Source organism: Natator depressus, chromosome 1 (genome assembly GCF_965152275.1).
Source record: "Natator depressus isolate rNatDep1 chromosome 1, rNatDep2.hap1, whole genome shotgun sequence".
NCBI classification, from domain to species: Eukaryota; Metazoa; Chordata; order Testudines; family Cheloniidae; genus Natator; species Natator depressus.
The window spans coordinates 215,259,771-215,330,957 of record NC_134234.1 but is presented as its reverse complement, the minus strand read 5'-3'; the positions used below and the strand labels follow the sequence as shown (position 1 = coordinate 215,330,957).

Genomic DNA, 71,187 nt, shown 5'->3' with positions numbered 1-71,187 from the left:
GCCAACCACCCTACTGACCATCAGTATTACCAGGATTGTTTTTGGCTTCCTCCTTCCCTTTAGCATAATTGCAGCTTGCTACATTCTTATTGCCGTCAAGATGCATGGAGCCCGATTTACCAAACCCCGTGGTAAGACCCTGCGAGTGATCCTGGTTGTGGTAGTAGCATTCTTTGTCTGCTGGGCTCCATTTCATGCAGTTGAGGCACTGTCTCTCCTAGCTATGCCAGGCACCAGATTTAGGGAGACAGTGGCACTGTGGGACCACCTCTCTACAGCACTAGCCTATGCCAACAGCTGCATCAACCCTTTGCTCTACGTATTTGTGGGGCGGGACTTCAGGCGGAAGGCACGCCGATCAATCCAGGGCATCTTGGAGGTCGCCTTCAGAGAGGAAGTTACACGCTCCACTTCCTACTCACGGGACAGGACCAAGACTTCAGCAGACAGGAATATCAGCAGCAATACCTTCTAAAATGGGGATTCTAGACCGCACTGCCAGGGCAGGAGGAAGACATTTGCCCCTTCCATGGCTGTGACTTTTTGCTTGAGGACAGCAGAGCCAGAACAATGAGTTTGACAATAATCTGTACGGGATGCCCATGGGGACTGGGGCAGTTCAGAACAGGCCAACCTCCCCTTTAATAGCCTCCTAAAGAGTGGGGAGATTGGCCTATTCTGAACTGAATCTTCTGATGGGACACACAAGGGAGGCAGAGAGCCCCCTATCTGAGAGAGAGAAGTGCACTTGTGAGAAGATGTGTGGGGGAATTATGTAGTTATTCCTTGACATTACTAAATAAGAATGTGGTTGCAGAATATCTATGTACCACATTTATTAAGCATGTATCACATCATCTGTGCCTGCTAAATTACAGGGAGAAGATACTTTGACATTTCTCCTTGGAATTTGTCATCATACCTTTCCCCAGCCTTAACTCTTCTTCAGCTGGGACCCTGAACTTTTTCACAGCAGTGCCCAGCAGGAGTGCACTCTGGGAGTGCTAGTTTTCCTCACAACAGTGCATTGTAGCAGACATCCCCTACCTGCTCATCAGCAATGGAAGCTGCCTTTCATGCCAATATTCTTAGGGTCTTTCAGTTTCAGTTAGTCATGGCCTTCCTCCTCTCCTCCTCCTATTCCTCCTACTATTCCTGTCTCCAAAGGGCCACTTCTCTTATTTTCCATGCCAGCTCAAGGAGAGTTTCTACATCTCAGCTAATACATCACTGCACAAAATCAGTAACTGGGGCATAAGGAGCAATTTTCAGAAAAACGAACCTCATGCTGTGGACATGGGTTCATTAGAAATAGGACCCTCCTTTATGGCTTTAGAAGGTCCCCTTGATATTACAGCCTGAGATACAGTGATGAGGTAGGTCCCACTAATCATGGAGATGTCCCTACTACATCTAAAGCTGCTGGATACCCAAGCAATCAGAGCAGAGGTTGCCATCCAGCATGTAACCCTGAGCAGGCTGGAGCTGGGTCACCCCTTCTGTAAAATTTCAGAAGGGAGATGGCTGTGAAAGTGGTGTGCCTGAATTCAAACTGTATGCTTCCATTAGGCACAAGAAAGGACTGAGAGATATGGAAGGAAGTGGCCACACAAATACACACAGTGCTAGAAATAGTCATGCACACAAAGAGCCAGTTGTTTCCTTCAGTGCAAAATCTTAGAGATAGACCAAAGCCACCGTTCTGATCAGATATAAACTTCTCCAATGCTCAGACGTGCAAAGTAAAAGATGCATATGGAAAAGTTTTAAAGCAAGGGAGCACTGTCTATACACGTGGACACTACCATGACTCCCAAGTCTCTGAGTGAAGATAAACGCTGCACCAAACAGTGGTGACATCATGATAGGGGTCTACTATACACCACAAAGCAGGAAGTGGGATGGATGAGGCATTTTTAGAACCATTAACAGAAATATCCAAAACATGAGACTTGGTAGCAATGGGTGATTTTAACTACCCAGATATTTGTTGGGAAAGTGACCCAGCAAACCACAAAATTCCCGTAAGTCTTGGAATGTATTGGGACATCTTTTTGTTTCAGAAGGTGGAACAAGTAACAAGTGGGGCAGCTATTTTAGCCTTGATTCTGACTAATGGAGGAAATTGTTGCAATCTGAAGGTAGAAGGCAAACTGGGTGAAAGTGATCATGATATTCGAGATTTCCTGATTCGAAGGAAAGGAAGGAGTGAAGCAATGGACTTCCAAAAAGCAGCCTTTAACTAACTCAGAGAACTGGTAGGTAGGGTCCCCTGGGAAGAAAATCTAAGGGAAAAAGGAATGCAGCAGAGTTGGCAATTTCTTAGAGAGACAATATTAAAGGTACAACTGCAAATTATCCTGATGGAAGGAAATATAGGAAGAATAGTAAGAGGCCAATATAGCTCCATCAGGAGCTCTTTAATGACCTGAAAACCAAAAAAGTGGAAACATGGATAAATTGCTACGGATGAATGCAAAAGAATAGCACAAGCATGTAGGAGCCAAATCAAAAAAGCTAAGGCACAAAATTAATTATACCCAGCAAGGGACATAAAAGGCAATAAGAACAGGTACTACAAATGTATTGGGAGCAAGGGAAAGGTGAAGGAAAGTGTAGGTCCATTACTTAGTGGAGAAGGAGAGCTAATAACTGAGACATCAAAAAGGCAGAGGTTTTCACTGCCTATTTTACTTCAGTCTTTACTAATGAGGTTAATTGTAAGCCAATATTTAAGAAGGGGCAAGGAACACAAGCTAGAATAGGGAAAGAACACATTAAAGATTATTTAGGTAAGTTAGCTGTCTTCAAGTCAGAAGGGCCTCACAAAATTCAAGTTAGGATATTTAAGGAACTAGTTGAAGCAATCTTTGAACTGCTAGCAATTATCTTTGAGAACTCATGGAGGGCAGGTGAGGTCCCAGAGAGCTGGAGAAGGGCAAACATAGTACTTATATTTAAAAAGGGGAACAAAAAGGACTCAGGAGATTATACACCAGTTAACCTAACTCCAATATCTGGAAAGACACTGGAACAGATTATTAAACAATAAATTTGTGAGCACCTAATGGATAATAGGGTGGTAAGTAACAGCCAACATGGATTTGCCAAGAACAAATCATGCCAAACTAACCTAATTTTCTTCGTTGACATTGTTACTAGCCTAGCGAATGGGGGGCAAGGGAGGGATAGAAGTAGACGTGATGTATCTTGATTTTAGTAAGGTTTTGACACAGCCCCACATGACATTCTCAAAAGCAAACGAGGGAAATATGGTCTAGATTAAGTTACAGTACAATGGATGCACAAGTGGTTGAAAGACTGTACTCACTCAAGGAGTTATCAATGGTTTGCTGTCAAAATGGGGGGAGGGAATATGTAGTGGATACCCACTGGGGTCAGTCCTGGGACCAGGGCTGTTCAATATTTTCATTAATGACTTGGATAATAGAGTGGAGAGTGTGCTTATGAATTTTGAAGATGGCATTGTATGGGGAGATGTCAGCAAACCAGTAAAGTGCCTGAAACCACTATGGCTTATTGCTAAAAGCAGCCAAGTCAGCAGGCGTAGCTTAACCAAGGAAGGAGGGGAGGGGGTTTTGGGTGCCACAGAAAGGGCAGCTTGACCTGCGTCCTTCCTGATAAAAATTGTGTTTTAGTTGCTGATCCATGCATTTTAGAAGAGCAGGATGTGCCCCAGGAATGTCTATTGGGGCCTCAAGGCTGCAAGCTCTGGAAAACCCCATACCTGGTTAATCAATAATCAGAAGGAACCTCTTGCTTGACCATTGTAACTGCTTACTTAACAAATTTTCTTTAAGGGACATGTCATTCTATTACTAATGTATAAATAAGGGGAAAAAGTTTGAGGTAGATGGACTCTTCTGGACTCTCCCTCTGGATGCATCTTGCTGTCCCCAGCGGCAGATGGGCTGCCGCTGTGCCACTTGAGAGCCACACTCAGCTTCGGAAAGTATTGAGGGTTGGGAGTGTTTTACTAACCTGTTGCGGACGTGTGTAAGTGCTTGAGACTAAGTAAAGTGTAGGTTTAAGTGAAAGCACTCTTGTGTTGTCCTGTTTGTGCCAGCCATCTATCGGTCGGATGGCCGTGTCTCCCCTGATTTATTTCCTGACACCACCTCGCATAGTGTAAAAGTTACGAAGAGCTTTGCGTTGAAAGAACCCCGGGTAACAGAATTTGGAGGCCCCAGCGAGGATTGGTAGAGAGGAAGAGACGGATGGTACGAACAGTTTGTAGTTTGTCCATTGCAATAGGAGGTAAAAGATGGCGGGGTGGGGTCGCTCCCTACAAAGTTCCCATGTTGCAGTTCGTGAGTTAATTTATGGATACATTCCATTACTGGGACTCAGAAGTCGGGCTGATTGCCTGCTCGAGTGGAGAAATTATGTCCAGAGACAGGGAACCAACTCCAGGACATAGCCCCACAGATCAGAGCTGCCAGACCTTAACACTCTGCCAATGATACCGTGCAGAAACTGGAGTCCCCCAGATGGACCTGATTCTGACTGGCCATCAGGAAAAGTCCATCTGTCTTATTGGGAGTGGTGAGCACTGTATGTGTAGCATGTGCAGTCTGTTTTTGGTGATTGTAAAGAGAGGTTATGTAGTATATTACTGTGTAAGGCTTTTTCACTGGTAAAAGACACTGTAAACCCACAAAAGATTAAGCCCTGAGTCCACAGGGAATGGGTATTAGTCTGGAGCCCATGGAGGAGTAGAGCCTGGAGCCCACGGAGTGGTAAAGTTAGGTGCTTTTTGCCTGGAGCCCTAGGAACTGGGGAAAAGGTGGGTGCCCTTGAATGTGTGAGTAACAGAGAATTTTGTGCAGGTAACTAATGTGGTGGCGAGAATGCAGGCAGCCTAAGGTCTTTTGGACTGAACTGATAGAGTCTAAGACAGTAAATAATAGCTAAGTACCTGTGCCTTCTGTCAGAAAGGGTTGCTACCTGTCTGGCAAAATGACCACCCCAGAGCAACAAGAGAGAAAAGGAACAAAGAAAAGGGACCAGGAGGGGTGGGGGGTAGTTGAGGAGCCCACCCTCCTTGCCAAATGGTTAGTGGGACAAAGCCTGTGCCCATGGGAAGGGGTGGTTCAGCGAGGAAAGCAGGATCGGGCCCAGACAAGCAGGCAGGCAACAGATAAAGAGATTGGAAAACAGGATGGGAGCCCTGAGGGGCATAGTGGCAGGAGTAAGGAAAGGAGTAAGTACGTACAGGCACAGGGAATTCAGATCCCAGGGACATTACTTAGAATGGTGAAATCTGAGTTGATGAAGGTGTTATTTTGGGAGGTAGGCAAGTGAGTTAAGGAAAGAGAGTGAGAAGGTAACTCTGCAGAGGCCGGAGGGAATTAAGCAGCTGAACCTTGTAAAAAAGTTAACAAAATAAAAGTGTTATAGAAAAAGAATTCTTGGTTTCTTTGCAGCCATTCTGAAGGAAAAATGGGCCCTTTTCCAAAGGAATGTTTGTAAATAAGCTAGGCAAAAAGACAATCTGCTTTGAATCATTTGACTGAACAATTTAGTCAAATTCGCTAAAAGAACATAAGGGGTTTCTATTGGAACTTACCTGACTCCAAATGCATACAAATGTAATCTACGTACAGCTGTGTAAAAATTAAAGCGGTGTAAGGGATGTTAAGCAGAAGAGTATGCTTGTGTCTGTGTGTGCGTATAAACATATTGTGTAAGTGTGTGGAATGTTTGGGACCGAGGCCGGGGCTCCTGGCTTGTAAAACTCTGTTTTGTAGGTTTCAGATAAATTGGTTTTTGGTTTGGTTTTTAAATAATACCACAAAGAATGCATTTGAATCTTTCATTCAAAGTTGCAAAACGGAGAGACACTTTTTTGCCAGGCAAAGGTGACTAGTGTTCTTTGGCATTTAGCATTTAACCCTTAAGGTACCCCAATGCTTTATAAAGTTCAATATCTTTTTAAAGACCAAAGTCCTGGTTGCAGCAGGGCAGTCAAACCCAGAAGAATGGGGAGAAATTCTGGATCCTTTTTTTGTTTTGTTTTGTGGTAACGAAATAGCGGATAAGAGCTGTAGTAAAAGAAATTTTAAAAGACAATGCACCGCTGAAGCAACAGCAGGGGTGAGGTGCACAAAAAAGAAGCAACATTAGAAACACAGAGCCTCAGACTGTCGGACTGTCACTTTGATAACTCTGTGAGCACAAAAGAAACTGTTACACCTTATATAAAAATAGATATGGCTAATATAATGTTATAGAAGTTAAACTGTGAAAGGAATGTGCATTTTTCCCAGGACATGTGCAGTGTATATTGTAGAAGGGGTAAAAGAAATGCAAACAAAACACGCTACTTAACTAAAATCCTATTAGGGTTCTAAAGGGAGCCACAGTAGGTTGTGTTTTCTTTTTCAGATTACTGTGTGTTTTGGAAGCAGAAGTTGAAAGTGAAAATAAATCATAACTTGGGTGGAAGTTGATTGTGTCCCTCTTAAGAGAGGGTCTCTGAGCTGCTGATGGCTTTGGATCCAAAAGCAAGCCAGAAAGCGTCTGTGAAAATGCAAATTAGTTAACTGATAGAGGAAGGAGAGAACTGCCCATAAATGGCAGCACAAAGGAGCTGCAGATAATGAACATACCTGGTCAGCAAGCAAACTACCTGAAACCAAGAGGCTCAAATTATGACCCTCCAGAGGAAGGTGGAAAAAGAAGTCAAACCTAAAAATAAGAGAGGGGCAGATTAACCATAAGTAGGAAAAATATTCTTTTTGTGTGTGTATGCAGTGCTGAAATCTAAAGCTTTTAATAGATTTGATGTTAATATTAAACATTGGGATAAATTTAATGTTAATAAGTACCCCTGTAATAATGTATAGTGTGTATGATTTTTGAAAAAAACCTTTAAAGTCATATAGTAATGATGCTTCTCAGCTATTACCTGTGAATAAACTTAAAGCTTAGCACAGCAGAAAAAACATTTCAAACTTGGTCTGCTGTATAAGAAGAAAAACTGAGGTACACCACCTCATGAATTTAATAACTGAACAATGGGATAACTTCCCCTAAACCCTTAAAAGGTAGGAGCCATTGAAACCTGGCCTGCCTATAGAACAAAAACACAGGGAAGTATGGGGGTAATTCCTCTGTTTTGCCTACACTCAGCAAGGATATTTGTGAAAGGAAGTGATATTTTAAGCAATAAGCTGCCACCCCAAAAGGAGTAGAAACATATTCTTTTTGTGTTTCAGAAACTCAGGGAAAGCTGGTACCAGCTGAAGAGCAACCCAGAATACCATGGATCTACTGTCGCAACAAAGATTCTGTTTTATGTTTTATGTTTTGTGTTTTGTCTTGTGTTGTTTGTCTTGTTGCTAGCATTGTTGTGTATTGTGTTACAAAAAAGAAAATACTGCATTAGGCAGAAAAGAATGAACAAGCATTTTAACTGTATTTACAGAAACGCCAGTCTGTTAACAGGGAAACATCCTTAGGTGGTAAAGGCACATTTAAAGGCAAAATATGCATAAGATACAAGATTTATCTGTTGGTGGGAATAAAAGGATGGACATAAAAAGTTTTTAAAGCACAAAGTGAAATTACCAAGGGAAAAAAGGGTATGTAAAAACATTGGTTATTAAAAGAATAAGACTTGCCAACTAGTACTTCTTAGTCAACTTCCAGCATGCAAGCCCAGCTGAATGCACCTAGGTGTTGTATGACATTGGATGTAAGGAAAGAAAGGCTCAGTGAAGGTATAGCTGCCCTAATACTATCTCAGTGCGAACTACTGAAGGTTATTGGATTTTCCCTGGTAGCCAGAGGGGGTGGGTAGCCTAAAGAAAAGGCTCCCAACAAATGTATTGAACTGCTTTGGGTGGAACTGGATTAGAAGTTGGAGTGCTGGATGCTACTGACATAGAGGTACTGGCAAACAAATGAAGTTATGTTATAAATATCTCTGTCATATTATAGCAATTAGGATATGTGGCTTTGAATTTCATGTCCCCAATTTTAAATATAGTCAGTTAAAAGTGTCTTATACTTTGTATTCTATTGTAACACCTGTGCCTCTTGGAATGGATTTAACTGCTTTACAGACGTTGCTTGTAGACCCTGATTTACAGAACCAGCTATACACTGCAAAACAGGAAGGGCGCAGAGTCGTGGTTACCGTGCTTCATAATGCCAATGAAATTAAATGGGTATTTGCGAGACTTGGCCAAGACCTGTCACACCACTGGTGGGAAGTGTTATTGAGATGGTCCTCCACTGGCACAGACATCCTGAATTTGGCCCTCACCCCATCATAGTTGTGACGTTGCACTCTATATGATTTTATAAAAATATGCTAATGAGTGTGAATATAACTGGACTATGCTTCATGCAAAAGGTCTCTTGTAAGGTATCAATACAAAGCTTATGATCTACTGAGTGTGGTCATCCTATTTGTATAAATGTATCACTCTTGTAAATGAAACTAGAAATATGACATATAACTCTGAGGTCCTATTGTAGTTATGCAAAGTGTGGGCCATTAATGGTGGTTTGGAATCTTAATGGCTCCGATTACCCATGACAGTTACCTGTAGATGGCTCTGTATTACTTGTAAGTCTTCCCGTAAACCTGTGGGCTGGCAAGTGGGTAATGAAGTCTTACAGTGACATGTGATCATGTCACCTGAACTGGAATCCATCTTTAACTTGGTTCTTTTCCATTGAGAGGAGGGGTGGGAACCCAGAGGGACAAAGATTCCTGCCTTATGCAAAAGATATATAAGTGGGTGGAACAGAACAAACTGGGCAGCCATCATGAGAAATCCCCTCGCTACCACCTGAGCTGGAACAAGGCTGTACCGGGGAAAGGATTGTGCCCAGACTAGGAAGGCATCCAGTCTGTGAAAGAAAAAGACGGTTACTCATCTTTGTAACCGTTGTTCTTTGAGATGTGTTGCTCATATCCATTCCAATTAGGGTGTGCGCGTGCCGCGTGCACGATCGTTGGAAGATTTTTACCCCAGCAACACTCGGTGGGTTGGCTGAGGCGCCCCCTGGAGTGGCGCCTTCATGGCGCCAGATATATGCCCCAGCCGACGCAGCGCCCCCTCAGTTCCTTCTTGCTGGCTACTCCAACAGGGGGGAAGGAGGGCGGGTTTGGAATGGATATGACCAACACATCTCGAAGAACAACATTTACAAAGGTGAGTAACCGTCTTTTCTTCTTTGAGTGCTTGCTCATATTGATTCCAATTAGGTGATTCCCAAACCTTACCTAGGTGGTGGGGTCGGAGTGAGATGTCGTGGAGTGAAGGACGGCTGAACCAAATGCAGCATCACCCCTGCACTGCTGAATTATCGCATAGTGGGCGGCGAAGGTATGCACTGATGACCAAGTTGCTGCCCTACATATCTCCTGTATGGGTAAGTGTGCCAGGAAAGCAGAAGATGAAGCCTGAGCCCGCGTGGAGTGGGCGGTAAGGTGCGTAGTTGGGACACTAGCCAAGTCATAGCATGCACGGATGCATGATGTGATCCAGGACAAGATGCGCTGGGAGGAGACCGGAAGGCCCTTCATCCAGTCTGCAACAGCAACAAACAGCTGCGACGTTTTCCTGAAAGGTTTAGTTCGCTCGATGTAGAAGGTGAGGGCCCTGCGAACATCCAGGGAGTGTAGCTGTTGTTCCCGTTGAGAGGCGTGCGGCTTCGGGTAGAAGACGGGGAGGAAGATGGCCTGGTTGAGATGGAAGGCAGACACCACCTTAGGGAGGAAGGCCGGGTGGGGTCACACCTGTACCTTGTCCTTATGGAACACCATATATGGTGGTTCCGATGTGAGTGCCCTGAGGTCAGACACACGCCTCGCCGAAGTGATAGCTACAAGGAAGGCTGTCTTCCAGGAAAGGTACAGGAGCAAGCAGGTGGCCATCGGCTCGAACGGGGCAGCCATGAGTTTGGAGAGGACCAGGTTAAGATCCCACGTAGGGACCAGTTGTCAAATTCGTGGGAACAGGCGCTCCAACCCCTTGAGAAATATGCTGACCATGGGATTGGAGAAGACCGAATGCCTGCTTTCGCCTGGGTGGAAAGCCGAAATAGCTGCCAGGTGCACTCTGATGGACGATATTGCCAAGCCCTGCTGTTTTAAGGACAGGAGGTAGTCCAAGATGATAGATACTGATGCCTGTAGCGGGGCCATATGACTCTGAGCGCACCAGCAGAAAAAACGCTTCCACTTGGCTAAGTACGTGGACCTGGTAGAGGGCTTCCTGCTACCCAAAAGGACCTGCTGAACCAAGTGAGAGCAGCACAGCTCAGATTGAGTTAGCAATGCAGCATCCACGCTGTGAGGTGGAGAGATTGCAGGTCAGGATGACAGAGTTGTCCGTGGTCCTGAGTGATCAGGTCTGGCCACAGCGGGAGTGGAATTGGAGTGTCCATCGACAGCTCTAGGAGAGTGGTATACCAGTGCTGTCTGGGCCACGCCGGGGCGACCAAAATCAGATGGGCTCTGTCCCTGCGCAGCTTGAGCAGGACCCTGTGGACTAGCGGGAATGGAGGAAAGGCATAGCACAGATGATCCTTCCACTGTATTAGGAAGGCATCTGACAGGGAACCCAGAGAGCGTCCTTGGAGAGAGCAGAACACCTGGCATTTCCGATTCTCACGAGAGGCAAATAGGTCTATCAGGGGAAAGCCCCACTTCAGGAAGACAGAGTGGATGACGTCCGGGCGAACCGACCACTCGTGAGTCTGGAATGATCTGCTGAGGTGGTCCGCTAAGGTGTTCTGGACTCCTGGGAGAAACAACGCCACCAGATGGATCAAGTAGGCTATACAGAATTCCCACAGATGAGTGGCCTCCTGACAGAGGGTGGACGACTGGGCTCCCCCTTGCTTGTTGATGTAAAGCATGGCTGTTGTGTTGTCTGTGAGGACTGCAACACAACGACCTTGAATGCACTCTCGGAATGCTTGACAAGCCAGGCGCACAGCTCTGAGTTCCCGTATGTTGATGTGCAGGGATAACTCTCCTGCCGACCATAGCCCCTGTGTACGGAGGACTCCAAGGTGGGCTCCCCATCCCAGGGATGACGCATCTGTGACTAGGGACATGGAGGGCTGTGGGGTGTGAAATGGCACCCCTTCGCACACTGATTTGGGGTCCAGCCACCAGCCTAGAGAGGCTAATATCCCTGGCGGGATGGTAACCACCGTGCTCAAGCTGTCCCAACCTGGGCGGTATACTGTTGATAGCCAGGCTTGGAGTGGATGTAGTCGCAACCTGGTGTGCATGGTCACATACGTGCAAAAGGCCATGTGTCCCAGGAGGCATAGGCATGTTTTCACGGTCGAGGTCGGGAAGCTTTGCAGGCTGTGGATGATGTTCGCCAGGGACTGGAAGTGTGCTTCCAGCAGAAGTGCTCGGGCCAGGCCTGAGTCTAAGACTGCTCCTATGAATTCTATCCTCTGGATTAGTACCAGAGTAGATTTCACAACACTGAGCAGGAGGCCCAGTCGATTGAACATGTTCATGGTGAGCTGGACATGAGAATGCACCTGATCCCTGGAGCGACCCCGAATAAGCCAGTCATCGAGGAATGGGAACACTTGGATCCGTTGTCGACAAAGGGAGGCAGCCACAACAGCCATTCACTTGATAAACACTGTGGGGGCCGTGGATAGGCCAAAACGAAGGACGGTGAATTGAAAGTGCTGTTGATTGACCACAAAGCGAAGGAAGCGTCTGTCAACTGGGTAGATTGCAATGTGGAAGTACGCGTCCTTCATGTTGAGGGCGGCGTAGCAGTCTCCAGGATCTAAGGAAGGAATAATGGTCCCTAGAGAGACCATGCCGAACTGCAAATTTACCATGAATTTTTTGAGTCTGCATAGGTCCAGGATGGGCCAAAGCCCGCCCTTGGCCTTGCGGATTAGGAAGTAGCGGGAGTAAACCCCCCTGCCCCTTGACTCTCTTGGAACCTCCTCTATCGCTCCCACAGCTAGGAGTGATTGGACCTCCTGTAGAAGAAGGTGCTTGTGAGAAGGGTCCCTGAAGAGGGACGGGGGGCGGGGGAAGCAAATTGAAGGGAGTAACCCTTTTCCAGCATGCGTAGGACCCAACGGTCTGATGTTATGTGAGACCATGCATGGAGGAAATGGGAGAGACGATCTTGGAAAGGCGGGGAAGGATCCTGAATGGAGACTGGTGCTCCATCCTCGGGCGCACCTTCAAAAGTTCTGCTTAGGCCCAGCTGATGGCTTGGGAGGGCCCTGGCCTTGGCTGGCTTCATGGCCAGTTTGTTTTCTTCTACCACCTCGGCCGCATCCTCTAAAGGAGTCCTGTCTTGGCCGAGGGGGAGGATAGGACCTCTGAAGCTGCAGTCTGAAGGGCCTTCTCTGCGTTACTGGGGTATGCATTCCCAGAGAGCGCATGATAGTTCTCGAGTCCTTCAGACTCTGCAGCCTTGAGTCTGTTTTCTCTGAGAATAGGCCCTGTCCATCAAAGGGCAGGTCCTGGAGGGTCTGCTGCAACTTTGGTGGTAAGCCAGAGACCTGCAGCCACGCGATGCAGTGCATGGCTATGCCTGAGGCCAGGGTCCTAGCCGCCAAGTCCGCCGCGTCCAGAGAGGCTTGCAGGGAGGTTCTGGCCACCTTCTTGCCCTCTTCCACTAGAGCCCCAAATTCCTCTCTGGACTTCTGTGGAACCAACTCTTTGAATTTCTCCATAGAGTGCCATGAATTATAATCGTATCGGCTCAGGCCACCCTGAGCTGCAAGCCTCCAGCCGAGTACAGCTTGTGCCCAAACAAGTCTAGGCGTCTAGCATCCTTTGATTTAGGCGCCGGGGCCTGCTGACCGTGCCATTCCTTCTCATTGACTGAAGCCATGACAAGGGAACACGGTTGGGGGTGCGTGTAGAGGTACTCGTACTCCTTTGAGGGGACAGAGTACTTCCTTTCCACCTCCTTGGCTGTAGGTGGAATAGAGGCTGGCGATTGCCAGATTGTCTTGGCATTGGCCTATATAGTCCGTATGACTGGGAAGGCCACCCTGGAATGTGCCTCTGCCGACAGAATGTCGACCACTGGGTCCTCTACCTCCACTACCTGGAGGTTCATATTGCGCACCACCCTGCGGAGCAGTTCCTGGTGGGCGCGAAGGTCCATAGGAGGAGGGCCCAAAACCGTAGTCCCTGCCACTGCCTCATCAGCTGAGGACAACGAAGAAACCCCTGGGACTAAGGGATCCTGCATGGTGTTCTCATGTGGAGGAACTTGTTGCCCAAGGTCCACCACACTAGGGGCATGGGCCTGTATTAGCACTGGAGCAGTCCCCTCAGAACCCCCTAGGGGTGGAGGGGGGGCGAGACACAGTGGCCTCCGGTACCTGGGGCTCCGAAGGGGCGGAACGGGAAGCCCCTGAAGGAACCCCTTGGGCCTGATGGTATGCCCAGGGGGTCCAAAAAGATCACTGTGGAGGTCCTTGGCCCGGGTCCTGGCCTTCATCCAGCCACAGGCCTGCACCGTCCACACCCTGGTCCTGGGCGTGGTGGCCGCCTTGTGAGCGTGATGACATGGAGGTGGACTGAGACAGCCAAGGAGGTGCTGAATGTGTCAGTGCAGAGTCCCCCGGTGCTGTATGGTGCCATGGAGCTGGGGACCGGTGGCGTGATGTAGAATGGTACCGAGACATTGATCGGTGCCTGCAGTCATATAGTGCCAGGAGCCTGATCTGGATCTTGATGGCGACCTCCAACGAGATCGGCGCCGGGATCAGCTCCGGGTTGAGTGCCACTCTGACTGGTACCAGGAGTGGTGCCAGGAGTCCGATCGGTACCGGCCGTACCGCGATTCGGATCTCCACGAGCTGGAGCGGCGTCGCAAGTATGACCAGCACCGAGAACGGGATCAGTGCCAGGACTGTGAGTGATGCCATGAAAGGTGCCAGGACCAAGATCGGGACCGGTGCTGCCCTGCTTCACTCGGTGACGGCGATCATATCAGGGATGGTTTTCCCTTCGACAGCTCCTCCCGCACCAGAGGTGCTGCTGGCTGCAGGGGAGTCAGCTCTGTGAGCGCAATCAAGTCCTGCGCTGTTGAAAAGGTCTCCAGCATGGAGGGCAGCCTCAGCTCGACCACGGTGTGCACCAGGAAGCTTACATGCACTGGACTCAAAGGCCCTTGCGGCACCAGAGTTGACGGTGCAGGAGCCGTTACTTGTCCTGTGCGCTCCGGCAATGGATGCGGCTCCAACTGCGGTGTGGGAAGTGTCGGTGGCTGTTGAACCGACAAAAAAGAAGCAGTCGACACCCTCTTGGGCTGCTGCTTCTTCTTCTGGCCCGGAGATAGGGACCGGCGCCGTGGTGGTGGAGGTGATGGGGGGCCTGACGCTGTGAGTCTTTAGCAGAGTCCAAATGCAGTGCCGGACCAGTTGGTGCTGCAGGGGCACTCCACACCAAAGACGCCGCCGAGTCCCCGTACGTGGAGGAAGGGACTGGGCTAAGTGCCGCCTCCATAAGGAGCTGCTTCAGTCTAAAGTACCCCTCCTTTTTGGTCCTCGGCTTGAAAGCTTTGCAAATGCGGCACTTGTCCGCTTGGTGGGATTCCCCCAGACACCTTACGCAAGAGTCGTGGGGGTCTCCCATGGGCATCGGCTTCAGGCAAGCCAAGCAGGGTTTGAAGCCCGGAGACCCAGGCATGGGCCCAGGTCCCGGGACGGGGGAGAGGGGAGAAGACCCCATTCCACCCTAATAAGTACACTAATCTAACTACACTAATTAACTATTAACAACTACTAACAACTAATTACAACTATTAACAACTAATTACAACTATTAACAGGTACTAAAGAGAATGCTAGGGAGAGTGGAGATCAGCTACGCTGTGCTCCACAGTTCCAACGACTGTCACAGGCGGTAAGAAGGAACTGAGTGGGTTATGGGTCGGCTGGGGCATATATCCACTGCCATGAAGGCACCACTCCAGGGGGTGCCTCAGTTGGTCCACCGAGTGTTGCTGGGGTAAAAATCTTCTGACGATCGTGCACGCAGCGCGCACACAGCCTAATTGAAATCGATATGAGCAAGCACTCGAAGAAGAACTTATTGAAACATCTCTGAGGGAGAGATTTTATCTGTATTCAGTTTTATTACTGTACTAGACTTAGACTTGTGTGTTTTGTTTTATTTTGCTTGGTAATTCACTTTGTTCTGTCTGCTATTACTTGGAACCACTTAAATCCTACTTTTTGTATTTAATAAAATCACTTTTTACTTATTAATTAACTCAGAGTATATGTTAATACCTGGGGTGGGGGGCAAACAGCTGTGCATATCTCTCTATCAGTGTTATAGAGGGCAAAGAACTTATGAGTTTACCCTGTATAACTTTATACAGGGTAAAACAGATTTATTTGGGGTTTAGACCCCATTAGGAGTTGGGCATCTGAGTGTCAAAGACAGGAACACTTCTTAAGATGCTTTCAGTTAAGTCTGCAGCTTTGGGGCACGTGGTTCAGACCCTGGGTCTAGGTTTGCATTAGGCTAGCAGGTCTAACTCAAACCAGGCAGGGCACTGAAGTCCTAAGCTGCCAGGACAGGAAAGCAGGAGTAGAAGTAGCCTTGGCACATCAGGTGGCAGCCCACAGGGGGTTTCTGTGACGCAACCCATCACAATAATAATCTTGGTGTGCCAAATAGTAGTGGTTTTTGTTACGAGCCTGATGACATGCTGGACCTGGTGCAAAATCTGGCAATTGCAAGTCCTCTGACAGATGAGTCAGTGGTTACTGCCACCAGCACTTGTACCCCTGGGAAAGGAACATATTGAACTTGTTGCCCCTCCCTCAAATGGGAAAGGAGGCTAAAATGATTGCTTGTCAAATTGCTATGCTGGTGTACTAAGTATGGGATGACAACAAGAAGATAATTTGCTCAGTCTCAGCTAAGAGCCTTGAGCTTTCGCAGGTGCATCCAGAAAAGGTGAGACAGAGATCATGTAAAGGCCCCCTTGTGTGAAAGGTGACCTTTAAAGAGGGGAACTGTATGGGGAGATGTCAGCAATCCAATAAAGTGCCTGAAACCACTATGGCTTATTGCTAAAAGCACCAAGTCAGCAGGCGTAGCTTAATCAAGGAAGGAGGGGAGGGGGTTTTAGGTGCCACAGAAAGGGCAGCTTGACCCCGCGTCCTTCCTGATAAGAATTGTGTTGAAGTTGCTGATCCATGCATTTTAGAAGAGCAGGATGTGTCCCAGGAATGTCTATTGGGGCCTCAAGGCTGCAAGCTCTGGAAAACCCCACACCTGGTTAATCAATAATCAGAAGGAACCTCTTGCTTGACCATTGTAACTGCTTACTTAACAAATGTTCTTTAAGAGACATGTCATTCTATTACTAATGTATAAATAAGGGGGGAAAGTGTGAGGTATTTTGAGGAAGTTGGACTCTTCTGGACTCTCTCTCTGGATACATCTTGCAATCGAGAGCCACTCAAGAGCCACACTCAGCTTCGATAATTATCGAGGGTTGGAGGTGTTTTACAAACCTGTTGCAGACGTGTGTGCTTGAGACTAAGTAAAGTGTAGGTTTAAGTGAAAGCACTCTTGTGTTGTCCTGTTTGTGCCAGCCATCTATCAGTTGGACAGCCGTGTCTCCCATGATTTATTTCCTGACACCACCTCACATAGTGTAAAAGTTACCAAGAGCTTTAGGTTGAAAGAACCCCAGGTAACAACATCAAGCGGGGAGTGGATGCAAAGATGATACAGGACAGGATTAGAATCCAAAATGACCTTAACAAATTGTAGAATTGGTCTGAATTTAACAAAATGAAATTCAATCAGCCAAATGCAAAGTAATTCATTTAGGATAGAAAAATCAAATGCACGCCTATAAAAATGGGAATAACTGGCTACACGGTAGTACTGTTGAAAAGGATCTGGGGTTATAGTGGATCACAAATTGAATACGAGCCAACAATGTGAAGGCTAATATTCTAGCATGTATGAACATGAGTGTCGTATTTAAGACACAGGAGGTAACTGTCCAATACTACTCAGCCCCAGTAAGGGCTCAGGTGGAGTATTGTGTTCAGTTTTGGGCACCACAGTTTAACTACTAACTGTGGTATGTAACCTATTGCTTAAATCAGCCTCTGTACCAGATGACTGGAGGAAGGCTAATGTGATGCCAATTTTTAAAAAGGGTTTAAGAGGTGATCCTGGACATTACAGGCCAGTAAGCCTAACTTCTGTACCAGGCAAACTGGTTGAAACTATAGTAAAGAACAGAATTATCAAAAACAGAGATGAACATATGTTGGGGAAGAGCCAACATGGTGTTTGGAAAGAGAAATCATGCCTCACCAATCTACTAGAATTCTTGGAGGTGTCAACAAGCACATGGACATGAGTGATCCAGTAGCTACAGTTTACTTGGACTTTCAGAAAGCCTTTGATAAAGTCCCACACCAAAGTCTCTTAAGCAAAGTAAGTAGTCATGGGATATAAGGGAAGGCCCTCTCATGGATCAGTAACTGGTTAAAAGACAGGAAACAGTGTAGGGAATAAATGATTAGTTTTCACAGTGGAGACAGGTAAATAGTGAGGTCCCCCCCAGCATCTCTGGTGGGACCAGTGCTGTTCAACATATACATATATGATCTGGAAAAAGGAGTAAACAGTGAGATGGCAAGGTTTGCAGGAGATACAAAAATCACTCAAGATAGTTCATTCCAAAGCTGACTGCAAAGAGTTACAAACTGGGTTACTGGGCAACAAAATGGCAGATGAAATTCAATGTTAATAAATGCAAAGTTATGCAGTGCAGTGACAGGCAGATAATTAAAAATACAAACATTTCCCATTACATTTGGGGTAGTTCCATGCTGCCTTTCTGCTGTGCATCATGCAATGGACAGAATGAACAGGCTGAGACTGACTGATCTACATGAAGTGTAAAGGTTCAACAGTGCAGCTCTTTCACTAACTGTTAGGGCTGCCTTCCCTACAGAAGGTCTTGATTTCATATCTGACTTTGGTGCAGGCAGCTACAATAGCTCCTCCTCTCTCTCCAGGCTATGCAGGTAGGAGCCAAACCCTAACAATAAAGTTGATACATCTTGTGTTTCACCCGACCAGCCGCCACAGGAAAATAATGGTTAAACCATAAACAGCACCAAAAGGGTTAAACCATAAACATTCAGTTTTTGTTTTTATTAAGAAAGCATGGACAAAAATGAACTCACGAGGCCACACCCCCTCTACTCGCTCCTTGACACAAAGCATCATGGCCCACATCAAAGTGTAAGGGTGTGCAAGGGACTCCTCTCACTTGCAGGCTGATCTCCGTTGACTGCATCCCTTCACTCCTGACAGGCTATGTCACCAGCTTGCAGCTCCCAGCCAGAGGACACAGCTGTGGGGAGGGCAGCTAAACACTCATTCCTGCTTCAACACGGCTTCCCCATCCTGCTTTGCAAGTGCTCACACAGAGACTGGATTTTGGGATGTGCTAACTCTTCACCCGCTCTCTCTCCAGCTGACCTATGAGGGGTCTGACCCATCCTCCCCATTCCTCCCTTTGGCTGTGCAGTTTGAATATCTGCCCCACAACTCCTGTCCTGTCATCTGTGCTTCTGAAACATAACAACTGTGAAGCCTCACATCTCTTCAGCTGGGAGGGGGGGCCCCTCCAATCAATAACCCAGAAGTCCCCAAATTGCCCTCAACTCTGAGCAGTGGCTTCTTCTTTCCATCCTTGGTTCGCTCCTGAAATGGGAACCAACCACTGGGTATTTATACCTATGCAGACAAGACTCCCTTTGCTTGCATCCTTACACCACAGGCAAGGACAGCCTCCAAAGAAATTAAGGGGGGAATAACTAACAGAACAAGAACTGAGGGGTAGAGGGAGTGATTCCTAATTTGTATGTGTCTTCTTTGGATATGCAAATAAAAGCCTCGCTGTATTTTTATGGAAGGTGATGGGGGTGGGGGAGGGGAAGGGTGACGTTAAAAGCCTTTGGGGAATTCTATTTGATGTGCTATTCCCGATCCCCCCAGTGCTGGTGCAAAATACACCTGCTAAGCTTCCCCTACTTGACAGGTGGGCTTCACATTCCCAGGGACTGCAAAAGTCAGCATAGAAAACAGGTCAGGGTTCCCGCTGATCTCCTTATAAATGGCAGTGGTCTCTGAATCCCAAATGCATCTGTGCTAGAAATTCTCCTTTTTCTGCACTCAGGGCCTTCCTCTCCCAGCTCGGCCCAAATCCCAGCTGTATCTCACCCGCATAGAGATTCTGCTTTCTTTATATTCAGGGTCTTCCCTCCTTCTCTTGCCGTCCCTTGCTGGTGTGAGAATGATCACAGAGCTAAAATCACCCCTCCAGTGTCCCTTTGAGCCCCTGACCTTTACAACATTTACCAAACAACATAATTACAGGCTCCCAGGGTCCACTAGGCTCTCTCGCTCCGGTAGCCAATACAACAGATTCACCGGCAAAAAGGGATTGTTAAACACAAAATGAGGGAGGCAGAGAAAGATGCTCTTGAGGTTTCGGCCTTCTGAGGTCTTGTCATGGCATCAGGGAGCCATCTCTCCACCCTCCGCCCCACGCAGGGCACCATGCAATGTGGGGGAGCCGATCTGATGTGTCCGAGGCCAGTGGGGGAGAGCCGTGCTCGATTACTGATAATAATAATAATAATAATGAAGAAAAGAAAAAAAGGAAGGTAAAACAGGACGCAAGGAAGGATTATCTTCGGCAGCATCTTGCGGTGGCTTCTCTGGCGCAGAGAGAGAATATATATCTATATACAGGCAAGGCAGGGAGGCCAGGGCAGCTGGACCTGAGACCTTTCACCCCATGCCCCCCTTCCCTCCCAGGTCCCTCACAAGGGACGGGCTCTCGAGTCTGTAACGCGCTAAGTGATCAAGTCCCAGTCGAAATCGTCGGGGATTTCCTCATTGGCGCCTGGAGGAGGGACTGGAGGTCAGGGGACCAGATGGTGAGCTGAGTGGAGGGGGAAGAGGGAGAAAAAGGGAAAGAGATGGTTAGCGGAGAAGTCAAGCTCTGTCCTAGTGGGTTCTTGGGAACAATAAAAGGGGAAGGACTCAGCTGGCGTGAACTTCCCCAGAGAAGTGACCTGCCAGGACACATTCCCCCCTTCCCCCGGCAGCACACGTTTCCACCCCAAGGCAGTGTCCTATCAGTGTCCAGATTGGGAGCAGGGGCTCAGGTGATCTAAGAGTAACTGCAGCAATGGGAGATTCCCCATGGGCTGCCCTCAACAGTGTTCAGTCAGCATCTAACTAAGGCCTAAGGAGTCTGGCAACATGAGCTTCCTCACAGCAGTGCCTAGTGAGCACCCGGCTATGGGAAAGTGGTGTGACGGGGCAACGAGATGGGGCGGGGGGGGTGAGAGGAGTCGGGCAACTGAGCTTGCTCTCACCAGTGCCGTGGCAGTGTCCCGCTGTGGGACCTCCTGCAGTCGAGGCTCCCTCAGCCCTACTCCAGCTCTCTAACAGCAGTCCTGGACTCCCTCCACCCAGCTCTGCCAATGTCCCTCAATCCTGCCCTGCAGACCTCTGGTTCTTTACCACTGGCCCCCTCACATATAAGGAAATAAAATGTTCATATCATAAAATACCAGGGTTGGAAGGGACCTCAGGAGGTCATCTAGTCCAACCCCTGCTCAAAGTAGGTCCAATCCCCAATTTTTGCCCCAGATTCCTAAATGGCCCCCTCAAGGATTGAATTCACAACCCTGGGTTTAGGAGGCTAGTGCTCAAACCACTGAGCTATCCCTCCCCCTGAAATTGGGCTTAAGGCATCAAGATCAAGTGCCCAATGTGGGGCTCGAACCCACAACCCTGAAATTAAGAGTTTCATGCTCTACCAACTGAACTAGTCAGGCTGTCTGCCTCATTTGATTTCCTCTGCTTGTTTCAGAACAGAAAACAACATCACTAAGAAGAGATGCAAATTCATTTCCTTCCACTTCTGCTGGGGAACGAGTACAGAGCTTTGCAAAGCTCATCATATTTTTCTTTCCTCTTTTATGTAATTTATTTATGGTGATGGGGAGGGAGGTGTTAGGAAACAACACATTTATATCCACAAAGGGGGAAATGAGGGTGCAGTGTGGTGATATGGGGAGATCTCCTCATTTTCCCCAAGATATGTGCTTCATTTCCCCTTGGTTGCAAATCAAGGATGTGGTCTGGCTTGAGTGAAAGTCACTGGAAGGTAGTAAAGGTATTTTTCATGTGCTGGCCATTCTCATTAGAACCTCATATGCCATCAAGTTACAGACAGACAGACAAACAGAAATGGCACTGAAGTGAGTGTAAGGTTTTGCACAGACAAACAGAAATACTGTTGAGTTGAATGTAAGGCCCCACTGTGCTTGGCCAATTAATCTATGTAACTTCTCACTGCATGATATTATTGAGGTAAAATGCAGAGTAAAAGTAACAAGATTTGAAACCTACATAAATCAGTAAGCTGTAGTATTTTCAGTGATGCAACCTATGATAAAAATGGCTAAGGCTCATGCTTCAGAGTGAAATCTTATCATCGGCTGGTGGTTGGGAAGAAATTTCCTTGCAGTGAGGTGCATTATAAGGTTTTGTGTCTTCTTTTTCAGGCATCTGGCACTGGCTTCTATTGGACATGGTATTCCAGATTAGATTAGGTTAACAGGAAGTGGGATATAAGATTAGATTGATCCAATATGCAGGAGACAGGATACACGACCACATGGATCAATGTTCTGATCTGCTACAACAGGAAGTGGGATACCAGACAAAATAGACCAATAATATGATGTGGTCCAGCAGGCTATGGGATACTGAACTAGATGGAGCAATGATCTATGTTATCATGGCAAGAGGCAAGAGACAAAATCTACTGCTTTGATCTCATGTGGTTAGTCAAATTTTCTGATAAAAACTGATTTCCAATAGGCATATCTATGTTCCTAATAACTTCTGGATCTGCTTACTCTTCCATTCCTTCTTGCTGTAAGCACCATATTTGTCCACATGCCACTTTTGCCTTATCTTGACAGCATTTGGCCAGTTGTTTTGCAGCTCATGTCATCTGATTATAGAAGTGACTCATTCTTGTCCTTCCGCTTGGGTGCGAAAAATCTTCAAATAATGGACTTATATGGTCAGTTTAGGAACTGACTTTTTTAAAGTTTTTCTCTGATGACTCCAGAGCCAGTGCTTAAGACAAGACCTACGATCAAGGTGGTTCTTGCTCCCCAGTCAATTAAGGAATCTGCTGTACCAGGGTATGTACAGAAGGCAGACAGCATTCTATCTTTGTGTTCTGCAATTTCTCTCGGTTGTTCTTTCCCTCCATCTGTCGCTCTTAAAGTGTCTCTCTCTCTCTCCCTATCTTTGTAGTCATTTGTTACTGCCTCCATGCCTTCTTAAAGCGTCTCTCTCTCCCTGTGCCTCTCTCTTTTAGGGATCTAGAAAACCTTGGGTGGGAGAGTGTGACAGGACCCTCTAGATGGATTCATCCAGCTCCCTGTCTTGGAGCAGGATTGATTTCAGTGTGTATAAAGCATCTTCTTTTGACTATCCACTGTGTAGATTCTGAGAGGCAGCTTGGTCCAGTGGCCAGGGCAGCGTTCCGTCTTGGCTCTGTGTGTGTATCAGCGAAGGAGGTTACTCCATAGCAGCACCCCCCCAGGAAGGATAAGGGACCTGCTAGTACAATAAGCAGGACAGGGGTGATCTTTAGCTGGAATAATAATGGCCTGTGATTTGGAGTTGAAGGAGCAGGCTTTTAGCCTCAGCCCTCCAAGGGGTGTGTGGTTTATACAGTAACTTTGCCTTCTGCCTGCACAACTGGGATTTATTACAACTTGACGAGGAATAGTGAGACCTGGGTTCTATTCCCTCTGTGTCACTGACTCCATGAGGGACCCTGGGGATGTCATTTAAAGTGCATTTCTGCTCTGAAAAGCGGCATTGTGAGTCCCACATTGACCGTCTCTCTCAAGGATTTATGTATATATCAAATGCACTGTGGTGACAAATAAAACAATGTCCTTTTTTTCTAACTCCCGGCCCAACAAACCTGGGGCTTGTCTTCACGTACAGCGCTACAGGGACACAGCAGCACCGGTGCAACTGCCCCACTGTAGTGCTCATTGAGGATGCTCCTATGCCAACGGGAGAGCTTCTCCCACCTGCATAGTTAATCCATCTCCCTGTGAGACAGCAGGTGTGTTGGTGGGAGAAGCTCTCCTGTCGATGTAGTGCAGTCTCCACTTGGGGGACTAGGTCGATGTAACTCTGTCGCTCAGGCCTGTGGATTTTTCACAGCCCATTGCGATGCAGTTATACAGATATAGGTCTGTAGTGTAGACCTTGCCTTCTTCTGGGATCTTGCAATGCACACCTCAAATCAATTCAAAATGCTACTCTTCCTGAGTAGTCTCTCTGACCACGTCACCTCCACACCCACCAGCCCTTTGTTTCCCTCCACTGGCTCTCTCTTCTTCACTGTATCAAATACAAACTACTAGTCTTTACTTTGAAGGCAGCTTAGCCCTCCCTTACCAAGCCTTTATTAGCCATTTTCCTCAAGCACCTTCATGCTTTCAGCTATGCTGCCCCTTATGTTGGGAGCAGCTCCCCCATCACAATTCATAGTGTCCCTTCTTAAAACTCACCTCTGCTGTGATGCCTACAGATCTCTTGACAATGGGTAGGCAGCTGATGTGGTAAGACTGCTGCTTATTATGTTAACCATTATTGTTTCTCTTGTCCTCCCCTCCTTTGTGTTTCATCCATCTTTTGTTTCAGCGTATGTTACAGACTGTAAGCCTTTGGGGCAGGGCCTGTTTGATTTTTATTGTGTGTTCAGTATCTGATTGGAGCCCAGTTGATAGTGTAACAGAAATGTATATGATGATAATAATAACAACAGAATCACGCTGGGTTCTCTCCTTCTCTTGCTTCACCAGCAATAATAAAGATATTGCATGCTGAATTAGACCCTTGGTAACCCCTGTGCAACTTCACTCTCTTCCGATCATGCCCTCAGTGATACTTCTGCAACCTGATGCTCTTTATGGGTTTGGCATCTGTCATAAATATAAAGGGAAGGGTAAACCCCTTTAAAATCCCTCCTGGCCAGAGGAAAAATCCTCTCACCTGTAAAGGGTTAAGAAGCTAAAGGTAACCTCGCTGGCACCTGACCAAAATGACCAATGAGGAGACTAGATACTTTCAAAAGCTGGGAGGAGGGAGAGAAACAAAGGGTCTGTGTCTGTGGGTACGCTGCTTTTGCCGGGGATAGACCAAGAATGGAGTCTTAGAACTTTTAGTAAGTAATCTAGCTAGGTATGTGTTAGATTATGATTTCTTTAAATGGCTGAGAAAAGAATTGTGCTGAATAGAATGACTATTCCTGTCTGTGTGTCTTTTTTGTAACTTAAGGTTTTGCCTAGAGGGATTCTCTATGTTTTGAATCTAATTACCCTGTAAGGTATCTACCATCCTGATTTTACAGAGGTGATTCCTTTACTTCGATTTACTTGTATTTCTATTAAAAGTCTTCTTGTAAGAAAACTGAATGCTTTTTCATTGTTCTCAGATCCAAGGGTTTGGGTCTGTGGTCACCTATGCAAATTGGTGAGGATTTTTACCAAACCTTTCCCAGGAAGTGGGGTGCAAGGGTTGGGAGGATTTTGGGGGGAAAGACGTGTCCAAACTACGTTTCCCAGTAAACCCAGTTAGAGTTTGGTGGTGGCAGTGGATATTTCAAGGACAAAGGATAAAATTAATTTGTACCTTGGGGAAGTTTTAACCTAAGCTGGTAAAAGTAAGCTTAGGAGGTTGTCATGCAGGTCCCCACATCTGTACCCTAGAGTTCAGCGTGGGGGAGGAATCTTGACAGCATCAGTCTAACTGCCTGGAACTTGTAAACAATTCTGTTAATGCACAGGAAGAAATAGAATCAAGCTCCCTCTCACTGAGCTATCTTGGCTCTGCTCGGGGAACATAAGTAAAAAGCAGTCAAAACTGTTTTATTCATTCAAGTGAGTAAATCTGGCTCTGAACACATCCAAGGGTTGAGGGAGAGGTGTTGTTTTTACATTGCCGCTTTACAGAGTAAAACTGTACTTTAATCCCTCTGTGCCTCTTTCTTCATCTAGAGAGAATCATAGAATCACAGGACTGGAAGGGACCTCGAGAGGTCATCTAGTCCAGTCCCCTGCACTCATGGCAGGACTAAGTACTATCGAATGACACTTTTTGACTTATGTAGAGGTCTTTGAGATCTATGGACAAGAAGTACCAAGTACTGTTATTACTCCATATTCCAATTTCTCTCCTTCTCTCAATATCCCTCTTTATTTACTTGTCTTTTTCTATCCATCAATTTCTTACTCTTCATCCTGTGTCTCTTCTTCCTTGGAATAGTGGGGGTTGGGGGATGCTCAGGATTAAGCTGCATTGGCTAGGAAAGCAGGGGAGAAGGAAAGTTTACACAAGACTTTTGCTGGAAATGTCCCCTTCTGTATAGAATCGCTGACTCTACTGTTCTAGCTGTAACATCATGGAAACAGTTGCAAACCAGAGGCTCATGGGAATACAAAAATTGCTTTCAAGGCATAAACCTCACCACCCAAGAGAGAGGGAACCACTTCTATTTTAAAGGAAAGAGGAACTAAGACTAAGTTTTGGCAGTAAAGGAGAGAATTATTTATATTTTATAGAGAGTTAAAAGGAGATGAGGAGGGACAGCTGGAATTAGGGTGACCGGGAGCGTAAATAAAGGATAATCTCTACTAAGGATAGTGCTGGCATTAAAGGCTATTTTGGACATAGGAGAATCTGAGTACACCAACATTTACACTGTGGCACTATGACCACTTCTCGTGGCTAGACCACATAGAGATGTATGATTTGGCTACAGCCTTTGCACTAGTACAGCCAGGTCTTCCTGCTCAGGCAGTAGGGGGGACTTGTGCTGTCATATTTATAGCTTCTAGGTTCAACCCCTACTCCTGATAACCCACACAAAGATGTCTTGATACATACAGAAAGCATAATCTTGGGGTTGGGCACATACAGCTGGCAATGGGGTGTGTTAATGGTATAGCAAATGATCTTCTATTTTTTTGCCACCAGTATCTAAAGACTATGTCTCTGCTCCTGAGGAGTAACAGCACCTACAAGCCAGATGATGGTGCCACGCTACAGTACGCGCCAGAAATCATTGGTTCCTTAATTATCTTCATTGTCACCTTTATCCTGGGTCTCCTGGGCAATGGCTTGGTGATCTGGGTGGCTGGCCTGAAAATGAAGCGGACCGTGAACACTGTGTGGTTCCTGCACCTTGCCATGGCTGACTTCCTGTGCTGCATGTCTCTGCCATTCTCCATCATTCACCTGATCCTCCATGAGTACTGGCCATATGGCCACTTCCTCTGCAAGGTTATCCCATCAGCCATCATCCTCAACATGTTTGCCAGTGTCTTTCTCCTCACTGCCATCAGCACTGACCGGTGCTTGATGGTAATGAAGCCAGTTTGGTGTCAGAACCACCGTACTGTGAGGCTTGCATCAGTGATGTGCGGTTGTATCTGGCTCCTGGCCTTTGTTATGTGCTGTCCTGCCTTCCTCTACCGTGAGACCTTCACAGATGAATTCGGCAAAACTGTGTGTCGTTATCAATTTGGAGATTATAGGGATTATGGAGATTATATGGATTATGGGAACTGGAATGATTCAGCGTTGAGCTCTGGCATATCCCCAGATGAAAATCCTGTTAATTTCTCCAGTGCTGATATTCCTGGCAGCCTTTACAATGATACTGACTTACTGGGGAACTTGAATGATTACTTCTCCTACAGCAGTCGGCCAACCACCCTACTGACCATCAGTATTACCAGGATTGTTTTTGGCTTCCTCCTTCCCTTTAGCATAATTGCAGCTTGCTACATTCTTATTGCCGTCAAGATGCATGGAGCCCGATTTACCAAACCCTGTGGTAAGACCCTGCGAGTGATCCTGGTTGTGGTAGTAGCATTCTTTGTCTGCTGGGCTCCATTTCATGCAGTTGAGGCACTGTCTCTCCTAGCTATGCCAGGCACCAGATTTAGGGAGACAGTGGCACTGTGGGACCACCTCTCTACAGCACTAGCCTATGCCAACAGCTGCATCAACCCTTTGCTCTACGTATTTGTGGGGCGGGATTTCAGGCGGAAGGCACGCCAATCAGTGCAGGGCATCTTGGAGGTCGCCTTCAGCGAGGAAGTTACACGCTCCACTTCCTACTCACGGGACAGGACCAAGACTTCAGCAGACAGGGATATCAGCAGCAATACCCTCTAAAATGGGGATTCCAGACAGCACTGCCAGGGCAGGAGGAAGACATTTGCCCCTTCCATGGCTGTGACTTTTTGCTTGAGGACAGCAGAGCCAGAACAATGAGTTTGACAATAATCTGTACGGGATGCCCATGGGGACTGGGGCAGTTCAGAACAGGCCAACCTCCCCTTTAATAGCCTCCTAAAGAGTGGGGAGATTGGCCTATTCTGAACTGAATCTTCTGATGGGACACACAAGGGAGGCAGAGAGCCCCCTATCTGAGAGAGAGAAGTGCACTTGTGAGAAGATGTGTGGGGGAATTATGTAGTTACTCCTTGACATTACTAAATAAGAATGTGGTTGCAGAATATCTATGTACCACATTTATTAAGCATGTATCACATCATCTGTGCCTGCTAAATTACAGAGAGAAGATACTTTGACATTTCTCCTTGGAATTTGTCATCATACCTTTCCCCAGCCTTAACTCTTCTTCAGCTGGGACCCTGAACTTTTTCACAGCAGTGCCCAGCAGGAGTGCACTCTGGGAGTGCTAGTTTTCCTCACAACAGTGCATTGTAGCAGACATCCCCTACCTGCTCATCAGCAATGGAAGCTGCCTTTCATGCCAATATTCTTAGGGTCTTTCAGTTTCAGTTAGTCATGGCCTTCATCCTCTCCTCCTCCTATTCCTCCTCCTATTCCTGTCTCCAAAGGGCCACTTCTCTTATTTTCCATGCCAGCTCAAGGAGAGTTTCTACATCTCAGCTAATACATCACTGCACAAAATCAGTAACTGGGGCATAAGGAACAATTTTCAGAAAAACAAACCTCATGCTGTGGACAAGTGTTCATTAGAAATAGGAGCCTCCTTTATGGCTTTAGAAGGTCCCCTTGATATTACAGCCTGAGATACAGTGATGAGGTAGGTCCCACTAATCATGGAGATGTCCCTACTACATCTAAAGCTGCTGGATACCCAAGCAATCAGAGCAGGGGTTGCCATCCAGCATGTAACCCTGAGCAGGCTGGAGCTGGGTCACCCCTTCTGTAAAATTTCAGAAGGGAGATGGCTGTGAAAGTGGTGTGCCTGAATTCAAACTGTATGCTTCCATTAGGCACAAGAAAGGACTGAGAGATATGGAAGGAAGTGGCCACACAAATACACACAGTGCTAGAAACAGTCATGCACACAAAGAGCCAGTTGTTTCCTTCAGTGCAAAATCTTAGAGATAGACCAAAGCCACCGTTCTGATCAGATATAAACTTCTCCAATGCTCAGACGTGCAAAGTAAAAGATGCATATGGAAAAGTTTTAAAGCAAGAGAGCACTGTCTATACACATGGACACTACCATGACTCCCAAGTCTCTGAGTGAAGATAAATGCTGCACCAAACAGTGGTGACATCATGGTAGGGGTCTACTATACACCACAAAGCAGGAAGTGGGATGGATGAGGCATTTTTAGAACCATTAACAGAAATATCCAAAACATGAGACTTGGTAGCAATGGGTGATTTTAACTACCCAGATATTTGTTGGGAAAGTGACCCAGCAAACCACAAAATTCCCGTAAGTCTTGGAATGTATTGGGACATCTTTTTGTTTCAGAAGGTGGAACAAGTAACAAGTGGGGCAGCTATTTTAGCCTTGATTCTGACTAATGGAGGAAATTGTTGCAATCTGAAGGTAGAAGGCAAACTGGGTGAAAGTGATCATGATATTCGAGATTTCCTGATTCGAAGGAAAGGAAGGAGTGAAGCAATGGACTTCCAAAAAGCAGCCTTTAACTAACTCAGAGAACTGGTAGGTAGGGTCCCCTGGGAAGAAAATCTAAGGGAAAAAGGAATGCAGCAGAGTTGGCAATTTCTTAGAGAGACAATATTAAAGGTACAACTGCAAATTATCCTGATGGAAGGAAATATAGGAAGAATAGTAAGAGGCCAATATAGCTCCATCAGGAGCTCTTTAATGACCTGAGAACCAAAAAAGTGGAAACATGGATAAATTGCTACGGATGAATGCAAAAGAATAGCACAAGCATGTAGGAGCCAAATCAAAAAAGCTAAGGCACAAAATTAATTATACCCAGCAAGGGACATAAAAGGCAATAAGAACAGGTACTACAAATGTATTGGGAGCAAGGGAAAGGTGAAGGAAAGTGTAGGTCCATTACTTAGTGGAGAAGGAGAGCTAATAACTGAGACATCAAAAAGGCAGAGGTTTTCACTGCCTATTTTACTTCAGTCTTTACTAATGAGGTTAATTGTAAGCCAATATTTAAGAAGGGGCAAGGAACACAAGCTAGAATAGGGAAAGAACACATTAAAGATTATTTAGGTAAGTTAGCTGTCTTCAAGTCAGAAGGGCCTCACAAAATTCAAGTTAGGATATTTAAGGAACTAGTTGAAGCAATCTTTGAACTGCTAGCAATTATCTTTGAGAACTCATGGAGGGCAGGTGAGGTCCCAGAGAGCTGGAGAAGGGCAAACATAGTACTTATATTTAAAAAGGGGAACAAAAAGGACTCAGGAGATTATACACCAGTTAACCTAACTCCAATATCTGGAAAGACACTGGAACAGATTATTAAACAATAAATTTGTGAGCACCTAATGGATAATAGGGTGGTAAGTAACAGCCAACATGGATTTGCCAAGAACAAATCATGCCAAACTAACCTAATTTTCTTCGTTGACATTGTTACTAGCCTAGCGAATGGGGGGCAAGGGAGGGATAGAAGTAGACGTGATGTATCTTGATTTTAGTAAGGTTTTGACACAGCCCCACATGACATTCTCAAAAGCAAACGAGGGAAATATGGTCTAGATTAAGTTACAATAAGATGGATGCACAAGTGGTTACCAATGGTTTGCTGTCAAAATGGGGTAGGGGATGGAGAATATCTCATGGGTAAACACTGGGGTCAGTCCTGGGTCCCGTGCTATTCAATATTTTCATTAATGGCTGGGATAAGTGTGCTTATGAATTTTGCAGATGATATCAAGCTGGGAGGGTTGCAAAGACTTTGGAGGACAGGATTAGAACCCAAAATGACCTTAACAAATTGTAGAATTGTTCAACAAAATGAAATTCAATCAGCCAAATGCAAAGTACTTCATTTAAGGAAGAAAAATCAAATGTACGCCTATAAAAATGGGAATAACTGGCTACATGGTAGTACTGTTGAAAAGGATCTGGAGTTATAGTGGATCACAAATTGAATACAAGCCAACAATGTGAAGGCTAATATTCTAGCATGTATGAACATGAGTGTTGTATTTAAGACACAGGAGGTAACTGTCCCATTCTACTCCACCCTAGTAAGGTCTAGTAAGAGTACTGTGTTCAGTTTTGGGCACCACAGTTTAACTACTAACTGTAGTATGTAACCTATTGCTTAAATCAGCCTCTGTACCAGTTGACTGGAAGAAACCTAATGTGATGCCAATTTTTAAAAAGGGTTTAAGAGGTGATCCTGGACATTACAGGCTGGTAAGCCTAACTTCTGTACCAGGCACTTAAAGAACAGAATTATCAAACACACAGATGAACATATGTTGGGGAAGAGCCAAGATGGTATTTGGAAAGAGAAATCATGCCTCACCAATCTACTGGAATTCTTGAAGGCATCAACAAGCACATGGACATGGGTGATCCAGTGGCTACAGTTTACTTGGACTTTCAGAAAGCTTTTGATAAAGTCCCACACCGAAGTCTTTTAAGCAAAGTAAGTAGTCATGGGATATAAGGGAAGGCCCTCTCATGGATCAGTAACTGGTTAAAAGATAGGAAACAGTGTAGGGAATAAATGATCAGTTTTCACAGTGGAGACAGGTAAATAGTGGGGTCCCCCCCAGCATCTCTGCTGGGACCAGTGCTGTTCAACATATACATAAATGATCTGGAAAAAGGAGTAAACAGTGAGATGGCAAGGTTTGCAGGAGATACAAAAATCACTCAAGATAGTTCATTCCAAAGGTGAATGCAAAGGGTTACAAACTGGGTGACTGGGCAACAAAATGGCAGATGAAATTCAATGTTAATAAATGCAAAGTTATGCAGTGCAGTGACAGGCAGATAATTAAAAATACAAACATTTCCCATTACATTTGGGGTAGTTCCATGCTGCCTTTCTGCTGTGAATCATGCAATGGACAGAATGAACAGGCTGAGACTGACTGATCTACATGAAGTGTAAAGATTCAACAGTGCAGCTCTTTCACTGTCTTCCCTACAGAAGGTCTTGATTTCATATCTGACTTTGGTGCAGGCAGCTACAATAGCTCCTCCTCTCTCTCCAGGCTATGCAGGTAGGAGCCAAACCCTAACAATAAAGTTGATACATCTTGTGGTTTCGCCCGACCAGCCGCCACTGAAAAATAATTCTACACCAGCACCAAAAGGGTTAAACCATAAACATTCACTTTTTGTTTTTATTAAGAAAGCATGCACAAAAATAAACTCGTGAGGCCACACCCCTTCTCCTCTCTCCTTGACACAAAGCATCATGGGCCACACCAAAGTGCAAGGGGGTGCAAGGGACTCCTCTCACTTGCAGGCTGATCTCCGTTGACTGCATCCCTTCACTCCTGACAGGCTATGTCACCAGCTTGCAGTGCAGTTCCAGTGCGAAGCCCTTTGACTCCACGAGTCCAATCCGATGCCATCTTGCCCACAAATGATGCACGATATTTCAGGGGTGGGGGCAAGGCTAATTTGCACACTGACCGGCATATATTTACATATGCAAATGATGCGCAACTGAATATGCAAACAAGGCAAATGAATATGCAAGTGAGGAGCACTTGACTATGCAAAGGAGCCATCTTGGTTTGTTTTCAGGGTTCTCTGAAAGGCCAAACGGCCTTCTGAACAACTTCCATGGGCCCGGCTCTTGGGAACATCCCCTGCAAAGCACTGAGTGGCACCCGGAGGGAGGTCATCTCTGCTGCTCTGTGCCACAGAAACCCAACCGAACACGGCTTCCTGGTCATATCATTCCCATCCTGGGCAGCAGATAGAACCGCTGGCTAACTCCATGCTGAAGTCGACTCTGGGATTCCCCACTCCTCTTGGGAATGCTCAGTGATGACCACGCCCACTTAAAAAAAAACAACAACAAAAAACAGTACCCCCCCACCCCCCCCTCAAATCCAACGAGACTGTCCATCTTCCCGACAAAGATCCAATTGGTTTATCTCAACAGCAAATTATAAAGCGATGCTAAATTATTTCCCCCACCCTTGGCATGTTGAGTCCCCATGATGGTTTGCTTCCAACTTGGTTCCCCTCACCGATAAACAGGGGCTAGGGAGTTACAAAATAGAAAGAGGAAACAAGAGGTTTGACAGAACAGAGCCACGCTAGAAACAGGGGGACAGCCAGGGGACACACCTGGGGGGACGGCAGCTAAACACTCATTCCTGCTTCAACACGGCTTCCCCGTCCTGCTTTGCAAGTGCTCACACAGAGACTGGATTTTGGGATGTGCTAACTCTTCACCCGCTCTCTCTCCAGCTGACCTATGAGGGGTCTGACCCATCCTCCCCATTCCTCCCTTTGGCTGAGCAGTTTAAATATCTGCCCCACACCTCCTGTCCTGTCATCTGTGCTTCTGAAACATAACAACTGTGAAGCCTCACATCTCTTCAGCTGGGAGGGGGGGCCCCTCCAATCAATAACCCAGAAGTCCCCAAATTGCCCTCAACTCTGAGCAGTGGCTTCTTCTTTCCATCCTTGGTTCGCTCCTGAAATGGGAACCAACCACTGGGTATTTATACCTATGCAGACAAGACTCCCTTTGCTTGCATCCTTACACCACAGGCAAGGACAGCCTCCAAGAAATTAAGGGGGGGAATAACTAACAGAACAAGAACTGAGGGGTAGGGGGAGTGATTCCTAATTTGTATGTGTCTTCTTTGGATATGCAAATAAAAGCTTCACTGTATTTTTATGGAAGGTGATGGGGGTGGGGGAGGGGAAAGGTGACGTTAAAAGCCTTTGGGGAATTCTATTTGATGCGCTGTTCCCGATCCCCCCAGTGCTGGTGCAAAATACACCTGCTAAGCTTCCCCTACTCGACAGGTGGGCTTCACATTCCCAGGGACTGCAAAAGTCAGCATAGAAAACAGGTCAGGGTTCCCGCTGATCTCCTTATAAATGGCAGTGGTCTCTGAATCCCAAATGCATCTGTGCTAGAAATTCTCCTTTTTCTGCACTCAGGGCCATCCTCTCCCAGCTCAGCCCAAATCTCAGCTGTATCTCACCCGCATAGAGATTCTGCTTTCTTTATATTCAGGGTCTTCCCTCCTTCTCTTGCCGTCCCTTGCTGGTGTGAGAATGATCACGGAGCTAAAATCACCCCTCCAGTGTCCCTTTGAGCCCCTGACCTTTACAACATTTACCAAACAACATTATTACAGGCTCCCAGGGTCCACTAGGCTCTCTCGCTCCGGTAGCCAATACAACAGATTCACCGGCAAAAAGGGATTGTTAAACACAAAATGAGGGAGGCAGAGAAAGATGCTCTTGAGGTTTCGGCCTTCTGAGGTCTTGTCATGGCATCAGGGAGCCATCTCTCCACCCTCCGCCCCACGCAGGGCACCACGCAATGTGGGGGAGCCGATCTGATGTGTCCGAGGCCAGTGGGGGAGAGCCGTGCTCGATTACTGATAATAATAATAATAATAATAATGAAGAAAAGAAAAAAAGGAAGGTAAAACAGGACGCAAGGAAGGATTATCTTCGGCAGCATCTTGCGGTGGCTTCTCTGGCGCAGAGAGAGAATATATATCTATATACAGGCAAGGCAGGGAGGCCAGGGCAGCTGGACCTGAGACCTTTCACCCCATGCCCCCCTTCCCTCCCAGGTCCCTCACAAGGGACGGGCTCTCGAGTCTGTAACGGGCTAAGTGATCAAGTCCCAGTCGAAATCGTCGGGGATTTCCTCATTGGCGCCTGGAGGAGGGACTGGAGGTCGGGGGACCAGATGGTGAGCTGAGTGGAGGGGAAGAGGGAGAAAAAGGGAAAGAGATGGTTAGCGGAGAAGTCAAGCTCTGTCCTAGTGGGTTCTTGGGAACAATAAAAGGGGAAGGACTCAGCTGGCATGAACTTCCCCAGAGAAGTGACCTGCCAGGACACATTCCCCCCTTCCCCCGGCAGCACACGTTTCCACCCCAAGGCAGTGTCCTATCAGTGTCCAGATTGGGAGCAGGGGCTCAGGTGATCTAAGGGTAACTGCAGCAATGGGAGATTCCCCATGGGCTGCCCTCAACAGTGTTCAGTCAGCATCTAACTAAGGCCTAAGGAGTCTGGCAACATGAGCTTCCTCACAGCAGTGCCTAGTGAGCACCTGGCTATGGGAAAGTGGTTTGATGGGGCAACGAGATGGGGCGGGGGGGGGTGAGAGGAGTCGGGCAACTGAGCTTGCTCTCACCAGTGCCGTGGCAGTGTCCCGCTGTGGGACCTCCTGCAGTCGAGGCTCCCTCAGCCCTACTCCAGCTCTCTAACAGCAGTCCTGGACTCCCTCCACCCAGCTCTGCCAATGTCCCTCAATCCTGCCCTGCAGACCTCTGGTTCTTTACCACTGGCCCCCTCACATATAAGGAAATAAAATGTTCATATCATAAAATACCAGGGTTGGAAGGGACCTCAGGAGGTCATCTAGTCCAACCCCTGCTCAAAGTAGGTCCAATCCCCAATTTCCTGCAGTCTAGGCTCCCTCAGCCCTACTCCAGCTCTCTGACAGAGAGGGGAAAGGCCCTGCTAGAATGTGCTGCTGGACGGCTGAGACAGCTGGGGTGGGAGTTGTATTACACGTCATCATTTCACCACTTACCTGGGCGATTATACCCTGGATTGTCCTGGGTGGAAATCTGGTACATAGGAGATGGCCCGGAGAAGAGATGGGGAGGCTGTGGCTGACCATAAGAGTTCACTGCCAAAGGAAAGGGAAAAGAACCATCAGTGATCCCCTCAGCCAGCTCGCCTGGCACTGACTGGGCGTCGCAGCTCAGCCACAGAACAGACTGACTGACACGCTCCAGGGAGAATCAGGAAGTGTTCAATGGACAAGCCCTGACAACGTGTTACAGCTCAGCCACGGTACCAAAACCATATTGTTATTCTACTGGGTTAAAGTGGGGAATTTTGGCCCATCACCCCCTTCCTAGACATGTCCCAAGTCGGGTCAAAATCAAGGTGCTGCAAGGCCATGATCTCTCCTCACTGCCCTTGTCCGCTCCTCATAGAGCATCATCCTACTCTCTCTCCTATCACAGGATCTTCAGTGCAGGGGAGACCATCTTCTTCTCTCTAGCTCCTACCATCTGGAACAGCCACTCTGGCACCTCTCCACAGACCATCGACAAAACACCTCTCACCTCCTCCTTTTGCCTGTGTGCTTTCTAATTGCTTTCTGTCTGGGTTACTGGCCGCTCAACCACACATACCAGATAATGCCTTCACACCACTATGCACTGTGTTATGAGCACATACATCCCCATCTCTCCTGTACTAAACTCTCTAGAGCCAGGTGGGACCAGTGCTTCATTTGTGCCAAGGCTGGTCAGGGCTGAGCCCGGCATGTCTGGGCTTGCCACATTAGTTATAAAAGTAAAAAAATTGCTTGAGCTCCGGCACCTCTTTCATTACAAATTAAGCACTGGGTGGGACACAGTCCGTATGAAAGACACTGACGAAGTCTAAGTGTTTTAGAGCAACATAGCACGGGGCTGTTCAGTGCCATGGTGCTTGGCATGGTGACAAGGTGTCCAGCACCTCTACACAACTGGGAATCCGTCTCACCCATTTGCATGGCATCTTGGGTCCCCCTCCTGCCCACCCTGCTGTGTACCTTGGTTCATGGACTGTTCCTGCTTGCCACTATTCAGGGCGCAAGAATCAGAGATTCGGGGGGGCTGCTGAGGGCCCCCCAGGTGAGGGAGCTGACCAGTCTGGGTGAGAAAGTGATTGAGGGAGTCGCAGAGGTTGGCAATGTGGTGCTGATCCAGGGTCCAGTTCTTCCGCTCAGCCTGGCGCAGGCTCTCCATCAGCTCTGCAAGGGCAACGGGGGGGATGAAATCCAGTTATTGCATGCATCATGCGCCCTCCTCTTGCCTAATCCCTAACCCTATGGGTACTCCCCTGGCAATCCTCCTTTCCTCACACTCAAGGGCTCACCATTTCCTTTCTCACCGCTGTATCCCCTCAGAGAGTCCCTTTCTTCACATTCAGGGCTTCCCCACCCCATGCGCACCTTTAATCTCTGCTGTGCACTCTCTGGGGAGCTGCTTTTTTCTATTTGCAGCATGATGTCTCTGACACATGAGTGGGACAAGCAGCAGCAGGGACTGGGAAGCCATTCATCTATCTTCTAACTGCCCCCATCACTGCTGTATCTGAGGGCCACAAAAATCTTGAGTGGATTTCTCCTCCCCACAATCCATGAGGCAGGGCAATGCTATTATCTCCATTGTACAGATGGGAACTGAGGCCCAGAGAGGCTGAGTGACTTCCCCAAGGTCACACAGGAGTGTGTGGCAGAGCAGGGAATTGAACCTGGGTCTCCCACGAGGTGGGATCTCCTACTGACCTGAGAATTGGGAGTGTTCAATGCTAGACCAGTTCAGCCGGTTCACCATCTTGAAGCTTTCCTTCAGGGAGTCAATGTTGGAGCACCACTCAGGGGGGAATGCTGGAAAGCCAGGCAGACAAGTCAGTTACAAGGAAGTAACACCCCTCTTCTCCCACCGGTCCCGGGTTTACAATGGTGCCAGTGGCGCCAGGCCCACCCACAAAAAGGGGCCTTGGCCCAGCCCACTCCACTTGCGCTGCACCCTCAGCTGCTGGCTCCTCTCCACCTCTGGCCCCTCTTCCCCCCACCCTTCACCGCTAGCTCCTCTCTGCCAGCCAGCCCAGGGCTTCTCTCCACCCCTTGCCCTGCCCACCGGCTCCTCTTCATCCCAGCTCCTCCCCGCACCCACTGCTCACCCCTCTCGGCCGACCAACCGGCTGAGTGCTCCTCTCGGGCCCTGGTGGCTGCCTGCCAGTGACAGGGGCAGAGAGGAGCCCTCAGCCTCTCCCTGCCGCCCTGCAGAAGCGGCGGGCTGCGGAAGCCAGCGGCTCCTCCCCCTCTCGCCACTGCAAGGAAACGCCTCCTCCACTGCAGGCACCAGCGCCAGGCAGGCAGGGCTGGGTGGGGCCCCGGGGGACAGGACCACTCTGTGCTCCCGAGCTTCAGCTGTCCTGCTCCCTAGCACTCTGTTGGGACGGGGGAATCCCTGCTCTGCGCTGGCTCAGCAGGGTCAGTGAGTGCGCCCAGGGGGCAGGGCGTGAGGGAGTGGGTCTGTGGGAGGGTGCTGGGCTGTGAGGAGGTGGGGGCACTGGGCAGTGCGGGAGGCTTGTGTGTTTTGGAGTGCTAGGCAGTGGGGGGCCTGTTGGAGGGGCATTGGGCAGTGGGGGGAGGTCTGTGTGTGTTGGGCTGCTGGGCAGTGTGCGGAGGCCTGTGGGGGGCACTGTGTAGTTGTGGTGGTGGGGCTGTGGGGAAGGACACTGGGCAGTGGCGGGTGGGGGAGATCTGTTTGTGTTGGGGTGCTAGCAAGTGGGGGTTCTGTGTGGGGTACTGGGCAGATGTGGTGGGGCTGTGGGCCAGGGGGCGCTGGCAGGGGTGGTGGTGTGCAGGGCGCTGTGCATTTGTGGTGGGGGGTGGCGTTGGGCATAAGGGGTCTGGGGGGCGCTGGGCATAGGGAGTCAAATGGGTGTTGGGTGGGGGGGCCTTGTGGCGCGGCATGGGCCCGCCCCTGAGGGGAAGGGGCAGGCTGGCAACACAGAACCGGGCAGGCCAGTGTGCATCTGGCGACTGCTGGTTTGTAAACAGTGCCTTGCACTGGGATGGGCAGAGCAAGACCGCCCCTGCCATGCCATGCCCCATTTCCCCTGGCCAGCCCTTTGCTCCGGGACCAACCTCCCCTTGCCATGATCCACTGCCTCCAAAAGGGGTCCACACATATGTTTGGCTCCACGCCCACAAAAGGTTAATCCGGCCCTGTCTCCCACCCATGTAATACAAAATAAACAGAACCTGGCCCTGTCCATCACTTGCCAAAAGACCCTAAATTTGCACTGGACAGAAATTCAGCTTCCCTGGTCATTCAGTGCTCAACCCCCTCCTCATTTCTGCACCCCATGCCTTGTGGGGCTGGGTCCCCCTCTGCTGGAGGTGAAAGGGGAATGCAGCTTCCAAGTTCACTCAGACCTGAGTTTCAGCCTCTCCCCACCCTTTGTATCTCATCTTCTGTAGTGCCTGGGTGCTGCTGTGAGGGAGCTCACCACAGGAGCCCTGGGCACCCTACTGGACCCCAACACTGTCCCAGCCCCCTCTGCCCCCTGCAGCTCACCAAAGCCAGCGCTGTTGATTGAAGCCTGTGACTGCTGCTGCTGGTGCTGCTGCTGCTGGTGCTGCTGGTGCTGTGGGTGGGTGTGCGCGTGATGCTGCTGGTGCTGGTGGTACCCTCCATGCTGCATCGGGGGTGGGTGCATGGACATCACAGGTGGGGGGCCATAGCCATCGCCACCCTGCTGCTTGCCCCCCTGGGGTGGACAGCCCTCTGGGCTCGGGGTGTGGAGGGGGGGGGCAGCCCCCACTGACGAGGGGCCCTGCGGCTGCTGGTACATGTAGTAGTTGTGATTGGAGGGCTGCATGTCGCCAAGGAGAGACGAGAAACCTGCAAGGGGGGAGTAACAAAAGTTAAGAGATGTGGGTAAGGCGGCTGCCAAGCTCCAACACCTGCCTGTGTGCGACTTCGTCCCACTGACCCTAATAACGCACTCAGTCCTTCGAGTGCCCTCTGGAGGCTCAAACGGATAGCACATGACCCGAGCCTTTCCAAGTCTAAGTAATGGCCACGTTTCTATTTAATGCCGTTTTTCCAAAATTGAACGCATTCTCCTGAAATGTCACATACGTGTGGCTCTGCTGGAGGAGACTGTGTTGCACAAAGCTGAAGTTAGACAAGACGACGTGAGTGTTGACATGTGAGATCTGGTTCCTTTCCCCCCCAAGTTTCCTTTTGTGGGTGTGGTATGGTTTTTGTTGTTGTTGCATTTGTAGCTCAAAAGCACTTGGGCTAGAAACTTTGCCGCTTCTCTAATGTAAATAACTAGAGGGTTGCACATTCTGTTGTTTTGGTTGGCTCAGTGCATTGCACATGTCAGAAGCTCCTTGCCTTCCTCCATGCCCTCCATAAACTCCCTGTGTGCCACCATCCCATCCCCTCTTTTTCAGGACTCTGCAACCCTTCCACACCATTCCCCAAGCCAGGGGGCTCTGCGTACCCCCATGTCTCCTCCCCAAAATATCACTTTCCGCATCCCCTCCCCCCATGCTAGCAGCTCTGTATTTCTCCCGTGGCCCTCAGTTCTCCCCCACACTAGAGTACCCCATTCCCCCCCCCCCCGCCATGCCAAGAATTCTGTGTGAACCCTCATTCCCTCCCCCCCCCCCATTTCTTTTATTTCTGTCTGGGACATGTCATTCAAGGTGTCAACATTTTAAAACTGTATTGGGAAGAAGGGCAAAGCTGAGATGGGGATATTGTTTTGCAGGAAGGTATTAATAACGGTCATCAACTTGTCCTTTGATCTCTAGACAATTACAGAGGTGGATGAAACTGCTGGATCTGCTAACCAGATACCAGGGGCTCTATGTGCCAGCCATTTTCTCCTTTTGGTTTTCCAGTCGTCACCAAAATCTACAGGGTTCTGCCCATTAATGCCTAGAACATTCCCTGAAATCTTGCAATTGATCAGATGCAGCATTCAAATGTATTGTGCTACTGACAAACATCCTAACACAGAAATGCCTGCCATCAAGCTGAATGTGAGATCTTGCTTTAGTTGGCCAACAAGCAAAACAACCCCAACCCCATCTCAATTTCTCAGGCTTCTTCAGGACACTGTAAAAGTAGCAATTAAAGGGCACATGCACACTTGGTTTTGCCTTCAGAGGTCACCTTTAAGTCACTGTTACGAATGAATAACCTCAACTTTTTTGGTCTGGGTTTTCTAATTCTACTCTGGCAGCTTTCATCCTCAAGTGCTCTACAGAGTCTATATAAGGGTCACTCTCACACTGCTGAAATGCAGCTGCCTCTGGGGGGAAGGCAGCAACTGTTTAACAGCCACACAACACAGAAGAAGAGACAAAAACTTCCTTCAGCTGAAGCTGTGAAAGGAATTTAGGACAGCACAAATATTTACCAAGCAGTACTTTGGCATTGAGAATGGAGAGAACACTCCTAGTCAAGATTTTCAAAACTGGCTGCCAAAAGTTAGGCTATGCCCATAGCTCGCCGCCTAAATAAGGGGCCTAATTTTCAGAAGAGCTGAGCACTCCGAAACTTCCACTGATTTAAAAAACCCTAACTTGAGTGAAAGGGGAGCTTAGTCTCCCTGGCTGGTTCAATCCTTTGGCTCTCAGCTAAGATTGCCAAGGAAGGATTAGCTAGTTTTGGCGATGATGGGAACAGAACGGAGACCAGCCAGACAAGTCACCTGTACCACAATTGTTTTCAGGCAGTAGCAACATGAGCTGAACTTGAGCAATCTAAATGAAAGGCCCAGTATACCCCTGCCAAACCCCCGGAGCTATCCATTCCCTGCAATGGGGCTCCTGACTCAATCATCAGAAGTAGGCTTTGGTTGTACATCTTAACCAACAGCAGCACCTCTATGGGCACAGCACCCCTGTCGCTGAGGTCAGTACGGACTCAGAGGGGAAAGCACGCCAGCTGAGTCACCAGCACAACTTCTTGCAGCACCATGAGTTTCCCTTTGGTGTCCAACTCTGGACAAAACCTGACGCTGCTTAGCTTATGAGAGCTGCTGGTCTCCCAACAGTTATGGGGTTGGACTTTTTGTACAGCACCGAGCACAATGGGGCCCTCCTCTATGACTAGGGCTTGTCGGCATTATGGTAATACAAACAATAAATCATTATTACTGTTGTCACAGAAGAGCTGTGACTGCACGGAGTCCTTCTGCTTGTAGGTTTGTTTGATTCTGCTAGAGTAGCAGGGTTTGTCTGCAGTGTGGAAGGATTGACTGACTGAAAGTTGAGTGATTATTGATATATGGTAGGTCCTGGTTTCATAATACTGCCCTACCCATACCAGACTGATCTTTTCAAGGATGTCTCTCTTTAAATATAGGGACAGCAAGCTGAAATTGTTCAAGGTTTTCTGCATCCCCTATTCTTGTCGCAAGTGTGACACTGCCCTCTGGTGGCTGTTCCCTGAATCACAGAATCCAGAGGAATTCAAGATGAAAATGGATTAGTAGATTATAAATTGTCCACTCCACCCTATCCCTTCCTCTACAGTTATTCTCTAGGGCTTTGTCCAGTCCTACTTTTAAGCGACCCAAGTGATGGGAACTTGCACCCCTTCCTTTGAAGAGACCCTTCCGCAGCCTAATTTCATCCCACTACCTTTAGTTTATGCCAAATAACTGTCGGTCTCCTGCGATTTACAACTTGACAATACTTGCACCTTTAGATGGCAATTCATGACCTCAGACCGCCACATATTTATCTTTTCAAGCCTTTCTTCACAAGCTGATCCTTCTAGCCCTTTAGGAATTTTTATTGCTCCTTCTGACTCAACATCAGCTATTTTTAAAAATCATTGTTAGTTCTAGAGAAAGAGAGAGAAGGGCTGACAGACTGAGAAAGAAGAATTTCTGGACTGCACATTGTGTGTGTGCGGGGAGGAGCTAGAGCATTTGAAAGCAGGGGAACCCTCTTTTCACATGCTGCTAGAAAGAGGAAGTGACTGAGAGATGCCGGTAGGGGCATTACTAGGGGATATCACAGGGGCACACATACAATGCGCCATACATCTAAGCCAGGTACTCACCGTGCTGGGAAGAGGACGATTTCTCCAGCATGGATTTATAGAGGTTTCGGAAAGACCAGCTCAGGTCCTGGAAGTTGATCTCAGAGTAGGAGAACTTGAAGTCGTGGTTAGTACTGTAGAGCGGGGGTGGCACATCTGCCCCTTCACGTCCCTGCCCTCCTGCCACAGTGGCTGCCACATCCACGGGCCCTGTGCCCTGCTAAAGGCCAGACAATAATATGGAAAAAAATATCTAAATAGATCGTTGGCTTTGTAACTTCAGGAATTTGAGGGGGTAGGTAGGGGCTTGCTCCCAGAAAAAGAACACCCAGCAAATTCCATATCACCTGTCTTGTCTCCCCCTCAAAATCCTTGCAACTCTCCTACCAGAATGGGGGACTCCATCCTCCTCTCCCTCCCAGGGACATACTAGCTCCAGCCCATCCTCCAGCCACTTCACACCCTAATGGCTTTATCCCTGCCCCGTCTGCTCCTTTCCCCTGTTCCACTTCCTCCCTACTTCCCTCCTGGTCACTGATCTCCCCTCTTCAGCCCACTGTTTCCATTCTTCCCTATGGCCCTCCCCATCACTGATTTACTCTTCCATCTATGTCACCCTGTCCCCCTTTCTCCCTTACCCTGTCTCTCACTTTGCCCATCTCCACCCCCTCCTCTGCCGCTCACCTGACTGTAGCTGGCAATGGGTGTGGTGCTCTGCAGCGATAGCTGAGAGGTAGCCTCAGGGGGCAGAGAGGCTTCTGTGCTGACTGGGACAGCCCCCCGTGGGCTCTTATTCACCTCTTGTTCTGGGGAGTCCTGTGATAACTGTGAGCAGGGGGACAAAAGAAGAGGCAAGGAAATCAGAAACAGACAGAGAAGGGAAGCAGCAGGTGAGAAGCCAGCTCCTCCATTGTACAAGCTTCTGCCCTAGGAAAGCAAGGTACTGGCTGTAGTGGAAGAACATTCAAGAGGACAAAGCTGCTCTTCAGACAGGACTAGATGGCGCTATTGGGTGACAGCAACAGAAGCCACATGGTGGGGACAAGAGGAGAATTCAGACTCCATGTTCACCTCCCCACAGACACGTCCTGTTTCCCCAATGGGACCCCAAGCAGGAAAGACTCCCTGCTGGAGTAAGAGGGAAGTTCAGCCCTCCCCAGCCCCATCTGCTCCCGGAAAGAACCACACTCACATCATCGTCTGGAGGGTGCCGCCTCTTGCGGGAGATATCTGGGCAGGAATCTATTGTCCAATAAGAACCCTGGAAAGAAAATCCAGTGGTGAGAGGAACTCCCTGCTGCAGGATGTTACTGAGACCCACAGCGCAGAACATCAACTAATATATCAATGTCCATGCTACAGTGCATGAGCTAATGCCAGCTGGGCATCAGGAAGATGTTTTCCTCCTGTAGTATAGGACTGCACAGTGAAGTACATTGCTATTGTGGGAATTTCACGCCTTCCTCTGAAGCTCCAGGTGCCAGCTACCATGAGAGACAGGTCAAGAGAAAACATAAACGAAGGGTCTGATCCAGCATGGCAGGAGATGGCCTGGCCAAGTGCATCCTTTATGTCTGCACACCCCATCAATGTCCTCTGCCTTTCATGGAATTTCTTTGTTAGTAATAAGAGTTTAGACCAATTAAGCTATAATGATCAGAGTGGGCAAGATGACCTAAAAGCACGTTTGCTAGGAAATTTCTGAAGACCCAGTTCCAAACGGTGGTTTGGTGCTTGGCTGGCTGACTCTTGCTCATGGTCTAACTAATAACATATGTGGGGTTGGGACTTCCCCCAGGTCAGATTGGGAGTCACCTTGGGGGTTTTTCACCTTCCTCTGCAGCATGTGGGTACAGGTCACTTGCCAGGATTATCTGGGTATATCTCACTTACTCGTTTCAATGCCACTGCAGGGCCATGGGGCTCTTGTGCATCTCAGTCCCTTCTATTCTCTGCCTGTGGTGCAAACTGGTTTGGTCTCATTTTGATTGTTGGATTTAGCATGCAGGTGTTAGCGGTCTGTGACACACAGGTGGTCAGACTAGTTGATCGGGAGGCCCCTTCTGGCCTTAAACTCTAGGACTGTTATTAACCTCCGATTGTGATTTAAATTGATCTTTACAACGGCAGGACACGATGGCCTTAGAAGTGAAGGCCAACCTCCATACTAGCATGCAGCCAGTTAGGGTTTACTGAAACAGGGCATTATCACTAACTGAGCCTTATGAGTTGTGATCCCCAAAATAATGATTCTGTATTACCTAGATACCTAAGTGATGTCACCTGAGGACCCAGTACCTTAACGGTGATCTGCAAAGAAAAAAAGAATCTGGGCTTGGGCCCTTTTCTGAAGCATTATGATATAGAAAAAAAGACTTATGAGGTTCCTGTCAATATATTTACATTAGTAATATCAGAATTTCTTTTTTTCTTGGTAGTCTCCCTTGGGAACTCAGAGATGCAGCTTGGGCGTTTCGTCTTCAGCCCTTACTGAAGGTGCAGAAATGCAGAATTTTTAGCAAAGCGAGCTTTTCTTACAACTGTTTTGGGGTATTTGAATTCAGTGGGTGATAACAATATTTTTAAAACCCGAAGTTATAAAACAGCTTTAAACAAATATCAGTTCTGCTCTCAGGTGCTTGGATTTCATTTCCCTGGTATCCATGATGTAATAATCCTTCCAGTTCTCTAGTCACCCATGATGTCTTTCAAGCAGAACAGGTAATACAAGATCTGCATTTCAAAGATTGGGGAAGAAAAAAAAAAAAGGGCAGAGAAAAAAATATTTCAATCTAAGTAAAGATCACAAGGCAGGGGGGAAAAGGTGGGCTGACAGCCATTTTCATTTCTTTGCAGGTCCTTTTAGTGTATGTTTCTGGAGTCTTCAAACACAGCAGTACATCTCATTGCTTTAACATATATAGTACATATTTAAAAGTTTTAACCACCTGGGCAGAAAGGGCAACACTGGCTTATTCCCTGTGGTGTAAGTGACTCACCCAGGAACATGACAATTCCTTACCTTCCCAGGATCGTCCCTCGGTCGAGGCACCTTTCGAAAACATTTATTCAGAGACAGGTTGTGGCGAATGGAGTTCTGCAGAGGGACGGAGAGAAGTAAATAAATGCTATGTAGGAAGGATAAGGACTGCAGAGGAAACTGAAGACTTCTGTGTGTGCCCAGGATGGGGTGAGAGATCACTCAAGGCCAAAGCTGTCTATGTACACGCAGGATGGGCCAGGACAGAGACTAAGGAAAGGAGAGGGATGGACAGTTCTGGAGACCAAGGCCTTCTGTGTATGCCCACAGAAGGTACAGTGAGGATGGTATCTGGGCCAGGAAGGGATTGGCAGAGAGTACTTTTGTGGGCCCTTCTTAATAGGGAGGGGGACCTCCACATGTATAAATCAATCAATTCTAGGGAAATTAAGGGTCATTTGGCTCTGCACTTCCTCCAGCTGGTAACTAGAGCTTTGCCTTTAACACCTGGCTCATTTCTTTGCTTAGTGGGAATGTTTTGTACCGAGAAAAGAAAGAGCGCTCTCTTAAGGTGGTGGAGACTTTGCGCTAGCCACAGTGTTCCTCACCTTCCATCCGATGCCAGCATTCTTGTAGTAGGGGAAGTTGTCGCAGATCCAACGGTAGATCTCGCTCAGTGTCATCTTCTTGGCAGGCGATGAGTTGATGGCATAGGTAATCAGAGTGGCATAGCTGTAGCGCGGTTTCCCATCCTGGTGCACTGCAGCCTCATCCTTACTCAGGGTGGCATTGGGGTCAGTGGGGGAGCCTGGGGGGCACTTCCGGGCAGCCCCTGGGGGCCCCGCCTGCGAGGAACCCCCTAGTTTCTCAATAGTAGCTCGCAGGGTGAGCTGGGGGAGCCAGTCTATGGAAGTGAGGCTGCTTTCCAGGTCAGAGGCCATGATGCCAGAAGCTGGAGTGTCTGCTGGGGAGAGAGGAACAAACGGGACTGCTGAAATACAAGCAAATTGTGCCTTGATAGTGGAGGGAAAGATGCACTCCCCCACATCAGCGTACCTTTCTGAAGAGCCTCTTGCTCACTGGTCACAGCCAGGGAAGGTTGTGTCACTACAGACCTGGGACTGTATCCCTGGGAGGACAACCCTGCTTGCTGATAAGCTTACACAGTTTGTCCTGGAGTAGTAACCTAGTCCTGTTCTGTGTATCCTAGTCAGACTCAGGTAAGGGAACGAGGAGAGGAGAGGGATCTATCCTGGGGAGTGGGGCCATTCCACCTGCTGTAGCACACCATGACACCATCCCCTTCATCATCTGCCAGCTATAGCCTAATAAAGTCACCTCCTCATCTCAGGAGTGGGATCATAGCTAGGGAGGAATGTCCCTCATGTTGTATCCAAGTCACACCTAAATAAGATCACCTGTATGGGTTAGGACTGGCAATATATTCATTGGGGGTGGGGGGAGGAATTTCTTCTCCATGGCTTGAGGTAATCTCTCCCTACATCATATCACATTGCATCCAACCCAGTTTGTAAGCTCCTTGGGGCAGGGATCATAAAAAATCCCCCCCCCCACCTATAGTGGTATATACACATAATTATATCAACCACATCAAGGACGGACTGAGACTGGACTGAAAACAGAATCATTATAATTAAGACTTTGCTCTTCTTTAGCCCTTTTTTCCTAAGGATCTCAAAGAATTTTACTGAATTAAGTCTCATGAAATGCAGGTAAGTATTATATCCCCAAGCTGAGAAATCTGAGGCACATAGAGGAGAAGTGACATGACCAATGTTACACAGTGTCAGGGATGATCTAGATAAATTTAGTTCTGCCATGAGTTCAGGGGACTGGACTAGATGACCTCTCGAGGTCCCTTCCAGTCCTATGATTCCATGATACAGTGAGTCTGTAGTATGGTAGAGAACTGAACTAGGGTCTCTTGACTCTGATCTTTGCCTTAGTCACAAGACCATATTTCTCCTCATAAAAATAAAGCACCTCTGCCCAGTGTGAGCAGTAATTATACCCAAACGTTCAATTCAAGTGGCCACATTTTAAAAATAAAACAATATATTTGGTAACCTGTGTGAAATGGGCAGGTACATCACCATCCAGGTTCTAGGGGGTCAGGTCATCATTAAAAACCAAAATCACAACTGGCACTAATTGGCTGCACCAAGGACTGAATTCCCCTCTCATCCCTGCCAGTGATGGTCCCTTTGAATCTGGGCTGAGATAGTTAGTTTGCATGACTGCAGCCTGCACTGTACCTGTTCTGGAGATAAAGAGGGGAATTAAGTCTTTAGGGGCTGCAAGTTCTGCACCTTTCACCAGTATGAAATTCACTTTTAAAAAGATCGCTGTACATAGATGCATGTCAGCACACATAAAGGTAACAGTCGAACACAAACAACACATTCCGGTAACAAATTAATCTCACACACACACACACACAGAGATAACAGACTAACATGAACACGCCCTACTCAGGAAAAAACCATCAGGTGGTGCCTCCTACTAAGTGCATCACCCACACTGACTGGATCAGCTGAGGCAGGGAGACACCCATCTGACTGAGTGTCACCAGTAGATATCCTTTCTAAATATAGATCCAGACATGCATGCATCCAGCACCTTTGTACACAGACACAATTCCCAGCTTCTTTCACACAACACCCTACACTCACACACCACAGTGTTCTTACAACACAAAAGCACACAAGGTTCTACACCCAGCCTTCACTCCCAACACACACACAACCCAGGGCTTTCTCACACACACACACACACACACACAGGGCTTGCATTTTCACACACACACACTCACTCACTACATAGAATATTCAGGGCTCAAACACCCATGCACCCAAACAATCAGACACTATCCAGTGCTCAAACACAACAACCAACACTGTCTCAAACACCCAGCACTCAGACAACATCTCTCTAATCACACAGCCAACATACACACACAAAAGTGAAACTATGCCACCACCACATCTGTAGCTAGTCGAAACACTATTCTGCTTCTGGAACGGAGAGAATGAGGAAAGGAAAGGTCCCACTGCAACTTACTTATCTCCCTAGCACCAGCCATTCCATCAGATACAATAGTGATGAGCTAGAGCAGGGGTGGGCAAACTTTTTGGCCTGACGGCCACATCTGGGTGGGGAAATTGCATGCAGGGCCATGAATGTAGGGCTGGGGCAGGGGTGCAGGAGGGAGTGCGGAGTGTGGGAGGGGGTGCGGTGTGCAGGAAGGGGCTCAGGGCAAGGGGTTGGGGTGCAGGAGGGGACTCAGGGCAGGGAGTTGGGGTGCGGGGTGCAGGAGGAGTTCGGGGTGCAAGCTCCGGCCCAGCACCACTTACCTTGAGCGGATGCAGGGTGGCAGCAGTGCGCAGCAGGACTAAGGCAGGCTCCCTGCCTGCCCTGGCCCCGCGCCACTCCCAGAAGTGGCCAGCATGTCTGGCAGTGGCTCTTGGAGGTGGCGTGGGGCAGGCAGCTCTGCCATGCACTGCCCTCGCCTGCAGGTACCACCCCCGAAACTCCCACTGGCCACGGTTCCCCGTTCCTGGCCAATGGGAGCTGCAGGGGGCGGTGCCTGCAGGCGAGGGCAGCGCTTGGAGCCCTCTGCCCCCCCAGGGGCCGCAGGGACGAGGCGCTGGCTGATTCCGGGAGCGGTGCGGGGCCAAGGCAGGCAGGGAGCCTGCCTTAGCCCCGCTATGCCACTGGGCTGGCAATTTCCGGGCCGGATGGAAAGCCCTGAAGGGCCGGATCCGGCCCGCAGGCTGTAGTTTGCCCTCCCCTGAGCTAGAGTAATACAGCAATCTTGACAGGTACGGCTGCATCAAGCCTTCCATTGCAAGCCCATTTTCAGCTGCACATAACTTATTGAAAATATCTCCTTTCAGGCTGAAGGCTGAAACTGGTCTCATCCCAAAGATTTTTTTTTTTTTTTTAAAGCTTGATCAGAATCCATCCACCCTTTTTTGGAATTATACAAGGGTGAAATAACTATAAATTTTCCCAGTGTAAAAAACCATGCAAACAAACAAAAAATGTTCTTAGTGTCTATATAACTTAAAAACAGCAGAACTTCAATACCATGCAACTTTCCACATAGTCTGGCCTCATTAAGGACTCATCTCAAGGCCAACTTGGGAGAAAAGAAATACAAAATAAACAGCAACTAAATATTCCATTTTGAAAGTGTGCATTACAAAACTTCAGTCATTTAATATGTACAGGACTATAGAATAACAAAACTAATATGGAGCTGTGATTTCATGCTGCTATTTCATTGTGGAAATGAATATTTGTGTAAGATTTTAACTATGCAACCCTGGAATTATGAAGTAAAATAAAAACAGAGCTAAAAAATTCTCTCTCTTTTTCAATGTTATGCTACTTTAAGATTCAAATTTGAAACATCCGAAATTCAGCAAATGCAAAAGTTACAGTTTTCACAGGACTTTTATCAAGCTTAATTTAGGAGTCACTAATGCATCTCCATAATTAATGCAAGTTTTGAATTTATACATACACATGGATCACCCACTGCCTAAACACAGCTGTCTCTGGGGTGAAACACAGCAACTGTTTTAAGAGTACCCAGCCACACTAAATAACAGTTTAGGATGGGAAGTGAAGAAGAATCCTGTATCCAATAGAAACTGGATGGAAAATTTTGGGGAAAGAGTATAATTTCCAAAGGCAAAGTTTGGCCACAATTTTGGATTTATTGTTCTGTCTCTTATGAGAGGTGCTATTGGATATTTAATGACCATGAGCAGAAAGGCTGGTCAGGCTCTCAGTTATATGATTTATCTTAATAGATTCATAGATATTTAGGTCAGACGGGACCATTATGATCATCTAGTCTGACCTCCTGCACAATGCAGGCCACAGAATTTCACCCACCACTCCTACAAAAAAACCTCACACTTATATCTGTGCTATTGAAGTCGTCAAATCGTAGTTTAAAGACTTCAAGGAGCAGAGAATCCTCCAGCAAGTGACCAGTGCCCCATGCTACAGAGGAAGGTGAAAAACCTCCAGGGCCTCTTCCAATCTGCCCTGGAGGTAAATTCCTTCCCGACCCCAAATACGGCGTAACTCCAGCAGCATGGTAACTATAGAACAGGGGTGGGCAAACTTTTTGGCCTGAGGGCCACAACGGGGTATGGAAATTGTATGGTAGGCCATGAATGCTTACGAAATTGGGGGTAGGGGTGCGGAAGGGGGTGAGGGCTCCGGCTGGGATATGGGGGAGAGGTGTGAGGGCTCGGGCTGGGGGTGCAGGCTCTGAGGTGGGGCCGGGGATGAGTGGTTTGGGGTACAAGAGGGGGCTCTGCACTAGGATCTAGGGGTTGGGAGGGCGAGAGGGAGATCAGGGCTGTGGCAGGGGATTGGGTCGAGGAGGGAGGCTCAGGGGTGCAGGCTCCAGGCGGTGCTTACCGCAAGCAGTTCCCAGAAGCATGTCCTCCCTCCGGCTCTGAGGCGTAGCCAGGTGGCTCTGCGCACCGCCCCGTCCACACGCGCCGCCCCCGCAGCTCCCATTGGCGGCGGCTCCCAGCCAATGGGAGCTGCAGGGGCAACGCCTGCGGACGGGGCAGAGTGCAGAGCCACCTAGCCGTGCCTCTGTGTACTATGTAGGAGCCGGAGGGGAGTCATGCCGGCTGCTTCCTGGGAGCCGTGTGAGCGGGGCAAGCCCCCAACCCTGCTCCCTCGCTGGAGCGCTGGAGCAGGGCAAACCCCGACCCCACTCCCCAGCAGGAGATGAGGGACGGATTAAATGGTCTGATGCGCCGGATGTGGCCCGCGGGCCGGAGTTTTCCTGCCCCTGCTCTAGAATCAATCTGTACTATTAAGTCACTGCTGACTTGTAAGGAAGAGTGCACTCACTCTACTTTGGCAGCACACTGGGTTTTCCTTAGATGTCTCCTATCCAAAGAGTGAACCAGCTGGACACTGCAGACCATGTAACATCTGACATCACAGGGTAAACCAGACCACCACCACCACTCATGGTTCTTTCAACTTCCACTACCCAGTCAGGCCTTTGTACTGTCTGGCAAATGTTCCCTCTACCACCTCTCTTATTCTCTCTCTCTCGACTACAGACAAACCTGCTACCACAGAATGAACAGGATGAACCCAAATCAATGTGTTTTTGTAGGCCTTACTAAATTATCTAGCCAGCTAGAATTCACTGTACACATCCATTTTACAGTCAGTCAAATACCTACACTAACACTATTTACATTTATGCCTATAGGTGATGTGAAGATGTACAATCATAATATCAGACAGGATTGAAAACGGGATAGAGTCTTTCACCGCTCGGGCACTAGTTCCAACATAACCCCAGCTCAGGAAGAGTCAGAGAGATGGGGACTAGAGCCTTTCACTTCGAGAGCACTCATCCAAATCTGTACTTAAGCAAACAGTGGTTTGCGTGGTTCAGACAGAGAGAAAATGACTAAGAAAAATCCTACAATCAGTTGGCATTGAAGAACCACAAATTCACCCAAGACAAATCAGCAGCTTGTTCAGTGAGCAGTAATAAACATCCTGGGTGCGGTGACTGACCAGCATGTTCGACCTGAGGCTGAAAATGGAAGCTGGCCTCCCCCATCTCAGGTTCCCTGTACTGTACATGCCACTGACTAGCTGGCAGAAGACATTATTATTTTGCCTGTCCCGCTAATTTGCAAAGTTCTTCCACTCAGTCAGTCATGCCCCTCCCTGCACCACTGCTAACTTCACACGGCAGGGCTGAAAAACTTATTAGAGGTGGTGTATGTAGCTTTAAGAACTGTGCAAATGTGCGGTTACTGCCCCTTTATAGTCTGGAATACTCTTTGAGGCAGGGCTCAAAAGATTTGTCAGTTTAGAATCAGGTGCAGCTGGAGCGAAGTACTCCTTTTCCTTTTGCGAATACAGACTAACACGGCTGCTACTAACACTCTGAAACCTATGAATGAAATGAGGCTGGCTGTAGCTTTTAAAGGACCCCAAAACTGTACTAAATTACATACTTTAGTTTTCATTTTGATCCCCTGAAAATCAGTGGCCAAAATACTCAATCCTAGGAGCCTAAAGTTAGGCTGCTAAATCTATACTTTAGGCACCTAAATGGAAGTGACCTGATTTTTACAGGTACTGAGCACTGCAGCTCATACTGAAATCAATTGGAGCTAAGGTTGCACAGCATCTCTGAAAATCAGGCCACTTCTACTTAGGTGCCTAAAATATAGATATAGAAGCATAACTTTAGGCTCCCTGGTTTGAAAAGTTTTGGCTCAGGCAGTAAAAAGGTACAGTCGGCTTTTGGGAGAAAATCACTGTTGACAATGCCAGGGTCACCTTATCTTTGAAAAAGCAAGATGATCAGAGTGACAGCGGTGAAGGAGGAAGTCTAGACAAAGAAAGGAAGAAAAAGAAAAGATAAAACTGGCCATGTATGGAAACACGGATAGTTTCTACTCCGATGAAAGAAACGAGGATTTTGAAGTTTATGTGCAAAGGTTGTGCAATATTTTTTATACCAACAACACTGAAGGGAATAACGTGGGGGAGTCAATTTTTTAAAGTTTGTCTGCGAGAGAGAAACATTTGCAGTTTCGAGAGATTTTTGTTTTCCCTCAAGAACCAGGAGGAGATACGAATGAGGGAGACTAGAATGAAGTGCTTTAAAATGTTATCTACCCCAAACAAACTTCCTCACTGAGAGAGATACATTTCACTTAAGAAACCAGAAAGGAAAAAGCATATCTGATTTCCTGGCTAGTCTCAAATCACCATCTATAACCTGCCATATTGGTAACTATCTGTGAGACTTGGGAAATTGCTTTGTTTCTGGAACTAGAAATCCAAAATGAAGAGAGAGGCTGCTGGGTATTGTTCACAAATGAAACTTAACTTGGAAGGAGTGGTGGTCACGCTACTGGTATCTGAGTCAGCCAAAAGAAAGCACTGCAGTTTGAGAGTGCACTTCTGTCTACATGCCACATGGAAAAAGGAAAGCCCAGCCCACAGGGCAAGGAGTTGTCAGGAATCACTGTACCCAGGAGTCGGTGGTTCCATTGTTTAGGAATAACCCAGCAAGCAGAGTAATATTTTTTCCAACAAGCTGAAGTGCTGGAGATGTGGTTACAGAGGACATGTAGCTTGTGCTGCCCATAAACTACAGAGGAGAAAGGAATTCAACAAAAGGAAGTTATTGTCATCTACAAGCATGAAGTACACCAACTAGCAAATACAGAGGAGCCTGTTACAAACTCTGAGCCTGTCCATAACAAGATGGCTACTTGGAGCTGTTTGTAGTGCAAGATTGAAGGGATTCAAATGTTTTATTCTGTGTTCATGCAGATGGATAAAAGTAATGCAGTAGTTTTGATTTTTTGAATGGGAAATTTGCTAATGTTACATTAAGAGAAACTAACACAGCACTTTAAAGCTATAATCAAGGGACAATCAAAGTTTTAGGATGTCTGCAAATAAATGTAAACTACTGGGGTACTTGTTTGCTGTTACTATTGTTGTTATATTAGGATACAGACCTTCTCTAATTGGCACAAACTGGCTCAAGAACATAAAGTATACTACTAGTTAGGTCTGGTGGCGAAAGAAAAAGAAAAATCTATTTTTGGTACAGTCACGGGGTTAGTGAAAGGCATAACAGAATGTATTTTTAAAAGGCCAAACCAACATTTCTTAAGGCTCATCTGGTGCCTTATATTTTGTGAGAACCCGCAGAAAGGCAATTAGAAGAACTGCAGGAGCAGGGAATAATTTCATCTGCTGAATTTGGTGAATGGCTGTGTGTGTTCCTGAAACTGATGAAGTGTGAGGATTTGTGGGGACTATAAAGTCATCATAAGCCCCAGGTTGCAAGCAGATCAGAATCCAATTCCAAAACCACAGGATTTACGTGCTAAACTGTCAAGAAGGGTAAAGTTTACAAAGCTTGACTTGCCTCAGACATATCAAGAGGTCATGTTAGAGCCAGATTCTAAAATATCCTTACTATGGAGACATATAAAAGGCTGTATAGGCACAAAAGGCTACCATTCAGTGTAGACAGTGACCTGCCAGATTTAAAAAAAAAAAAAAAAAAAAAATAGATCAAATTCACCAAGGTTTTTATTTTCTTGTCAGCTATTTAGACATATGGTAGAAATGTAGAGGAACACTTGAGAAACGCTGAAGGGATTCTGAAAACTTGGCAAAAAATGTGGTCTTAAAGTTAAGAAAAATAACCAAGTTGCTTATTTATGGCCCAGCACAGGTGCAGGGGAAGACAACACAACCCTTACAAGAAAAAACAAATGCTACTGAGAACATGGCTCTACCTAAAAATGCTTAACAGCTGAGGTCATTTTTAACTTTGTTAAAACTACTATAAAAGATTTATCCCAAATATATATACAATAAGCCTAATGTTTTCACTGTTACAGAAAAAAATGTAAAATGGTTTGGAGCAAAAGACAAAATAAGGCTTTTGGAGATGCACATTGAGGAGTTCTACCGTGCTGGTACATTTTAATCTAGAGCTTTCCTCACTATTACTAAGTGATTCTTCACCAGTAGAGGTAGAAGCTGTAATTTCACACAGTTGCAAAGATGAGCAAGAGAAATTTACCTCATTTGCTTCAAGAACATTAACAGAACAATTACTTTTATACTGAGGAAGAGGCATTTGGTATTATTTTTGAAGTAACTCAATTTTATGAGTACTTATTTGGAATGAAATTTACTTTGGAAACCAATTACAAACCTCTGATAGGAAAAGTAATTCCAAAAGAAGGTATTCTAGGGTTAGAAGCATCCAGGATGCAGAGATGGGTTTTAATCTTAGTTGCATATCAGTATAATATCAAGTGCAAATCTTCAGTACAGCACATGCTAACACTGATACACTATCCATATTGCCTCTGAAATTAGAGACAGAACCAGAAGTGGATCACTGTTCAGAATCACCCACACAGAAGATCTTCCCATTAGTGCAAAAAAAGATAGCCACAGAAATGAAAAGACCTATTGGGTTAAAATAATGTAATATACTCTTTCTGCAGGACAGGTCATATAGGAGAAATTTAGTTCTAATTCTTGTAACAAACATAGATTTGTCAGGGAAAAATGACTGATCACTAAGGGGTACAACAACAGTAATACAAGGCTTACACAGTAGGAGCCTGGCTGAGTTACGTGAACTTCACCCCGGCATAGTGAAAATGAAAATCTGACTAGAAGTTGATTTTGGTGGCCAGGCTTTGAACAAAACACTGAAAGCGATTAGTCAATGTGAACTCTGAAGTAGTCACCAACACAAGTCACAAACCGTTCCACACCGTCCATAGAAGTTGGTTACTCCGGCTATATGAGAGCGTGTATAGTGGTGCAGCTGCGCCACTGTAAGTGCTCTAGGCCAGCCGCTCAAAGCTGACAGGAGAGAGCTCTCCCAGCAACTTAATTCATCCCACATGAATGGCAGTACCTATGTCAGGGGCAAAAGCTCTCCCCCTGACAGCACTGTCCACACTGGTGCTTAGGTTGGTGTAACTTATGTCACTCAGGGGGAAAGCCTGAGTGACATAAATTAGACCGACCTAAGTGGTAGCGTAGACATAGCCTAAGACTTGGCAAAGATTCCATGTTCATTTTGCACATAATAAGCAAATGGACTTCTAGATGGACAGAAGGACATATGACAAACACTTCTACTGCTAAGATTACTTAGACATTGTGGAATGTGTTCACTGCATGTGGTTGCCCAAGGAGTTTGGAAGCAGATGCGCTGGAGCTGAAGTTGGAGACTGAATGTAGGAATGAAGGGATGCTAGATTGTAAATAAGGACTCTCTGTCTTTTTAGTATGATCCAGGTAAAGTCACTCTAATTAATTAAAAGAAGCATATTTGACAAATTGGATTTTGGGAGGCATAACACCCAACACCCATTAGCCAGACTTCCTAGCCAAAAGTTTATATGAAACCTACGAGGAGGATGGCCAACAGCAAGGCCAAGAAGCAATGTTCTAGTGGAAAGCCTACACCTCTTAACAACTCTCTATGGCTGGAAAGCTAGAATCTCTAATGGGAATTCTGCATCCTGAAGTTTTGGACTCCTAAGGGGATACATTTTTCATACCATCTTCTCAATAGTAGCTGTCTGATAAGATCTTAAATCCCCCTTCAAGTCCCCTCTAGATGCTGGAAGGAGCCTTTTCTCTCTTCCCCACCCCACAGAGCCTCCTGACCACTGTCACAGGGTCCCTCATCTTCCTGGTTGCTTTGGGGGGTGGGGTGGCAGGGTGTCTCTACTTCTCCAGTCTCTTCTTTTTTATCCTCCTCCTCTATAAGGGAAACAGGGAGGGAGGATGAGGGTAATAAACTGATAATCTGAACTTTGTGAATAATTTTAAAATATATAAATACATAAATATATGATCCTCACTGGGCCCTGCTTGGCCATTACAGGTTGGCAGTTTCCTGTAGGTATCATGGTAGAAATGAGCTGAGGAGGGATTTGAAGGAGGATAAGGTAACGGCTTTATGGACTGGCTAGACTAGGGAAGGCATTCCACAAGTATGGTGTGGAAGTAAGTACATGGAATGTTTCTGGAAGAAGAGAACAAACAGGTGGTGATATTGGTCATGTAGTATGTAACCTATCATTTAAATCAGCTTCTATACCAGATGACTGGAGGATAGCTAATGTGATGCCAATTTTTAAAAAAAGCTCCATAGGCGATCCTGGCAATTACAGGCTGGTAAGCCTAATTTCAGTACCTGGCAAATTGGTTGAAACTATAGTAAAGAACAGAATTATCAGACATGTAGATGAACAGGTTTTGTTGGGGAAACATCAACATGGTTTTTTTAAAGGGAAATCATGCCTCTACTAGAATTCTTTGAGGGGGGTCAACAAGCATGTGGACAAAGGGGATCCAGTGGATATAGTGTACTTAGATTTTCAGAAAGCCTTTCACAAGGTCACTCACCAAAGGCTCTCAAGCAAAGTAACCAGTCATGGGATAAGAGGGAAGGTCCTCTCATGGATCAAGAACTGGTTAAAAGATAGGAAACAAAGAGTAGGAATAAATGGTCAGTTTTCAGAATGGAGAGGGGTAAATAGTGGTGTTTCTCCAGGGGTCTGTACTGGGACCAATACTGTTCAACATATTCATAAATGATCTAGAAAAAGTGGTAAACAGTGAAGTGGCAAAATTTGCAGATGATATAAAGCTATTCAATATAGTTAAGTCCAAAGCAGACTGCAAAGAGTTACAAAGGGATCGCACAAAACTGCGTGACTGGGCAACAAAATGGCAGATGAAATTCAATGTTGATAAATGCAAAGTAATGCACATTGGAAAACATAATCCCAATTATACATATAAAATGATACGGTCTAAATTAGCTGTAACCACTCAAGAAACAGATCTCGGTGTCATTATGGATAGTTCTCTGAAAAACATCCATTCAATGTGCAGCAGCAGTCAAAAAAGCTAACAGAATGTAGGGAATCTTTAGGAAAGGGACAGATAATAAGACAGAAAATATCATATTGCTTCTATATAAATCCATGGTACACCCACAGCTTGAATACTGCATGTAGTTCTGGTTGCCCTATCTCAAAAAAGATATACTGGATTTGGAAAAGGTACAGAAAAGGGCAGCAAAAATGATTAGGGATATGGAACATCGTCCATATGAGGAGAGATTAATAAAACTGTGACTTTTCAGCTTGGAAAAGAGACGATTAAGGGGGGGATATGATAGAGGTCTATAAAATCATGACTGGTGTGGAGAAAGTAAATAAGGAAGTGTCATTTACTCCTTCTCATAACACAAGAACTAGGAGCCACCAAATGAAATTAATAGGTAGCAGGTTTAAAACAAACAAAAGGAAGTATTTCTTCACACAATGCACAGTCAATCTGTGGAAGTCCTTGCTAAAGAATGTTGTGAAGGCCAAGCCTATAACAGGGTTCAAAACAGAACTAGATAAGTTTGTGGAGGATAGCTCTGTCAATGGCTATTAGCTAAGATGGGCAGTGATGCAAAACCATGCTCTGAAGTGTCTCTAGCCTCTGCTTGCCAGAAGCTGGGAATGGGCAACAGGAGACGGATCACTCGATGATTGCCTGTTCTCTTCTTTCCCTCTGAAGTACCTGGCATTGGCCACTGTCGGAAGACAGGGCTAGATGAACCACTGATCTGACCCAATATGGCCATTCTTATGTTGGCATCGACGCAATAGAAGATAAGAGCAGATAAGAAGGGAGACACAGAATTGCGAAGGGCAGTAAGTGAGGACAAGAAGCTTGAACGTGATGGGGTGGACAATGGGGAGCCAACAGATGGATTTGAAGAGGAGGATGATATGGCGAGAACAACAAGCCAGGGAGATGATTTTAACAGCTGTGTTCTGCAGGGCCTGATGTTGTTTCAAGGAGGCCAGTGAGGAAGTGGTTGCAACAGTCAAGATGGGAGATGAAGAGGGCCTGGACAGGAATTTTAGCTGTGTGGATAGAGAGAAATGGATGATCTTAGGTTAAGGAGGAAGAAACAGCAGGATATGGACACAACCTACATTTGTGGGGCAAGAATGGGAGTGGTCAGAAAGGATACACAGATTGTGAGTCTGGGTGATAGAAGTGTGGCGGTGTTGTAAAAAAGGGACGGGGTGGGGGGGGGGGTGGAGAGACAATGGGGATGGTTTCAGAAGGAAGTTCAAAGTTCCGTTTTGGCCATGCTGAGTTGGTACTGAGTCATCCAAGGGAAGATGTCCAAGAGACAAGTTAAGATGTACGACTGGATGGAGGAAGACTGGTCAGGAGTGGAGAGGTAGATTTGCAAGTCACTGGCATAAAGATGGTAGTGAAGCCAACTGAATAGATGAGATCACTAAAAGAGTGTGTACAGAAGAGAGGAGGAGTGAGCCAAGGATGGAGCCCTGCGGTATCCTTATGGAAAAGGGGAGAAGGGAAGAGGTCAGCCTAGTGAAAAAGACACTGAACGAATGACCAGAGCAATTAGGAGGGGAACCAGGAGAGGACAGACACACAAAAGTCAAGAGAGGACAAGAGGAGGAATAGAGACCCTTAAGACTTGGCCAAGAAAAGGTGACTGGAGATGTTAAGGAGATAGGTTTCAGGAGACCCAGAATATCTTTGCTTAAGTCAATTTAAAACATATTTAAACTACTTAAAACTAGTTTAGTTTTAGTTTACTTTAGTTTAAAACAACTTAAACAACTTAAAACTACAGACAGGCTATGGGGCCTTTCAGCTTACAGATGACCTGCAAAGGAAAAAAACTGAGTCCATGCCCTCTATTTGCTCCTTCATGATGCATAAGGAAGGTCTGAAAGGCTTTTTGTTTAATTTCACAAGGTTTTTTCTCATATTCATTACCTTAGATAGATCTGGAATAATAATACCCCCTAGCTCTTAGAAAGCACATTTCATCCTTACATTTCAAAGTGTTTCAAAGTGTTTTATAAAGGATCAATTCATTTCATTCCTCACATTTTACTGGTGGAGAAACTGAGGCACAGAAAGGGGAAGTGATTTGCCCAAGGTCCCCACAGTGGCAAAGCTTAGAAGAGAATCCAGATCTCCTGAGTTGCAGTCCAGTGCTCTATACACTAGGCTTATCTTTTCTAGGGAGTGATTTGGAGGTCAAGAGACCTAGAAGAGATTTTTAGGCAGATTATTTCATCTCTGTTTGGTTTTTAATGCTAGATCACCAGCTACAGCCAAGCCACACGTGGAGGGGCAGTTAAACAGGAAGGGTGGGAGACTGGATGAGTCAGAGAGATTATGGCGCCTTTCCCCTCTAAAGCACTACTATCCCATGCTGGTAGGACTGGATAATTCAGCAGAATCAGAATGATTATTCATTATACATCTGCATTAATGGACGTGGTATTTGACATAACCCAAAATAAAACAAAGTCCCTGCCCCCATAAGCATATGATCTAACAAAGGCAAAGCCAAGACAGAGTCACAACACCAGTGTGGAAGACCACTGATGAGGGGCCCAGTGCAGTGCAGTGCAGCTAGGAAAGATTCCTGGAAGAAATGGGTTTTAAGGAGGAGATGGAGGATGCTTGGCATATGAGGACAGGGAGAGTGTCCTAGGCATACAGAGCAGCAGGATAGAAGGCCCAAAGAAGAGTGGAAAAAAGAGATGCAGAGATCAGTAAAGAGAGAACTGGGAGGAGTGCAGGAGAGTAAGAGGAAATCAGAGCAGAGATGTAGGTGGGGTGAAAATGTGCAGGGCCTTAAAGGTGCAGAAGCAGAACTTAAATTTGATGCAATAACAGATAGGAAGCCACTGAAGGGATTTGAGGAGAGTGCTGACATGGAGTGAGAATCAGCAGAGGAAAACAGATAACTAGCAGCAGCAATAGGATACTGAGTCTTTCACCTCTAGGGCACCAATCCCAATCAGGCCCCATGTTGTGATGGGGCAATGGAAAATAAGCCTTTCACATTTCAATAAAGCCCCAAGAATTCCTTAAGAAGATGGTCCTGAACTCTGCTACAAGGTCTCTGGATTGAGCCCTTCTGGATATTCTGCACCAGCTTCATTTACATTTTAAAACCTCCATTTTAAAATGAGTTAAGTATGAAAATGAATAGTGTATTCAGTACAGTCTCCCCTGTGTTATTCATTTGTACATTAAATGCAATTTATTTTAAACTGTCTCCACATTTTCACTTTTTTAATATGCCACAGATTTTTGTACTTACAGTGCATAACTGTATCATAGACATTTTCATAGTGCAAGCTGAAGATTTTGAGAGCCGGACAGGGAACAGTTGGGGCTATTGGTACGTAGGGAGGTGTGGGAGGCAGTTTGGGAATGGGACGAGCACATTAGCTGGATGTTTCTCTTAAATAATCAGCAGTGAAACAGTTAGTGATTATTGACATTTAAATGGTTATCTTTAGATTTCTGGGTTAACATCCAATAGAGACGAATGGGCAGTTCACACTTCTTAGAGCCTGAATCAGTAGCTTTTGCAGATTCAAACACTTGATTCCTGTTTTCAAGGTTATCTTCAAAATCATCAGGCCTAGAAATATAATTTATTTTAAAATGAAAGCTGAGATTCTGAAGCACTATGCTGCAGCTGTAGAACTCACAGGGCTCTGCTGGTAAGGTAATGATTACAATCTGGCCCTAGGTTAGGGGGATTTGATGATTGCTGGGGAGAACTGGGGAAATGAATTACTTGTCTTAGTCCAGTTCTTCATGGACAGATGCCCATGTCACAAACGGCATTAATAGGTCTCCCCGCTGACATTCTCAGCGGAGGCCAAAGGTCTGAACAGGTCACGGAGACTGAACTCCCCAACACAGGTACACAAGGCCAGGGCTGAGGTCCATTGGTGGGGGTGGTGTACCGAAGATGCCTGCATTGCTGTGGCCCCTGGGGTTAAAAAGAGAACCAAGGAACAGCCTCTAGCATTCAAGGTCAGTAACATTTCTTAAAGCAAAAAAATTGAGTTTACAAGTGTCCCACCTCCCTCAATTCAATAATTTCCACAAGAATTAGGGGTCGCAACCAGATTCCAAATTGGGTATTAACATTCAGCTTCCTTAAATTGCCCCTGCTATTTCAGTTCAATATGGTATTGCCTGACCCCTTATCCTGATCCCAGGTATTGTCCATAAAACCATGGATTTTAACACAAAATCCAAGGAACTAACAAGACATGTGATGAGACGAATGTTATATGCTATCATTCATTTAGGTAACCTTTGTCCTGCCATGCCCTTTTAATCTCCCTCATTTAATGTGAAATCTTATTTAGGGCCTGACCTCGAAAAGTACTGTGTACCCTCAACTCTCATTGACTTCCTTGGAAATTGAGGACACTCAGCACCTCAAAGGATTATACTGCTCATACTGTAAAGACGAGACTTTCAAGCCCGAGTGCCTGAAGTTAGGCTTCTAAGTCTATATTCAGGCAATTAAATAAGTAGCCTCATTTTCAAACTGCTGAGCACCTAGCAGCTCTCACTGATGTCAACTGTGGGCTGATGGACACTTACGACAATCAGGTCACTTATTTAGATGGATTTAGAAGCCTGACTGGCACCCAGGTTTGAAAGTCTTGGTTAAATTCCGAAGGACATAGACCTGTTACTTGTCTGTAGAACACCTTGCACATTTATGGAGATAAATAATATTCTTCCCTTCCCCTCTCACCTTACACCTTTATGTAACATCCTTGGGGCTGCATCATTCCACCCCAGAGGCAGCAGCATTTCAGCTTTGGGTTAACAATCATAGAACTGTAGAATCATAGGACTGGGAGGGACCTTGAGAGGTTATCTAGTCCAGTGTCCTTCACTCAAAGGCCGGACTAAGTGTTAAGAGCATCCCTGGCCCAATTCACGTAAATAAGTAGCATCAACAACAAAACCCAGCAAACCATACACCCCTCAAATTACTCCCTCCCCTGGATTTACCAGCATGTCCTGGCTTCTGCATATCTGTCTTTCAGACTGCAAGCTTTTCAGGGCAGAGATTGTCTTAATTTGTGTGTCTAGAACAGCACTGAGTACTCTGTCAGCAATTAATGAATAAATCACAAACAATTACGCACAGGCCCCACACAGAATTCCGCCTTGCAAAATTGTCATATTTACCAGTTCAGCCACAAAATCTAAAAACTCATCCTTTATCACGATGACAGACAAGAATTAAAATACAAATCTTTTATACACCCTTCAAAATATTACTTGCTGTGAACAAGAAGAATTTTCCAAGGCTGGCATACACATTCAGTAAAGCGCTGTGGCATCCGACTGAACCAAAGGCACTAGAAAAATGTCAAGTCATTATGGTAAGAGCTGGGGCAGAAGAAGGTAAATTAACCCCAAGAGCAGGAAGAGTTAGTAAATCCCTTTGAGTGTACGAAGGCCAAAATGCCTCATTTATTGCCTTCCTTGCACGAGACAACGTATTCTACTCAAAGCAGATGGACTGCAAAACTAGAGAGCAACAAGTGGGAGGGCATCTTATAGTACCCCCAGAACACAAACATTATGGTTTCAGTCCCCCTTTGTAAAATCCACTGCGCCATGCTAAGAATCACAGAGAGGTCAAAATGCAATGGCAAAGGTGGGGAGTCATCTGGGGGTGACCTCACACTCCTTTCTGTGAGCTTACTGTCCAGTTACACCAAGGAATCCCTCTCGATCCTCATTCTTGGATTTCCCTGTTAGTATGTATTTTCCTCCTGGAGTCTGAGTTGGTATCTGTCAGAGCAAGGGATCCTTTGGCCTTGGATTTCCTTGCAACTGTCTCAGGAGAATAAACTTGTGCCAGTATCTTGAACAGGGAAAGGGATACCTCAGGCTGGGATTTATATGGGATTGTCTTTGGGGTGCTGGATCTGCTAAAGGAATCTGCATTAGTCTCTTTTGAGGTGATGTCTCTTTTGGACTTGATTTCCCAGTGAATGACCCAGGGCAACTGTGTTTTCTTGGGAAGGAGAGGGAGCACTGTGCTAGTGTCAGAGGGCTCCCTTGGGGTGGGATTTAACGATCCCATTTTCACAAGACAGCAGGGCCTGTACCCCACGACACAAGCATCAGGATTCACATTCCCAGACCCTAAATAGAGCAGGAGTCACATGTGAAGGACAGTAGCAATGGAATGGATCCTCTTAGTTTTGAAAGTGGGTTCCACCAATACTACTCCTGAAATTTTCATCCCCAGGCCCCGGGGTACAATGGGATTCACACCAAAGGGCACCAATGCCAGGACTCATTCCCAAAGCGCCCCTGCGTACAGTGGATCTATATCCGAGAGTACCAATACTGATATTCAAACAACTCCCAGTCCCAAGCACAGTGGGTTTCTGCAACCCCTAGGATACTAGCAGCAAGATTCACACACATAGCCTCATGAGCACTGCATGATACACACCCCTAGGGCACCAATGCTAGGATTCAACCTCCCTCTCCCCAGTCTTTTAAATCAACACGATCCTCCGTATTGCCCACTGGATGACAGAAATGTATTCCATGTCAGTGATGATGAAGGCTGAGTCCACAATAAAGTCAATACACTAATGACTGACGGGGAAAGCCAGAGGGACTTGGATACAATTCCCTGAGGCGAGGGTCTCCAAAAAGCAATGCACTGGAAAGAAAATCAGGCCGGTTCTTTATAATGAATAAAAGGAGACAATTAATTCCAGAAATAAAGATGGAGAAAGGCACACTGAGAAAGAAGGGTGGGGAGAATTCAGAAATGGGAAGACAGAGAGAAGATGGAGAGAGCTATAGACAGAAGAAAAAAGACATGGGAAGTGAGAAGGATAGAGAGAAATAGACAGAAGGAGAACTGAGGGGAAAAGAGAGGTGATGTAATGTGGTCACTCACTCTGTCTGGAAGATTTTCTGTAGGGAGGGGGGAGTTATCTCCGGCACTGGTTTTTGGGGTGCTGCCCTTCACACTCCTCCCCTGGACTCCATCCTCAGAGCATTGCTGCCAGCTATTCCAAGATCTTCTTCAGATTTTGAGAGGGAGGGGGTTGTGGATGAAATCAGGACCCTGAGAGGTAGAATGATCTGCTTGGGGTTGTCTGCCCCCTAAATTGCTGGTGGTATCCTAGGATACGGATCTTCTCCTTTCTCTCTTCTTTAATAGCTACCTATTTAAGGGGTGTCACTCCTGGAAGATACTGTTTTCTTCTCCCCACTGGCTCTCTGGTTATATGGGAGATCAGTTCCCCCTTCCCTCCCTAATTGGGGGTCCCTTTTCTCTTCCCTGTAGGTTCACGTCCCCTTTTGGGGCAGGCAAATCTCCCCCTTCTCTGAGGGAGTTCCTCTTGCTAACTCTGTGGATATTTCAGGGAAGTCTCTTTTCTCTTTCCTGGTGGCTGGCTGGTAGGTGTTTCTCCCCCCCTTTACGTGGGATATTTAGGACAGTCTCTTTATGGAAGTCCGGGGATATTTCCTCTTCCAGGGGGGAGTGCCCCTTGCCAGCTTGGTACCTAGAACTCTGTTACCTACAGTGGGCACTGCCAGTCGGTGAGGGGTGTCTCTCCCTGGGGCCTTGCTTTCTTGTTGGGTACTGAGTGGGTGTTAATTAATTACTGGGTAACTATTTGGGGCTTTGCTTCTTTCTGGCTAAGTATTTGAGAGCCGGCTCTGTCCCCGATGGACCTAAGGGGTCTCTCTCCTGGAGGTTCCCCACTGACTGTCTGGCTGGGCTTGGGAGAAATGGGGGAGGGGGCGTCTCCTTGTCTATTTTAGATCTGGAGGGATGGGGGAGGGTGTCTCTGCGCCCTCTGACGAGGTCCTGGGGAGCCGAGGGTGGCTCCACCCCGGATGGGTAGGGGGCTGCAGGGGGTCTCGGCCCGGTCAGTGGGCTGTGTCCGCCGCTTGGCAGATATTTGGGGCTGGGGATCGGGGTCTCTGCCCCGTGGCTGGGGATCAGGGAGCTGCCTATGAGGCCCTCTCCGCAGGCTGGGTTGTGGGGTCTCTCCCGCGGCGGGGGACGGGGCTGTCACCCCGGGCTGGCTGGGGGCGGTCCCTGGCTTCCCCCTCCCCAGGCCCCGGCTCCTCTCGCCCGGGCCCGGCTGCCACTGGAGGCCGCGGCGGCTCCTGGGCCTGAGCGGGGCCGGGCGGCCGCCTCCGCCACCTCCCGCCGGGCCTCGGGCCCGTCCCTGGGGGTCTCCCCGGGCTCTTTGCGGGGGGCCCCGTCCGGGCGGCGCTGAGTCTTCCCGGGCCCCGCCGCTCCCACGGCTGCTGCGGCTGCTGCTCCGGCTGCTCCGGGCTGCGGCTCCACTGCAGGCCCCGGCTCCTCCCCGGCCTCCGCTCCGCCTCCCCCGGCTCCCCCCGGCCGCGGCCGCCCCCGCCTCCCTGGGTTAAGGAGGCTCCCAGAGAGAGGGTTACCCAGCCTAGCCCGGGAATAACCACCCCCCAACACACCGAGAGAATAACCCCCTTAATCCCCCCCCAAGGAATAGCCCCCTCACCCGCATGGGGAATAACCCCCTTAACCCCCCCCCCCAAGGAATAATTTCCTAAACCCACCTGGAAAATAACTCCCGCAATCCGTTTGGGGTATAACGCCCCGATCCGTAATCCCAACCCACGTAATATTCCCCCTACACGATCATCTTCTCAATCACACTAACACACACAATCAGGCAATAACCAGCCTTGGAAAGATTAGATTTTTATCAGTAAATGTTAGTAAATGTCAATTTCACGGTACACACAAACCAGTGGAAAAATATTTCCATCCATAATAATAAAAATGTTCAGCTAGGCAAAGTAAAACAAATGCTACTTGTCAATTTATTAAGAGTTTGATTTAATGAAATGTGTATATGTTGACATGTGATGTTGACAATTAGTTGTAAATGGTTATAAAGCTTTAACTTCTTGAATTTCAGCATCTACTTTCATTAAATACTATTACCCCCTCCCATTTCCCACAGCTGTACATTTTTGAATAAAAATCTAAAAAATGCTTTAAAGTAAATACTGATATTATCCATCAAAATTATTTTAAAAAATTCTGCTAAGCCTAGTAATAACTCCCCCAAGATCGTGTACACACCCCAGTCCATTACACACCCCAATTCCATATATAACAACTTTCCTGCAATCCCACATGTAATAATGTCCCTCCAACCCAGATGACAATTTTATCTCAGTGAGATAATTCAGATATGCGTGATAACCTCACCCAACCCATGTAATGTCCCAGTTCATAATGATCTCTTACCATCCCTGAGCCTTTGTGCCTGTTGATCCTCTGGTGATATCCCCTCAATGTGAGATAATCTTTTAACACTACCATGTGATTATCTCCCCAAAACCATTCATCAAACCTGGTAAGAATCCCCACAAACTATTTGATAACCTGCTCCCAACCTTCCACCTAGTGGCCCAGTTTGACAATCTCCCATGGCCTTATGCGGGCCTCAACTCATATGATAATCAACCCTCAATCCAGGTGATAAATTTCCTAACCCTCTAAATCTTGTGGTAATCCCCTCCATCAAATCCCAGCCAGTGTAATAATCTTCCTTCCTTCCCAGACCTTATTGTGCAAGGTACTGAACAAACACAGAACAAAGAGATGGTCTCTGCCCCCAAAGAGTTTACAATCTAAGTGTAAAACAAGAGACAACAGATGGAGACAGAAAAAGAATAGAGTAGTCCTTGTGTGATTTATTTTTATATTAAATTCAATTTATGATGCCTCTACATTTTCAAGTTGTCACAGATTTTTATGTAGAAAACACTTGACTCAATGGTGAATATATCCGGGAAAGCTGGAAATTTTGACAGATGGATGGTCAGCACTTGTGGTTTCTGGTATCCAGAGAGGTATGGGAGGTGGCTTTGTTTTTGGCAATCAGGACCCCACAGCTTTTGATAGTGGGATGGTGGTTAATTTCTACATCCTGGCCAATGAAGGCCTGTTTTCTTGTTCACCATTAACAGTAGTGGTAAACAGGAACCTTTGTAATCTAATGTGACCTGAAGATATTCTAATATTTTTATCTCCCCCTAACTATAGTTTTTCAAAACCACGTTTCTCTGGGCTTTACTTTACTATTCCTGAAAAAATGTACAAATGAAAATTTCCTAAATACCATGTTCCCCAGTCTCATTCTTCCTTGTTAAAATCTCATACTACCATGTGGAAATACATACTGTATATCCCTATGTAATATATTGGCTAGTGCCATCTATTCTTCGGGTGATAATCTTGACCAAGATTTTCAGAAATAGGAGCCTAAAATTGGGCAATTTAAATCCGTGTTTAGGTACTTGCCTGATTTGCAAAAATGCTGAGCGCCCAATAGGTCTCACTGAAGTCAATACCTAAACATGCATTTACAAATCTAATTTTAGGCCCCTATGTCTCCAAGTGCCATCTCTTACCTGTATAGTTTCTTGTGTCTCAACACATAAAGTTTCATGTGACAAAATCCTATCTCCCCATACGCTAAATTATTTTCCTTTGGTGCAATACATCCTCCCATGTGGTAATCTTATACCCTGCACTGTGTTAGCCACATATCCTGAGTAATAATTTCACAAACACAATATATGCCTTTCTGGCATAATATATCCTACATGTTAATTTCATAATTTTGTCTTTTATAATCTAATATACTCCTTTAAGATAACCAAAATAATGTCATACCCCCTTCGAATAATTCATGACCCCCGTGATTACCTCTTATTTTCCTATGGGACAATTTCATTTTCCAGTGATAATCCCCACCTGAAATAATCTATGTCCTCCACTGAATATAATAAAAGATCACCATTTAATAACATAAATGATAATGAAAGAATACCTCCTCCAAATGATAATCTTTTCTGCAGCTCCCCAGGCTCCACTCCAAATGCCTTGTTCCATATAATAATTGACCACCTCACCACAATGTGATAAATTTACATTTTCCTGCTGTATATAACACACCGCTCTCATATGTGGTCCCATGCCATATACCTATGTGACTCTCATATCTCCAGGATATAAAATATCTAGCCTCTTTAACCATCCACAGTTGCATAGACATATTTTCACCCAAGGGGAGAAAAGGGGGCTGCAGGGCAGGTCCAAGGGACATTGGCCAGGCGCTGTGGGGTGCCCAGGGCTGGAATAGCAGGGGAGCTGCAGGGCAGGACGAAGGGTCCTGGGGCTGGTTTTAACATCTACATTAATGATCTGGATGATTAAGGCGATGGATTGCACCCTCAGCAAATTCGCAGATGACGCTAAATTGAGGAGAGAGGTAGATATGCTGGAAGGTAGGGATAGGGTCCAGAGTGACCTAAACAAATTGGAGGTTTGGGCCAAAAGAAATCTGATGAGGTTCAACAAGGACAAGTGCAAAGTCCTGCACTTAGGACGGAAGAATCCCATGCACTGCTACAGGCTGGGGACTGACTGGCTAAGCAGCAGTTCTGCAGAAAAGGACCTGGGGATTACAGTGGATGAGAAGCTGCATATGAGTCAGCAGTGGGCCCTTGTTGCCAAGAAGGCTAACGGCATATTGGGCTGCATTCGGAGGAGTATTGCCAGCAGATCAAGGGAAGTGATTATTCCCCTCTATTCGGCATTGGTGAGGCCACATCTGAAGTACTGCATCGTTTTGGGCCCCCCATTATAGAAAGCATGTGGACAAATTGGAAAGAGTCCAGAATAGGGCAATGAAAATGATCAGGGGGCTGGGGCACATGACTTACGAGGAGAGGCTGAGGGAACTGGGCTTGTTTAGTCTGCAGACGAGAAGAGTGAGGGGGGGATTTGATAGCAGCCTTCAACTACCTGAAGGGGGGTTCGAAAGAGGATGGAGCTGGGCTGTTCTCAGTGGTGGCACATGACAGAACAAGGAGCAGTGGTCTCAAGTTGCAATGCGGGAGGTCTAGGTTGGATATTAGGAAACACTAGTTCACTAGGAGGGTGGTGAAGCACTGGAATGGGTTACCTAGGGAGGTGGTGGAACCTCCTTCCTTAGAGGTTTTTAAGGTCAGGCTTGACAAAGCCCTGGCTGGGATGATTTAGTTAGGGTTGATCCTGCTTTGAGCAGGGGGATGGCTAGGTGACCTCCTGAGCTCCCTTCCAACCCTGAGAGTCTATGATCCGGTGACATTGGCAGAGCTGCCTGGGGAGCCCGGCACTGGAATAGCTGGCGGGGGGAGGGGGCTGCAGGGCAAGACTGAGGGGCATTGACCAGGCTGTCTGGGGAGCTCGGAGCAGAGTAAGGGGAGCGAGCAGCACGGCAGCGCTGTGTGGGGAGCCGCGGCGGGGGGGCGGGAGAGAGCAGCTGCGGGGACTGCAGGGATGTGCGAGGACTTTCCGGCCAATTGCGCGGATCCACCTTAAGGCGCTGACTAAGCCCCACACGCAGGGCCCAGGCGGCTCCTCCCAGGCCCGTGTCGAACCCAGCCTGGGAACGTGTGGTTGAGGCGCCGCGCCGCAGGGGGAGCCACCCGGGAAGTGCCGCGGGGCCGCGCGTTATCAGGGCTGCAGGCGGCGGCTCCCCCGCCCCGGGTGGGGGCCCGAACCCGCCATTCCTGGGGGCGGGGGAGCGCGGGACAAACGCTGCAGCCCGGCCCCGCCCCCTGCGCGGGCGCCCAGCCGCACTACGGGAGCACCGCGCTCCGGGCTAGGGGCCCGCCCGCGCGCACTCTCCGCCCCACCCACCCCCATATCAGCGGTTCCAAGGGGGATTCACACCCTCCCTCTCCCAGGCCTGTTCCCGCTACCTCCCTCATTCCTCAATGCTAATTGGAGGGGGTGATAATGTAACTTCCGTCGCTGATTGGCTGCTGATCCCATCCATCAGATTGCGATGGCGAGCAATTCGCCACTTCGATTGGTCAACGATGGGGAGGAGGCGGTCCAGAGCGCGAGTAAGAAGGAGCTCTCCCATTGGTTGCCAATGATCTGTCAATCAAGTGGCGTGTTGAGCGTGTCCGTGCGGTTTGGTTGCGGCTCAGGGGGCAGGGCTCGGGGATGAAGACGGGGGTGGGGAGCGGTTGTTGCTTGTAAAACGGGGGCGCGTCCTGTCCAGCGTGACAACTTCCGGCGGACCCTGAACGGGCGGGGGCGACACAGACAGGGTGCTTGTCGCGTGGTCTCCCTGGCAGCCGCTTCTGCGCCCCGCTGGCCTGGGGGGGGCGGGTCCTCGGGCCGGACCTCCGGTGTCCACGTCATCCCCGCTCTCGGCAGCGGCCCGTCCCCTGGCCCCGCCCAGGGCAGGCTCCGCTGGGGCCACGGGCCACGTGGGCGCGCAGAAGCCCCTTGCCCCCCCCCCCCCCCGAGAGGTCGGCGCTGCGGCGGCGGCAGCGGCCCGGGTGGCCAGGGCTGGCTTGTTCCGCCGCGGCTGTGTGCGGCGCGTGGGCTGAGCCCGAGCGCGGCCGGCCTCCCGGGCTGCCCTGCGCCGGA

The 71,187-nt window shown here is 47.3% G+C and overlaps 3 protein-coding genes and 1 non-coding gene across 6 annotated transcripts in view; 2 read left to right on the top strand and 2 right to left on the bottom strand.

Annotated features, from left to right (window-relative positions):
* LOC141984950 (C3a anaphylatoxin chemotactic receptor-like) overlaps positions 1-728 on the top strand; it is a 1,447-nt gene extending 719 nt beyond the window's left edge. The window contains exon 1 of the mRNA XM_074948540.1: positions 1-728. This exon is cut by the window's left edge and continues 719 nt beyond it. Within this exon, the coding sequence (XP_074804641.1) occupies positions 1-475 (475 nt within the window). The 3' untranslated portion in view covers positions 476-728.
* A 20,106-nt stretch (positions 729-20,834) lies between these two features.
* Positions 20,835-20,907, bottom strand: TRNAK-CUU (transfer RNA lysine (anticodon CUU)). Its single transcript has one exon. It is a non-coding gene; the product is annotated as a tRNA-Lys (tRNA).
* Positions 20,908-26,164: 5,257 nt separating this feature from the next.
* On the top strand, positions 26,165-27,618 carry LOC141984941 (C3a anaphylatoxin chemotactic receptor-like). Its single transcript, XM_074948530.1, has one exon. The coding sequence runs from the start codon at positions 26,165-26,167 to the stop codon at positions 27,356-27,358; it is 1,194 nt and encodes a 397-aa protein (XP_074804631.1). The 3' UTR covers positions 27,359-27,618.
* A 3,993-nt stretch (positions 27,619-31,611) lies between these two features.
* On the bottom strand, positions 31,612-65,780 carry FOXJ2 (forkhead box J2). 3 transcript variants are annotated; one of them, XM_074935349.1, is made up of 11 exons: positions 64,639-65,780; positions 45,818-46,173; positions 45,252-45,326; positions 43,422-43,490; positions 42,914-43,054; positions 42,251-42,446; positions 38,735-39,061; positions 36,931-37,032; positions 36,193-36,393; positions 35,176-35,274; positions 31,612-34,334 (listed from the first exon to the last, which is right to left on the bottom strand). In XM_074935349.1, exons 2-11 carry the CDS (start codon positions 46,148-46,150, stop codon positions 34,246-34,248), a joined length of 1,632 nt encoding a protein of 543 aa, XP_074791450.1. In that variant the 5' UTR covers positions 46,151-46,173; positions 64,639-65,780; the 3' UTR covers positions 31,612-34,245. The 3 variants fall into 3 exon arrangements, with proteins under 3 accessions (XP_074791450.1, XP_074791431.1, XP_074791441.1); XM_074935330.1 differs by having other exon boundaries at positions 31,613-34,334; positions 42,251-42,449; positions 64,639-65,776; XM_074935340.1 differs by having other exon boundaries at positions 31,613-34,334; positions 42,251-42,449; positions 45,818-46,170; positions 64,639-65,776.
* Positions 65,781-71,187: the final 5,407 nt, after the last annotated feature.

Coding starts and splice junctions, on each gene's coding strand:
- LOC141984941 (XM_074948530.1), top strand. CDS start 26,165: ATGTCTCTGCTCCTGAGGAGTAACAGCACCTACAAGCCAGATGATGGT.
- FOXJ2 (XM_074935330.1), bottom strand. CDS start 46,150: ATGGCCTCTGACCTGGAAAGCAGCCTCACTTCCATAGACTGGCTCCCC. Junction 45,327..45,817: donor ATGCTGGCATCGGATGGAAG/GTGAGGAACACT, acceptor GTCCCTCTGCAG/AACTCCATTCGCCACAACCT. Junction 34,335..35,175: donor TCCAGGGTATAATCGCCCAG/GTAAGTGGTGAA, acceptor CCCTCCACTCAG/CTCACCATCTGGTCCCCCGA.